Source organism: Microcebus murinus, chromosome 5 (genome assembly GCF_040939455.1).
Source record: "Microcebus murinus isolate Inina chromosome 5, M.murinus_Inina_mat1.0, whole genome shotgun sequence".
Taxonomy (NCBI): domain Eukaryota; kingdom Metazoa; phylum Chordata; class Mammalia; order Primates; family Cheirogaleidae; genus Microcebus; species Microcebus murinus.
Genome location: NC_134108.1, coordinates 4,575,174 through 4,647,262, shown reverse-complemented (window position 1 = coordinate 4,647,262; position 72,089 = coordinate 4,575,174).

Below are 72,089 nucleotides of genomic sequence, written 5' to 3'. Positions count from 1 at the left end.
AGAGCAAGGAAATGGTGGTCCGGGTGGCCCGGCCCATAGGGCTTGTTTGTGTGACACCCATGGGGCCCCTGTGCAGGGCACCGGAACTGACTGCGGGTGGGGACCCCAGGGGGGCACTGAGATCTGCCATCAAGAGGAGAGGATGTAAAAATGGCCCAGTGCACGTGACTCTGGTTCTAAACTTGGTGTGAGTGAGAAACGGGACAGCGAAGGCGTGTAGAGACAGGCAGGCAGGGCGCGGGGCGTGCTCGGGAAGTGGCATCTGGCTGAGGCCAGTGGTGGGTTTGGGGAGGGACCGTCTAGATCACATCACCACAAACGCAGCCACGTAGAACAACAACACGCGATTATTGCTACACGTTCTCTCTGGGTTGGGAGGTCGGGTATGGGTTGCCCGGCGCCCCTGCTAGGGGTCAAAGGGGCCGGGGTCAAAGGGGGCTGGCTCTGGGGGCTTGACTGAGGCAGAGTCCCTGTCCCTGCGGCTGTTGGCCAGGGCTGCTCTCCACCCCTGGAGGCTGCTGCACTTCCACGAGGGCGGTTCCCAGCCTGGACGGTGCTCTCCTTCCCGGCCAGCACCTGTCTTCGCCAGCGCCAGTGGGCCAGACACCTACTCACAGAGGTCCCCAAGCACGCAAACGGAGGGGACTGTGTACGCCGTGTGCACCAGAGGGTGGGCTGGTGGGGACCATCTGGAATCCTGCCTCCCGTAGCGAGTGAGCATCGTCTCAGGCTGTTCACGCTCCCATCACAACACACCTTAGACTGGGCAATTTGTAAACAACAGAAAGTTATTTCTTACAGTTCTGGAGGCTGGGAAGTCCAAGGTCAAGGCGCCAGCATTCAGTGTCTGGTGAGGGCCTTCTTGCTGTGCCCTGGCGTGGCAGCAGAGCAGAAGGACAGAAGAGCCTGGCGAGGCCCCTCAAGCCCTTCGGGGAGGTGCCGGTCCCCCCCAGCAGCGTGCAGCCCCAGCACCTCCCAAAGGCCCCGTCTCTTAACACTGTCGCACTGGGATTTAGGCTCCAGCGTGTGAATCTGGGGGGACACACTGAGGCCGGAGCAGGCGTCATGACTGCTGCATTGTGTTTTCTAGCTTCTCATGGGAGACCTTGGAAGGACCCACGTTCCTGTAACACTGACTGGCCTCGACGTTGTCCTGCCTTTGAGCATTTTGGTCTTGCGAGGTCAGCCCGTTTCCGCTGGCAGGGTCTGGGCGCCCCTACCCCGGTTGCACTGGGGGAACCTCGGAGAGATCTCCCCTCTGCTTCGGTTCTGCAGAATTGACTTCTGGTTCCCCGGAGTCGAAAGGGAAGAACCGGAGTGAACAAGGAGAGCTGGGAACGTGCCCTGCGTGCTTTGTACTCAAATCATTCTTTAAGTGGCAGGAAAGGCCTGCCACCATCCAGCATGGTCGGAGCTCCTGTTTGCCAGACACGTGCCTATCTTTCACGAGAACCCAGCTTCCAGGAGAAACGAGTTCGGTGCCACTACTGCGTGGCAGTCTGGCGAACGCCGACTTGGGGGACAGAGTATCGGTGGCCTTACATCTTGTTAGCTTCTCCCCAGGTCTCTAGATGACAGTTTCCCCCTTTTTCTCCTTTGTTCTTAAGTGTGCTGTGCTAATTTAGAGCACAGCTGAGGCAAAACCAACCTCTGCTGTGTTTCTGCAGCCTGTGCTCAGAGCACTGAGGTGATTCAACGAGGTAATTAACGCCAAACATGAAACAATCAGCATGTGTGGGTGATCAAGTCTAAATAATTCAAAAAGAAATACCCGATGTGTTTGGCATGTTTAGATACAGACTCTCACCTCGTTTGCCTTTACAACAGCCTCATAGATTCCAGGTTGGTTTGTAGATTATGAATAATGAGCGTATTACTCATGCCCCGAAAACATGACATTTGCAAATCACATCCTCGTTTCAGTCTTAAGAAAATCCTGCATTGTTCTGTTTTGACATTGTTTTATTTTCGGGAAGGAGAGCGGTTATCTGCACAGGCTCACCTCAAAGTGCCTACAACTGACGGAGCATTATCATATTACATAAATAATTTAGGCATGAGTGTCATTACGGGTATAAATCACAAGGACAACTTATGCTTCCAGATTTGCCTGTGTTTCTGTAAGTTTATATGGTGTTCGGGAAGCAAGGATGTCGCCCGCAGAGCTATTCCCGTGGCTTGGAGCCCACTAGCTGTAGGGAGCCAGGCGGCAAAACCAAGACGCTGGGGCCTCTTCGGCTGGTGTTAAAAAGAACCGATGTTTACCTCGCGCGCAGATGGGAGGGGGATCTATTTTAGAAGTTCGCTGGGGAGCAGGAGCGTTCTGGCATGCGCGCATCTGGTCACCTGGCGGGTGCTGGGCGCGGGGCTCCACCTGCAGTGGCGGCTTCTCTGCGAGTTTCCGACCCGGCCAGGTGAGGCTGAGCGCACTTCCTGAACCGCTTCTACGGAGAGCCACGGACTCCTCTCGGGAAGAAGAAAGCTGGACTTCTCTGCAGGGAAACGTTTTTGGAGGGGACCTTCCCGCGGATGAGTTCGAGATTTCTCCATAATGGAGAAAGGGAAGAGGAGGAAGGGGCGGGAAGCCGAGCCGCCCCGTGCACTAGGCCAGGAGGCTTTGTGCCCCACGGCCGCCGGAGAGCAGGTGGACTGTGGGTGTCGGGAAGGGGGTGACAGGATGGGGGGCCTGGTCCACAGTGGTGCGGGGGCTCTCGAGAAGCGTCCTGAGGACAGGAAGGGCCCACCGAGCCCCAGGGACAGTGGTGCCCGGTGCTCTGCGCACTCGCCCCGCCAGCACCTCCGGCGTTGGTGGGGCCCGCGGTGGCCACAGCCTGCTTGGTCCCCTAGGAGGCTGCTGCGGAGGGTGCGGTTCGTGGACCCACAAGCTGGCAGTCCTGAGAGCTGCTTAGAAGTGCAGACCCACTGCGTCAAATCTGCAGTCTAGCAGGTTCCCCAAGTGATGTGTCTTGAGGCAGAGCTGCCCAGGTTTCGTGACACTCAGCTTTACCTGGGACACTTTTGAGACACGCAGGTCCCAGGGCCCCACCCCTGCCTCAGAGGTCTCCACAGGGGCCCGGGGTCTGCCTTTCATGGGAGGAGCAGCTGTTTCTCACGAGCAGGTAAGTTGGGAGGAAACTTCTTTAAGGGATAGAGGCGGGTTGTTTCCACGCCCATGGGGTAAATGGAGACAGGGCAGGGGTGTTAGTCACAGGCAGCACGTGGCTGGCTGGGAAGAGAGTGAACAGAGAGCAAAACTGATAATAAAAGACAGGGAAAGGAGTAAATCCGCTGCCAGGAGCCCTCAGCCAGCCTCGCCAGTGTCACGCTGTTGCTCTCAAATGGGGAGGGGGCGTTCGGCAATATCTGGAGGCACTTTTGGTTGTCACAAGTTTGGGCGGGGGCGGGCGCTGCTGGCATCTGGTGGGCAGAGGCCAGGGATGCTGGCGGCCCTGCTGCAGGGCACAGGGCAGTCCCCACGACACTAGGCTGTCTGGCCCCAGATCTCCGCGGTGCTGACGCCCAGAAACCCAGGTCTGGGGCTGTGGCTGCAAGCGTGGTCCCCGGCCAGCAGCCTCGGCACCGCCTGGGAACTCGGGCGCTTGTTGGACAGACACTGCGGGGTCAGGGGCTGGCAATCCAGGGTGCAGCCGACACGCTGGGGGCTTCCGATGCAAACCGCAGTCTGAGAGCAACTGTGGAGGGAGGTAGTGTGGGGCTCTCACCTCTGTCCATCCACGCTGTGTGCCAGGTGCAATAAGAGTGGCCCGGAAGTCGTGAGTGCCGGGGGACGTCTGGGTTCAGCGGCAGATACTGGCCGCCGCTGCCTCGTGTCAGCGCTCCCGAGAGAGAGAGAGGGGTCCGCAGAAGGACTCCGTGCACTTCCTGCCATGGCTTGAGCCCCAGGGCTGTGCGAGCTTCCCAGGAGGTTCTTACGTTCTGTCCAAGTCGGAGGAGCATTGCCTTGTGCTCTTCGCTAAAATCAAGGTCACCGTTTCCTCTATTCCTGTTTCTGGCTGCCAGTGACTTTCTTCTTTCCAATTTAAACCTATACTTGATATTCAATTTAGCCCGATTTCACGGGTATGTAATGGTGGGTGTACATACCCCAGGGCCATAATCTCGCCGTTTCTCTGCACAGAGCCCAGAGCCTCCCGGGGAGGAGCCTCGGGCCCAGCCGTGGCTGGTGGTGCATTTGCTTTAAGGCTGGGCTGGTTCTTGCTCTTCTCTTCCCCCCAACCAGAGAAGCTCTGCTTTTAACCCTTGAGTGACCTGGGCTTCTGGGGAAAAAAGCTTTGTTCCGATGAATAAGGACAGGGCTTCCCAACTTTGCTCATGTCCCAGCACACGCAGAGAACGGAGCTACTTACACAGACAGGGGTAAGTTAAGGGGGCTTTGGAGCCTCTGCCACACTCCTTGGAGGCTAGAAGGTGTGTCGGGGCCCACCAGCCACCCAGGGCCAGGTGATCACTACATCCTGGCAGAACCACGTGCCCCGCACACAGGTTAGGAGCCCTGCTCTCGGGACAACCCTCAAGTCCTGTGCTCTCTGATTCCTGCTGCAGCCCCGTGTGTGTGAAAGTGTACCTGTCCTCATGGGGACTGCACCAACGGTCCCCGTCTTCGGGCTTGGTCATCTGGGACTTCCCCGGCCGTGCCGACAGAGTTGGGTTGCTGTGGTTTGCTCCAGTCTCTGTCCCTCGCCCACCTTCGTGTCTGTTTGCAATTGTTCATTGAACGTCTCCGGCGTGTTGGACCCTGTTGCAGATTAGCTGACCTCAGGTGGCTCCACAGCAAGGAGCTCCACTTAAAGCATGTCCTGTGGGAATTAACTTCCTTCCACAATGGGAAGCCAAAGCTTGAAGAGATCAAGAGACTTGCCCAAAGTTACTGGCTCAGAGCTCAGCGAGATGTTAAATCTACACTCTGCCCCGGGCCCTTCCTGGAGCCCGCCACCCCTCCAAGTGCAGCGGAGCCCTGACACCCGGCAAGGTGCGGTGACAGGCCAGGCTGTCTCGCCAGCGTGCTGGAGTGAGGACAGAGTCTCTCTTCCCAACCCCAGGGCTAATTAATTCATTTAAGAAAATATTTCTGAGTGCCTACTATGTGCACAGCACCATACCGGGAATAATGAACTCCAAGTAGCAGTTGGGTACTTTGTCAAGTAGAGAAGGTTTGCTGATCTGTATTCTACTAGACTTAGTCTTAATGATATGGCAAAAATTTGAGACCTTAACACAAAAGAGGTATTTCCAACCAAAACAAGGACAACATTGGAGAAGATAAATCATTTTCCTGTAAGTTGGTGGCAGGATAGCTAAGAGACTGTGAAGTCTGCCTGCCCCTCTCTCTGAGCACATGGCGGGACTCCATCTGTAGCTGGGTGTTGTTTTGTCACCGAGTTCTAGCCACCTGGACACCCGCAGGTGTGATACGTGCCACTTCCAGGCTTGCCCCATAAAAGTGATCCTTGGTGTTCCTCTCTCCTCTGCCGGGCAGGCCAGGGGACTTTGGAAGGCATGTGTTGAAGATGGCGGAGCCACCAGATGGAAGTGGCTGGGTGCGGAGTCGGGGAGCATTGCCTGTCCACCCTGGATGCCTGCTGTGGGCTTTTCCGTGCAGGTAGTGAAATCCAACAGTACGTCCTGGACAAAAATGCACCCTACTGGGTCTGAGTCCTGCCTCTGCTACGTTAGCTGTTAGGCCTTTGGCATGTTATTAGCCGGTCTGAGCCTCTGTTTATTCTTCTGTAGAGAGGAGATGGGGTATCTGCCTTGCCAAAATGGTGACACTCTGGGAAGATAAAATAAGCAAGAGAGGCTGCGTTCGGTGACACAAGGGCCAGATTGGTTATTAGAGTTGTGTTCATTAGCTGCTCAAGCTTCTGAGCATTTTTGGATTAGTTGCCAACATTTAAAAGCCAGGAGATTTCACATAAATATTTGGATTTTTTCACTTTTCTTGAAGGTCAGAGGATCTGGCAATGCCTAGCCCACATTTTCAAATGGCAATGACTGGCTGGAGCTGAGATCAGCGGCTTCCTTTAGACAGTCCTGTTGCTGTTTTGCACTGGGTCTACGTTATTTACTTGCTGGCCCTTACAGCATTTAAATGTTCAATTCTTGTATTATATATATGTATGCTTTTATTATTAATACAGTACCTTAGAATTTACAAAATAGTATCTAAATTAAAATAAATAAGTGCTAACAGTATATTCAGCATCTAGGTTAGCTAATTGAGCTTAATAGTATGCACCAGAGTCCCTTAGAACAGATGGTTGGACATCTCCCAGCAACAGCCAAGAAGGAGGGGAAGTGATTCTTCTGACTTACAAGGGGGCTGAGGGGAGACCCCGATTCTTTGGCCTTCTTTGCTCTGGGTCTTTGGCTTTGGAGTGCTTTGTTGACCTACATCAACCATTAAGAGCCATAGACCCGATAGAGAGAAGGGACACCTCACCCAGTCCTTGGGAAGCTGAGAAACCTATTTAGACGTCGTCTGTTTCCTCTGAGCTGTGGCTTTCTCAAGTTCCTGCCAGGCCAGAGAGCAGGGAGTCCGCGCTGACATTCTGAATGCACACTGCACTGCACTCTGAGGTCTGCTGATAAGGTCAGCCCATGGGAGATGCCCATTATCTCAGTGAGAGCCACAGCCCTAAAAAGCAAAACAGCCTCCAGTGAAAATGTATTGGAGAGGCGGGCCCCTCCCCTCAAAGCGTTAATGTGGCTTCTAAGCACAAAGCTCATCCTCAAGGACTGCTTTTGGCAGTCCAGTGGGAGAAAACAGCTTGCAAAGCAGTTAAAAGCCTGAGAGCCAGGAGAAGAACAAATTTTGAGAAATGGATCACTGAGAACAAGTTATGTTTAATTCAAAGAGGAGCCAGAACTGCCGAGGCACCGCATTACCGGAGCTGGAAGGATGGCACTTGCTACTCGGAACACGGTTAGAGGCTTGATTTTGTGAAAATGAAGACTCTAACTATGCAAGCAAAGAAAATAAGATGGAAATATTGGTTTACGGGGAGTCAACTAAAGGAATCCAAGCAATTTATTTCAATTCAGTTCAAGAGATCAGTAGTCATTTATTATTCCACCTTGCTTTGAAATAGTGTGTGTTTCATATTTCTCATCATGGTTATGAATAAAATAAGTCCTGTAGCAGGAAAATATAGAGAAATTCTTCTCGTTGCAGGGAAACACTTAGGGGCGGTCTGTGTGTGTCGCCCTTGGGTCTCACGTGTGAGATGGGGAGGGCATTCTGTGGAAGGGACCCGGGGCCGTGGCCATGGGAGCTGCCGTGGATCACCCACACAGAGCAGAGCGAAAGCAGGGCGTGCTAAAAGGATGGTCAAAGCAGGCTGACACAGCAAAACTGCAGAGTAATCCTTCTTTTATGCTCTGTGCTGGGCAGTCTGTTGAACACACGCTTTGCAAATTGGGGCTTTTCATGGAAGAGTGCGCGGTGGAGGTCAGAAGAAGGTCACAGAGGTGATCTGAATATGGAAAATAAGAACCACGAGGAGAGGTGAGGGCAAGTTCTCTGACAGGGCGGCCCCCAGCGCAGCAGCCATCCCTGGGGACTTGTTAGAAATGCAAATTATTGGGGTCACCAGCAGCCCACCTGGATCAGAAGTGCAGGGGTGGGTGGGTGGGGGCAGCAGTCCGTGTCGTAACAGGCTCAAGTTCGAGAACACCGGGTTAAGGGGACCAGTGCTCGGTTAGCACCGACACTGGTTGGTGCTACTCCCCTACTGAGGGGAGATGGGACTCATCTTTAGTTCAAGCGCAGGGCCAGCACCTTGCTTCCTCGCTTTCCCCCATTCCTCCGGGGGCCGGGTGGCGCTGCGCCTCCCCAACGCCCCCCCCCCCCCCCCCCGCTGCTCGGGGTCACCTGGGGGCTTTCCTAGCAGTGCCGCACAGGGGCATTCTGATTGCATCAGAAGTTGTGTTTATGTATTTTGCAAGCCCCTCCCCCCGAAGTGAATGCCACAAGCAGCCAGGGATGAGACCCACCAGGACCCGGCAGGGACACCCTGATGACGCAGAACAATTGGACCGGAGTAAAGGTGCTGCCGACTGCTGGGGCCTCCCGGGGCAGAGGCATGTCGCGAAGGGAAGCCAGCCTGGCCCTTGCCCAGGGTGAAGACCACCTTTGTATTTATCTTTTCTAACCTGATGCTGTCCTGGGACCCGTCCCTGCTGTCCTCTTCCTGCCTGCCGTGTCTCTCCGCCTCCCCACCAGCATCACGCCCACCCCAGCAATGCGGGTTCACACAGAACACCTGGAACACCTGAGCTGCCTGGCTCGTACCTGAGGAGCAGCACTTTCCTTCTGGTGGATGTCCCTCCGTTCTGCTTCAGATGGGAGGGACTTATTTATTTATTTTTAGCATTGCTCTAGATTTTTGGCAAAAGGGAAAAGAAAATAGCTCTTTTTGAATTATTCATAGCTTCACTTTCTCAACAGCCAAGAAACAATGGGTGATAATGGGGGAATTTCTGTTTCAGGGGTAAGATGACACCTGAGCATGTTTCGGGGTGTAAGGCCCTGGTGTTCTCTGCTCGCCTTCACGAATAGGAGCCGTGCTGCTTGCGAGCTGCCTGTGGAGGGGCTCAGAGGCGGGCACGCCTGCGGTGGCACCGCTCTGCGTCCCATTGCCACCGGAGCTGGACTAATGCTCATTTCTCATACGGGGTGAAGGTAGCACAGTTTGTTCCCAGAATGTCCCTCTGCCCTGCCAAGGATTTTCTGTGAGGTCCCTCAGTGGCGGTCAGTGGAGCCACGTTTCCTTCTATCCCTTGGTTTCCAGACCCACGTGTTCCTCTTGGGGACAGGACACCAGACAAGCAGTGTGGACCACCGTGTGCCCTGCGTACTGGAGGGTGGCAGCTTGTCCCCGGAGAGTTCTGCCTCTGAGCCCGCCCTTCCCGTGTGCCTTGAGCAGGCTGCGCCAGTGCTCTGCCCAGACAGCAGCTTCTGGAAGGGGCAGTGCATCGTGCATCCAGTGACGAGTAGATCCCATGGTAACAGGCCACGCCCACACCTCCTGTGCTGCGCGGTGGGGTTGATGTTCTGAGCCAGCGGGGCAAATGCTTTGTTAGCCCTTAAATAGTGGCTCCACCTGAGATCCTGCGAGAAGACAAAGGCGAAGCCATTCTACGAGCAGACGCCTATTTTTGCGAGACATGACCACTGGCCCTGCACAATGGGAGGGAATCGATGCAGTCGACTTGCTGCCAGGTAGACGGCTGGTCTCCTTGAAGGGTGGATGACACCATACTGAGGGCTCAGCATTTGCTCCCTGTTGCTCGCCGGTTGGAAATTCAATGACAACAGTGACTCAAACAGTCCAGGGAGTCCAGGCCATTGGGTCATGCACAGTCTCCATCTCTGTCACTGTGCCCGCTCTACCCTTGTCTTCGTCATGCGAAGGGAGGGGCCAGTGACAGAGGTTGGCTGATGTCGACTGGCCTGTTTATTTTGTCCACTTGTCTGTTGAGTGCCCTTTCAATGTGGGTAACTTCTGGTGGGTGTTAACATGTGATACAAATGTCTTTACACTCTGTACCCACTCCCAAATGTCCACGCACCTCTATCCCAGACCTCTTTGTTCCTCACCTTCCAGTCTTCTTCCCCTCCAGGCCTCCGATCAGACAATCAGTCTGTTCACAGCTGCCCATGAGTTTATTTATAGCCTAATCTCAGGGCATTTCTCCTGCCACCCCAGAATCAACGGTCAGGTGCATTGCCCAAAGTTCTGCCTGTTGGGAGTGTTTTTCCTCAACACTATCTTCAAGGACACCCATGATTACTGACATACATCCACATACCCGGCTGATTTATCCATAAGCCCAGCTGAGGCTTTTTCTCCCTCTTAATTAAGTAGAACCACCCCCATGCCCCCCCCCACCGCCCAGGCATAGACGTAAACTGAGGAAGAGGTGCAGGGTGACGGTGCTGACACCACTGAGCTCTGGCCTTCCTGCTGGTGCAGCTTGCTTGTGCTCTCTGGTCCCACTTTTGACGGAACTGGGATGAGGCACTTCCAGCTTACAGTGGATGGCTCTGGTGCTGGATCTGCTTCGATTTATGACTTGGTGGCTCCGAAGGGCCCCAGCTCATCATGGGCAGCTCTGGTCACAGGTCACTTGGTGTCCCCGGTCAGGCGTTGTGTTTCTGCCTGGGCTCAGTAGAACGTCAGGAGACATTTTTCAAAAGACAGGTAGTTCTCTGCTGCATGTGGCACACCCTTGCTCTGGAACCCCAGGGGACGGCACTCTCCCACTGGAACTGCCCCCTACCCCCCATGGCATCTTCTCCTACCACTGATGCCTCCCGCACAGTAAGGTCTGCCAGGATACGTGGCCCAGGTGGCAGTGCTGCCGGCACTACAGCTGTGACTCGGGCCTGCTCTTGCTCTGGGTCCTGTTCAAAGGTGCTGGGTCTTCACGTGACCCAGCATGCGAGTGGGAGCAGTATCCCAACTACCATGTCAGGATGAGAAAAACATGCATCTCAGAATTGATGATAGATAGTGAGATGGGTAATTTCACATGCCAGCTTGACCACGCTATGGTTCCCAGATGCTTGGTCAAACACTAGTCTAGCTGTGGCTGCAAAGGTATTTTGTAGGTATTAACATTGATAGTCAGTAGACTTTGAGTAAAGCAGATCACCCTCAGTAATGTGCCTGGGCCTCATCCAGTCTGCTGAAGGCCTTAAGAACAAAAACCGAGGTTTCCCAGAAAACGAGGATTCTTCTCAAGACTGTCACGGAGAAATACTGCCCAAATTTCTAGACTGCTGCCCCATCTGCCCTAAGGATTTCAGACTTTCTGACTCTCAATTTGCGTTAGCCAATTCCTTAAGATGAACATCCCATCTCTCTCTCTCTCTCTCTCTCTCTCTCTCTCTCTCTCTATATATATATATATATATATATATATATATATATGTGTGTGTGTGTGTGTGTGTGTTTGCGTGTATTTATGTATATATGTACATATATGTATATACACTATTGGTTGTTTTTTAGAGAACCTTGACTAACATATATGGCATGTACACCTTTGTGGTAAAGAGCTGAAAAAAAACCCTGACAAAATAAATAAATTTCTAGAAAAATAAAAATTAAAAAATTGACTTAATAAAATAACAAAATTAGACTATCTAAATAGACCCCAAACCAAGGAATAATGGAAAATGACTAAAACAATACAACAAACACTTATCTTCCAAAGCGCATGTGTAGGTTTATGGACCAATCCTACGACACTATCATAAGTTCAAATACATAACTCTTATCCTATTAAAGTGTTTGGCATTTGTCATTGACAATAACAACAGTAACAAAAACATCTACAGATGAGTCTTGTTTATGAGTAGAATACAAATATCGAGTTATTTCAGGAGGGCCTCTTTGAACCATAATCATAATGAAGTAAGGCTTGTTCTAAGAACACAGAATGGTTTGGTTTTAGGAGATCTAATAATATAATTTATTTTATTAACAGGCCAAAAGGAATACCATATCATTATATTCTATAAGGATATTTTATAACATTCAAAAGTCATTCTTGGTGTCTTTTTAAAACATTAAAACACTCCTAATCAATTAGGAATTAAAGCTTAATTGAATTATAAACCTGAATTCAAAGCCTGTCGGATAAATCCGCATGGTAGCATGGTTGTCACTAAAGTAAAAACGAGTGTGTCCACACCTAGGTGAATGTGAGTCCATGAACATCCACACAGGAAACATTTTTTATTTCTCCCAGTATGTGTTTCCAGCTCAATGGCTGCTGCACAGTAAAGAACTACGTGATTGACAGCCCAGGAAACCCAGTAGATAACTACCCTTCCTCTGTTCTTTGGTGGTCTCACTGCTGCCCTGCTGGATGGCTTTCTAGGCAGCGAGTACTACCATTTATGACTTGTCAGTACTGGAAATCTGTGTGGGCTAAAAAGGAAATGCATTATTTCAAGAAGTACTGGCTGCCATCTATACAAATGCATAACGATTTTTAAACATCTCATTGAATTCTTTGTTGTATTTATTTTAGACGTTGCTTCTCAACACTTATTTTCTTATGTCACAGGAGGTTCTGCCACAGCAGAAGAATATAGTAGAATCACAGCATTCATGCTTAAAAAAAATATGAAGTTTATTAAATAAGAATGACCTGTTAGAAAACCGGTGCTATCACAAAGAATGAAGTTTCTGGTAATTTGCCTTTGAATGTAGATAATGAGTCCTCTCCTCAGTCCCGTTTTTGAGCATTTACCTTGTTATTAATTTAAATTGTGGTACACCAACCAGTAACATACTTTCCCTGCATATTCAGAAAAAATTTCTTTCTTATTCCCCTAAAGCAGCAGTCCCCAACCTTTTTGGCACCACAGACTGGTTTCATGGAAGATAATTTTTCCATGGATGGGGGGATGGTGGTTTCAGGATGATTCAAGCACATTACATTTATTGTGCACTTTATTATTATTACATTGTAATACATAACAAAATAATTACACAAATCGCCATAATGCAGAATCAGTGGGAGCCCTGAGCTTGTTTTCCTGCAGCTAACGCCACCACTGACCTGACAGGAGGGGGAGCTCGGGCGGTGATGCGAGTGGTGGGGATCGGCTGTAAATACAGATGAAGCTTCACTCACCTCCCCCCATCACCTCCTGCCGTGCAACCCAGTCCCTAACAGGCCACGGGCCGGACCGGTCCATCGCCCGGGAGGTTGGGGACTGCAGCCCTGGAGGAACTTTGAAATGCATGAAAATGGGACCAAGATGGAATCTTTCTAATTCATTCCCTCATTGTGCTCTGCATTTGAAATTTCAGTAACTCTTTGTAGTACATATCTGGCTATGTTTCTGTGTCCATTCCTCTTTTTTTTTTTTTTTTTAATGTGAGCTGATGAGCTTTGAGGCGAAAGCCATGAGCTATGTATGAACGGGAAGCCTGTGTGAGCAGGCTTGAACTGAATGTATTTTTAGAAGCTACTCTGAGATACATTCGACTACCTCCAAGTTTCCTGTTTAATGGGATCTTGCTTATGCCACACGGGTTGGCCTCCCTGGTGGGTCCTAGTCCCACATCACCCCCTCCCTGACTTTCTCTGTGGCATCACGGAGCGCCGTGGAGCCGGGAGTTGGTGACAGTCCCGTGGGAGTGGAGGTTTCACGTGGCGCCTGGTCTCTCTCCTCCGTCTCGGCTCTTCAGCTCTGCCTTCTCCCTGCTGCTGACGTTGCTTTCCTTTTTCCTTTCCCTTCCTTTTTCTCCTCACTTTTTTCTTTTCCTTTCTTCCCCCTCCCCTTTCTCTTTCCTTCCTCCTTTCCCCTCCCTCTTTATTCTTTCCTATTTTGTAAGCTTGAGGAGCAAACACGCACGGAGCTTGCAGTCCAGCAGCGCCGCTTCCTCCTGTTTTCCTTTCCCCAGGAACAACTACTTTCATCTTTTAGCTGATCCTTTCGGTATTTGCCCTTGTTTCTCTAAAAAAAAAAAAAAGCATGTATTAGTATTTCTTTATTTTAATATCAGGCATTGTCCGTTGACTTTATACAGTGGAGGATGAGGATTTATTTATTTTCTAACGCCCTCTGCCCCAGCCCACCACATGTAAGCTATCTTCGGGCAGCTCTCTACGTCCTTATCATGAATTAAGCTAAAACTCTCTCCTAGTGACAGAAATCTTCCCTCAACATCCTCAAACACATCAGACAGACGCTTTACCAATGTCATGTTGAGCGTATCTGCGGCACACTCTGACCGGGAGACCGATGCCCACCGGTTCAGCCGCGAAGCTGTCACCGTCAAACCGCCCTGTGCCGCCCTTGGGGACTCCCCTTGCCTTTCGCATCTCAGATGTCTGCTTTCCCAGACCCCAGTTTATGTCTTCCTCTGCTTTTTGTGTAATCCTTGTTTTGTGGGACACATCCTACCTCCACAGACGTAAGAGGTACAGTTTTGGAGAATTTGCTCGTCTGAAAATGTCTTTATTGTACCCTCGTACTTGATTAACACTCTGGCTGGTTCCCGAACTCTAGGTTAGAAATGATTTTCCTTTAAAATTGTGAGGAATTTGCTCCAGTGTACAATATTGCTGGTGAGAAGCTGGATAACATCTTGATCTCTTTTATCCTTTGTTATCTGTTTCTTTAATATCTGCTTTTTTGTTGTTTGTTTCTTTGTTTTCTTCCTGAAAGGTTATAGAAATTTTTCCTTGTCTCTAGTGACATAATTTTATGGCAATGTATGTTGGGGTGATCTGTTTTCACCATGGTGCTAGACATTCAATGGGTCCTTCCAATTTATCCTTCATTTTTTGGAAAAATTTTCTTGAATTTTTTTTTTTTATGATTTCCTCTCCTCCTCTCCTTTCTGTCTTCTGGAATTCTTATTATTTGGATGTGGATCTTGTAGTCTGTCCTCTAATTTACTTACTTTTATCTTCCTTTCTCTTTCCCTCTTTCTCCTCCTTCCTTCCCTTCTTTTCTTTTCTTTTCTTTTCTTTTCTTTTATTCTTTTTTTCTCCTCTTCCTCTTCTTCTTCCTCCTCCCTCCCTCCTTCCCTCTCTCCCTCTCTCCCTTTCTTCCTTTCTTCCTTCTTTCTTCCCTCCCTCCCTCCCTCCCTCCCTCCCTCCCTCCCTTCCTTCCTTCCTTCCTTCCTTCCTTCCTTCCTTCCTTCCTCCCTCTCTCTTTCTTATTCTCCCCCCCCCCAGTCTCTCCTGCCCCCTATCCTCCCTTCCTTCCTCCCTCTTTTGGAAGATTTACTCAATGTTTATCTGTCAATACTCCATCAGATCAGATGGGTTTGGCTGCTGAAGCCTGGACACGGTGGCATAGACGTGTAACTTCTCTCCTGCATAACAGCCAGGCACAAGGGGGCCAGGGCTGATGCCATGGCTCTGAGGCATCAGGGACCCAGGCATCTCCACCCTGTAGCTCTACGCCCCCACCCCAAGGTGTTGGTCTCTGCAGCAAGGTCCAGGCTATTCCACCGCCATGTCCCTATTCTAGCTCCCTGGTGCTGGGAGGTCACAGCGTCCATGCTGCACACAGCATTTCTGTTTACACGCTGCTGGCCAGAGCTTGGTCACGCGGCCTCAGCTAACCTTGAGGGGTCTGGAATGTGTGGCCTCTATTCTTGGGTCTCATGTCCCTACCTAAAAATTGGGGGTTCTCTTACTGCAGAAGAAAGAGATAATAGACATCAAGGGACAACCGAGCGTTTCTGTCACAATTTCTACTTTTGGCAACAGAAATATCCATGTACTTTCCTCTCCCCACCCCTACACACATCCACACCTTCCTAAGAAAGAGAAACCTCAAATCCAATGCACTTGCCGCATCCGGCTTAAAGTTCTCGCCTGTCTTCCCACCTCCACTCGAAGCTTGGTGTAACCAGGACACGTGAGCAGACTAACCTCAGCGAAGACTCCCACTGGATGCAGGAAGAAAGGAGCGACCACAGGAGTTACGGGTCCACTGCGATGTTCGAGCCTGCTGGGGAGCAGGTGTGGGTTGGCCCTCCCGCGGCACCGCTCTCCGGGGTAACCGGCTCCCTGGGCTGCGGGCAGGGCGGGGAGACTGCTCAGAGCGCCTTCCGTGCCGTGGTCCTGCACGGCCACGTGGAGCACGGGCCCTGGAGCCCAGGCCGTTCTTTGGGCTGATGGCTTTTGCAGCCCACTGCCCGCAGGTCTGGGAATCAGGGATTTCTAACTGGCTAGACAGGCACAGGCTCCTGCAGGTGAGTTTGTGTTGCTTCGGCAATGCAATCCACTCTACACCAGGCCGGTCTGCTAGTCTATTTTCTCTAGCACATTGCAGGTGTAAGAGAGCAGCAGGGGTCTCCTCTGGACAGTTTCGAGCTTGATATCTCTGTACATTTTTCCCTGCCTTCTTTCTTCCCATCTCCTCTTTCTCCCAATTCGTAGCGGCTCCCTTCAGGGCGCCTGGAAACCGAGGCCAAGTGAGTGGAAGGTGGCTGCTCTCATTCTGCTTTTTGCCGCCAGGCTGGCTCCCCCGACCTGCCTCGGACTCTCAAGGAGAGTCACTGAGAGGGGACTGGGGTCAGGGTTTCCCTCTGCTGAGGCTCTCCCTGCTCGGAGCCATCTATCATCCCTGCTTCATCTTGGGACCAAGAAGCATTTGGCATTTTCAACTCTGCAGAGCTGCACGTGTCCCGACTCTGAGCCGGCTGGGACTGCAGGCTGCGTATGGAGGGAGCCCTGTCACCACAGCCGCGTCCCCTTCCATCTCTGTGTCCTTTCCTCTCTCTCATAGGGCTTTCCCCACAGGAGCAGTGAGCAGACCACACACCTGAGCAGGTCCCAGCGTGGTGGCGCTGCGGAGAGAGGAAGGGGCCGGGAAGGCAGGACAGCGGGCACCTGCAGCAGCGCTGGGAGTTCTGTGTGGGGGGCTTGGGGGTAGGAAGGAGCCAGGGCCCTGGTGTTGGGAGGGACGGGGGACCCAGAGTAATGCAGCGCTGCTCTCACCTAGGCGCCGGTCTGTTGGCGGCGTTGGGGACCAGTTGCTGCCGATTACGAGGTCAGCCCTCCCTGCTCCGCCCTTGTCCTCCCTCTCTGGCTGCACAAGGGCCTTGGTGAAGCTCCCCAAGGGGAAGCTGGGTCTCAAGCAGATTAGGGCCGACCTTGCTTTGTTGCCGTTGGTCTCTAATGGGGCATGGGCAAAGGGAAGCTGGTGCACACCTGTTTTTCTGTCCTTGGGAGTGAGTGAAGCTTAGCAGAAAAATTCGTCCCTTCCATATCCAGGGAACTTCCGCCCCCACTGCTCACGCCTGTTTGCACTGAGCAGGTCAGCGTGGGTCGGGCGATTCATGATCTTCTGGTGAATGGACTAGCACAGACACGGCCCTGCTGGCAGGAACGCAGAGCCGGGCGCTTTCCCCGGACCTCTGACTTGCATCGTGAAAATTCAGCTGCTCAATCCAACTGCCGTCCAGGTAAACAAGGCAAGGAAGCGTGCATAGGAAAAGGTAAATGAAATCATGAAGCAAATGTCTAGTGGAAGTCAAAGTAGATGGTAGGCCTGAGATGGGATGATTTGTGAGTCACAATCTGTATTTCCTGCTACGTTTCTGAAGGGATCGAATTAACTTTGGTAAGCGGAGGCAGCTGCACAAGAGGGATTTTTTATTTTTAAATTTTTTGCAGAGACGAGGCCTTGCTTATGTTGGCCAGGCTGGTCTGGAGCTCCTGGCCTCAAGGGATGCTCCTGCCCCGGCCTCCCAGAGTGCTGGGATCACAGGCGTGAGCCACCTCGCCCAGCCCACAATAGGGAGCGAGCTGGAGACTCAGTTGGGGAACAAACTGTGACCGCACCCGCTGAGGAAGGAATCCGTCTCCTTGCGGGGACTCGCCCCCGCCTGGCACTGAGGCGTCCGCAGTACCCATCAGCCTAGGCTGATGCCCTCCCGTCACGCCCACCGGCTAGGCGCTGCTGAGGGGTCAGGCCTCAGCTCACGTAACCCAGCCGTCCCCGCAGCTGTCTCTGGGGACGTGGGAACACGGGGGTTTCATTTGCTGACTTCTGGCTTCAGTCCTGACCGGTGGGCTTTAGAGTGAATCTGGCTGAGTCTTTGCTCTTGTATAAACTGATTTTTTTCTCTCAAACCAATAATGACTGCCAACCCTGGTGATTCCCACCTCTGCTGGGGGGTAGGGGTGGGCGGGAAGCCTCTGGCCCGGGAAGGAAACAGTGTGGAGAGGATAGGAACCCTCCGTGACTGCCACGGAGATGCCACGGAGATGCAGGGCTCAGGAGTGACATGTCTGAGTGACTTCTAAGCAGAGATCCTGGTCACTCTGTGCATTTGAAGCAGCGCAGAGGAACGGCTTGACCAGGCCCTACAAACGCTCCACTGCCGGAGAGCGCTGGCCTTCGGGCCCCTTCCTGGCACCTGGCGGCTTCATTCTCAGGAGCCTGCGTCTCGGTCCTGCCCTCGCGGAACTGGCACTCTGATTGCAGTGACCACACGGGCGCACAAAGTGACCAAACCAAAGCTGACGCAAGGCTCTGCTGGGCTGAGTGTCGAATGAGAAAGAGAAACAGGACGGGGTAAGCTCAGCGTGCAAGCTCTAGGGCCAGCGTGCTGGGGACTGAGCGCCTGACTGGCTTATTAGTGGTGACCTTGGGCATAGTGATTGTCTTCTTGGTGCCTCAGTTTCCCCAAGTGTGAATGAAAGCTATTAACAGTGCCTGCAATGAGGATTAAGCTAGTTCTGCATGTAAAGCGCTAAGCAGAGCATCTCGTCCACAGAAAGCGCTCGCTGTTGTTGGCTGAGCTGGACGCCCGTCCCCTCGTCCCCTCGCCTTGGTCGGTGGGGCTCGCGGAGATCGCGGCAGGGAGCATGCCCCGTGGGTGGGCTGAGCGGGGCCTCGGGAGGTGGGGAAGGTTTTGTTAGGTGGAGAAATCAAGGGAGGATATTCCTGGTGGGGAGAGCTGCAAAAACAAAGCCTGGGGCAGGGGAGGCCGACAAGCCTGCTGGCCGGGAGGGCGGGGATGGGGTAGAGGGACCCCACCCTGTTCAGTCACCTATCTGGGTGAGGAGCTTGTCTGGACGAATCCTGAGAAGAATCCCAAAGGCTGCAGCGGCGTCTCATGTAAACCCTGCCGGCTGCTGGGAACGTGAGCTGAGCGAGAAGCCGCCACTTCTGGCTGGAGCAGAGGGTTTATTTTGGAGAGAAGTGAGGGACATTGAGAGCAAGACTGAAGAAGGCAATGGCTGCAGGAAGGGAAGGAGGGTATTGTCAAAGCATCACTGTGGGGTTAGAGTGACAGTTGAACGCCAGTCTACCCAAGTCGATATGGGGACATTGTGAGGGTGTCACGGAAAGACCTGGAAGGCTCCGGGGTCGTCCTCACCAGGACCTTTCCTTCCATCCTGCCTTGCACCTGCACCGCTCAGCTCGTCCCCTCTGCTGAGCCGCCGTAAGCGCCTTAGTCCCGCTGCATCCCGAAACCCCCACTGGCTCGAGACAGCCCCTCCCGCGCCTCCTCGGCCTTCTGCAGTGGGGATAAACGCTCTTGCCCCTAGTCACCGCCTCCATACGATGGGCTCCTCTGCCACACTGAGACCTCCATCCCCTCCCGGGGACCTCCATGGCTCCTTTTCAATGACAGGAAGAAAGCTGGGCCCCTGGGATCATAGAGTATGCGGCGTTTACTCAGCGTCCTGTGGGACAGTGGGTACAAGTGGTCAGGGCTGTTGGGCCCGGACTGTTCCTGGGTTACAGCCTTGGAAATAAGAGATCTGGATTCCAGAATCTAATGCTGCATGGAATTACTTGGAGTTCTATAGTCACTGTGACGTTACCCTGTTGTGGTCACTCTAGCCCTTGCCTTGTCCCAGGTGTCTGGGGACACCAGAAGTTTCCTGTGAATTCCAGGGAGAAGACCAGGGCTTTATGAGGGCATCTTTGGAGCAGATTTAAGTCCTGGGTGCAGGCCTGGTGCAGAGTTGTCCCGGTGGCAGGGAATTCTGACACTCTGGCAGCCTGTGAGGCGTTTTGCCCGCACACAGAGCAGCATGGGGGATGGCGATGTCCTGATGAAGCGTTGAGAGTACCCCTAGGTGGAGGAACGTACTTGGATGGAATGCAGTTCTGCACAAACTTCAAGGGCATGAAGTTAAAGATTGACCAGTTCAGTTGGAATTGGCTTAAATGAGCAGACTGGACTCCTCACCCAGACGACTCAAAACCGGTCGCACGTGGGGGTTGGGCCAAGTGAGCATTTCCGTCCCTGGCCCTTAGCAGTCGATTGTTTAAGGCATAGCAGAGCTTTCATCAGCCTTAGTTCTTCTTGGGATTAAAAATAAATTAGGTAGATTTTGAGTATATGGTCTCTAGTACCCTGACTAATTTGTCTTGAAAGAGAGAAAATATCCAAAAGGAATGGAAATTGACAAAAGGCTGCATTGAATCCATCAGTTAATCAACAGCGATATATTGGCAAAGTGATTAACTCTACTGGAAGATCATATCTCTGGCCAGTTCCATTTTAAATCCACGTGAGGTGGTAGAAAATACATGTTTCCTTATTTAGGTAACAGTCATACACATGTACACATTCTACAGATTGGTACAAGGGAAGGGGGTCTTGGGAGGTGCAGAATTGCAACATTTATTCATTCCTTGAAAAATTGAATGTCTTCTATATCCTAGCCACCATTTTTAGCATGTTGGAACATACCCTCTACACACACAGAGACATATACACAGACATGCACACAGACACATGCAGATAGGCAGACACATGCACACAGACACACATACAGTCACACAGAGTCACACTCACACACACAGAGACATACAGATATTCATATGTAGACACACACAGACAGATACACACAGACACGCATATACACACACCTACAGTCATGCCTGCAGAGTCACACACAGACGCACACACAGCTACATACAGACACACACCGACACATATCCAGATATACTCACACATACACACATGTAGCCATGCAGTCACATTCATACAGACACACACATACACGCACTTATTTTCTGCTCTTAAAACATTTTACATGGAGACTTCTTTGATCTTTTGATATCATTAATTTAAAACAATTTTGTCGTAGAAGCAGGAAAGCGATCCTATCTTTTGGGAGATGGGCACAGGCAAGAGAAAATTGGTGCTAAAACCATCCATTAGCATCTGCTTCATGCTCATGTTGGATACTCACTCAAGTTAATAACCACCACCCTCTCCAAACCCCGTCCCACAGTCCTATTGGATTATATAATGGACCTCAATAACTCTAAATGAGCTATTATACTCTGCCATATAATTATATATTTAGGACACATGTATGGTTAAAAAAAGAAATCCACAGGAAAACACTGAAACAAATTGCAGAGCAATTTCAGAGACTGATTATATTTAAGCTGCAGTGTGTCAGCTGCTCTCACATTTTTTTTCAGAGTTCCCAAATTCGTTAGACAATATTCTGAAGCCATCAAACATTGGTCTTTATTTCTGAATCAAAGTCATTTTAGAAATGTGAAAAGCCTGCTTCCCTGATCTTTTCTTTTTGAGACTCATAAAATGTAAAAATGGCATCTCACTTGTTTTCTTGGACAAGTCTTTTATCTGCTTTGTTCCATTCAAACAATAAAAACACTAACAATGAAAAATAAAAGCAGTTGCCATTTACCAAGCTCTTACTTTTTGCCAAGTGCTGTGGCACATATTTTATATCACCTCATTTCAGTCTTCACCACAAACTTAGGAATGAGCCGGGAGTTGTGTGAAGTTCCTTGGGTTTGAGGACATTTAAGTGTCTTGTTTAAGGACACATGGCTCATAAATGGCAAAGTCAGGACCAACTTGGTTAGTCTATTCTTATTTTTAGCAATAATGACAGCTAATATATTTTCATTTCCTGGAGTATTTTCACATTTGTTAACTTACTGATCCTTACGATGATCCTCAATATAGACCAATCCTGAGTACAGTATTATCCCCATTTTATAGATGGGAAACCTGAGGTTCAAGAAATTGATTTACCCAAATGCAGCTCACTTTCCAAAAGGGCTGCTGGGGGCCTGCCAGGCATGAAATGAAGCCAGCCTGCAAACTGGGCCACCCGACACCAACACCAGTGTCTGTTTATAGTCCTACACTGAGAAAACAAAGCAACAGAACGGAACGAATACACATGCAAAACCATGTATGGCACGAAGGTAGTCTTTTCCTCCCAAGTGTGAGCCAGGCCAGAAAGGGATTCTCAGCTAAGATCAACAAGGTGGTGTGCACCTAGCGCTGCCTCCTACCTACAACGCTGCCCTGGGAAGGAGGCTGCTGGGCCAGAGACCTGCTTAGATTCAAGCCATCGCCTCAGCTGTTTGCAGCCAGAGCCCGCAGGCCGGCTGCACGTGGAAGGATGGGGTTTGCTTCCGTGGGGCACCGAGGGCCTCAAGGAGCTGTCCGGCCCCTGCACAGAGGGGATCTCAGGAGTTGGGGCAAAATGAAAGAGCCCTAGCTTGGGTTCTCCTTGACTCTTCTCACAGGCCAGGGTGTGAAGGGAGGGGGTGCTCGCAAGCTGCAAGACAGGGAGAAGGGCGGGGGCTGGCCGGGGGCTGCAGCCTGGCGGGGTGCGCCAAGGGAAGGCTGCGTTTGCGGGGGTCATGGCGATCCTGACCTCGCGGGCATGGCGCTAGCTGGGAGAGATGAAAGGAAGTCACTAATCTTCAGAATGAGCTCAGAGGTCTATGGGGGATATAGAGCTCCTATTCATTCATTTAATATATGATTAGATGTCGGTGTTGTTGGAGTTACACTTTAGGAAATGACTATTCATAATGGAAGCCCTGGCAAGGTTTCTTTCTAATCAGCAGAACGGGGTGGAGGGCTCAGCTGTGGCATCCGTGCAAGAGGCTCTTAATTTACAAGTGATGTTAAATTACACTGGCTGCCAGATAGTCAGATACGGGAAGTGATACAATAAGTCACTGGGGATATGCTAGTTTTTCTTTTTTCATTTGACAACCACAGGAAGTGGCCATTAGCCAAGCCATCTGAGAGAAAGCATCTGATTGCTGTGCTACGTGCACGGATTCTTGAGTGACTAGGCCTGGCAGGAAGGACCGCTGGGTGGGGGTGGGGGTGAGGATGTGCAGTGTGGTGAGGGGGACAGGGAACCAGGTGGGGATGGGGTTGGAGAACTCAGAAACCTGTGCTGGAAGGGCACACACCGTTTGTTTTTCTCAGGTTCCCCAGGACTATTCCAGGTTGACAAATCTACTCAGGTTGGTCAAAGTCTTATACAAAATAGTTTGGGTTATTTTGAGGGAAAATTATGCACAAAGAACTTATACACATCTAATTTCTGACTCTGCTCTTTTCTAGAAAGGGCAATTCAATAGGATGAGATTTCTGCAGATTGCAGATGGGGGCAGGACTTTGCAGTCAGGACTAGCCGTTGACTACAGAGGTGGCCTTTTCCTCAACTCTGAAGCCTCAGACTGAGACTCGAAACTGGAGAAACTACCAGGACTCAGCTTGGAACCTAAGTCAACACTTTTGGGGAGAAGGATGGCTTGTGCCTGCTTGGGGAATGTGTAGTTCATAACAGCAATTTCAGTGCTCATAGGCAATTTACGAATCCTCAAGGAATATGTTACCATATTTTGCTGAAAAATGGACTGTTTGAGATGACATTAGGTAATGTCATCTGAAGTGACAGTAGGGTCTCTCTAAGGATGTATGAAGCTGACATTACAGGAGCCCCCCTTTCTATCTGGGCCAGATGGATAGGCTGCAATTTGCCCTCCCAGTTAGATCTTAGCCTCCTTAGCTTCCTTTCCTGGAAGGACCAGCCATTGCTCTTTGACTTTTTTGAGATAAATGTTTTTCCGCTCATCAAAAAAGTGGGTTGACTAGATGGTTTCTTTGCACATTGCAGTCACCTGGGAATCTTTACGACATCCCCATGCTTGGCTCCCACACCCCTGCCACCACCCAGGCACTCTGATTTAAGTTGCACAGCCTGTTGACTCAGACATGAGGATTTCTAGAAGACCCCTCAGGTGATTGTAATGTGAGGAATAGTTTGGAAACCACTGCTCCTGTTCTTTACTCTTCAATGACCTTCCTTGGCATATCTGCTTGAAAATTCCTTAGCAAGATTTTTAGACTTTTCCCAGGCCCTTTTCTCCAACTCCCTGTCCCTGCGTTTTCCAGAGCTGGGATGTTAGCTGATGCAGCAGTCAGGCAGGTCGTGCTGCTACAACAAGCAGCCCTGGTGTGTCATGTTGGAGGGAGCAGGGATGCTCAACCCTACCATGTTCCCAGAAGAAAATCCAGAAATATTTGTGGAATAGTGATGATTATTACACAGAGATTACTGATTGTGCATTTGAGATTCATTTAGTTTGGCTAATTCATTCAATATTTTTTTCCCTTACAATTTTTAGAATGAAGAAATTAATATTGCTGTTTCAAAATGGAAATGCTTTCTTGGTCTGGAACCAGGAGGATGATATGTCTGGTTTTCTCAAACTCTTTTGTGACTATTTTCTTGGTTTTGATTACTCCTGCTGTTAGGATTTCTTTCTTTCTTTCTTTCTTTTTTTTTTTCTTTTGGTCAAATAACAGTAAATCCTACTGGTGGGTCTGAAACCGTGAGTGATTTTCATGCCTCACATATCAGAAGTCTGGGTATCAGCAGTTCAGGGCTGGTCCGACGCTGTTCAGGATTCAGATTCCTTCTGAATTTCTGCTCTACCATCTCTACTATTTATGTTTTTGCCTTCATGCTTGCTGACCCAAGCCTGCTGACCCATAGTCACAAGGTAGTGGATGTTCCTTTAGACTCCAAATCCAAGATGCAGAAAAAAGACAAAGGCAAAGGAACTGAAGGGGCCCAAAGCCTTCTCTTTGTAAGGCTTTGCATTTTTATTTAGGAAGGTGATTGTTCCTCTGGGACTTGCACCTCCATCTTATTGGCCAGGGCTGTCGGCCATGGCCATCTGGAAAACAAAGGAGTCTCTCTCACGGAGGCAGGAAAGGAGAGGGCATTGTGCAAACAGCTTTGATGGAGCCCAATGCACAGTGTGAGCCATCAGGAGTGGTCTAAACCCAAGTCTGTGAACTCAAGTCTAGGCCTTGGGCTGTTACCCCTGATAAGTCAACAAAACCCTCAAGTTAATGCCTAATAACTTTGTGGTCTATGAAATGGGCTGCAGGCTCCATGCTATGAAAACAGTTAAATTACCTTCTACCACAGTGTGAGGATCCATTAGCTACCCTAGGTAGCTCCTTACAATTCACCCACATCTAGATTTGGGGTCTTGGTGAAGTAGACAGAGCTGGATTGATATTGAATATCAAAAATGGAAAATGTCTCTACCAAAGTGATCCATCTGATGAAATTGTGGTTGAGAGACATTTTATAATGGAGCTATAGAATGTTAAGGCTGGATGGAAAACAGGCAATGGAGCCGTTAAACATCCTCTGTCGAAGTGAAGCAGAGAATTAAGACAATTACCTAGTACTTCAGGCAAGAGACGGAAGTGCTTATTTTTCTGAGAATAGCCTTCCTGAATCCTATAGCTTTCTCCAGGTCACCAAAGATATGTGGGGCCATTCCCACATTTTCCCTGGACTATTGAATTTTTTCATTCTGGAGGAAAATGGCTCTCAGGAGTTAATGGCATTAAGATGTGGCCTGGGCTTTTGGCTGGTAGATCTTCAGAGAAAGCAGATGGCCACAATGGTATTAAAACTAAAGACTGCAGTAAAGCTTTTAATTGAAAACAATTGGACCCTGCTGGATAGTAATTACCTTGGCTGCTTGCAAATAATATCTCGCCCCTGATGCCATGAAAGCAAAGCTGAAACTGAGTGAACAGGATCTGCTTGATCTGCATCTAATAAGGATGGAGCTTCCCAGACTACTTTCTCTAGGGCTCCTCCAGTAAAAAGAGCTAGAAACGAAGAGGAGAATTTGCCATAGCAAGAATTGTAAAGACAAAGCAATCATTTAAAAAACAACCTAATGGGTCCACATTTACCTGGAGAAAATTGAAATTCCATCCACCTTCAAGGAAAAAAAAATGATGATACTTTAAATACTTATTTCTTTTCTCAGTTAATGGTAAACTCTAATGAGAAAGATGTCTCATTTGGATGACTTCCTTTAAGATGGTTCTGCTGTGACCTGCTATCATGCCTGAGAAGTCACAGGGATTGGGCGGCCTAGGCTGAATTGTAAGGTTAATTTTCCTCTTATCTTAAAGCTTTAACCTCTCAAAGCCACCACTGGCTCAGATAACATTTAAATGTGGACAATAAATATTCAGGAGGCAGTGGCATACTAATGTTCTGACGGACTCAGCCCGGAAGGTTAAATGTACGTGCAGATTTTGACCACAGGCTCCTTTCTAAATCCAAACTACAGGCAGTCCTAGAATGGAGGACTTGGGGCGCAGTGGGGTGGGAAAAGGGCTGAGGACGCCATTGGCTCAGTGGCTTCCAGAAACCACAGCCTGAGCTTCCAACCCCGGTGGACTGCGACGGGCTGCGGAATCGCCACTCTTTCACGGCCTCCAGGCGATCCTGTCGGCCCACCAGGTTTGAAAAGCCCTGACCGTGGCTCCTTCTGGGCCCCGAGCCAGCATCAGGACTCCCCTGAGGAGACTGCGCCCACCACGGAGGAGGCCGCTTCCCAGACAGCCCCATCTCACCTTGGCGGCCGCGTGGCAGGAACCTGGGGATGCAGGCACTGCCCCACTTCCGGTCAGAGCGACCCTGTGACCCGCGCTGACCAATGAAGTGCAAGCGGAAGTGAACCCCCCCGTAGCTTCCACTTCCCCTCAGGCGCCTGTGTGGTGCCTACAACTGTCCTGCCGTCACTCCTCGCCAGAGCTAGTGGGTTCCCAACGCAGTGACGCATGCTTATGGGGCGGCTCAGTGGTGACGAGGACGGAGCCACGTGAGGCATATGAGTGTTGATTCTTGAACCCTGGAAGATACTGGGGCGAGGTTGGAGTCTCGGCCATGGACCTGGAGGCTTGTGCCGGCCACCCACACAGCCCCTCCTGACCCGGTGGCTGGACTTGCTTTTCCGGGCAGCGCTGCAGCACTGACGCTTCAGATGGGGTGCGAAAACAAAAGCGGGACAAAGCCAGCGAGAGGCGGTGGCTGTGTTCACGTGAAACTGTTACTCCATCGTGGAAAAACGCAGAACATCTAATTTAGCTTCAGATATGGGGTCATCATTTATGGAGCAAAAATAAAACACAAAAGTCTAAACAAAAATGGAATATGTGCATAATTGATGTCTTTAAAACTCTTAATTGTATTATGGCAACTTGGGCCTGGTTATTTACTTAATAGAGTAACATTCTCATCTGTGTTTGGCACTGTGAGTTGTGTGCCTCTATATTAGTGGACGTTACTTTGCTCCTCAGCATTACATTTAACAAGGGCATAACTCCTTGGATTTCTCTGGCCTGACTCTTGATTTTTGGGAAGCAGCTAGGTACTCTTCAGTTCTGGAAGGTTCTCCCTTCTAGAACAGCCAAGATACTTTCTCTCATACCTGTTGCCTGTAATGGTTAGGGCACATGGTACCATTCTCCCTCAAGAGGCAGATGTGTAGAAGGACTGTGGAAGTCATCAAGCTCACTCCTCCAAAAGGCAGGATTCTCTTCTGCTCATCTAACAGATAATCTGGTCTTGGCTGGTTAGTTACAGGAGCTCGCTGGGACCTGAGACAGCCTATTCCTGCACTGAGGACCTAGTTCTAGGAAGTCCTTTCTACACTGAAACAATTTTGCCCAGCAGCTCTGACTCTCTGGGCTGTGAGTCATTGCAGAATAAGTCTCATTGCTCCTTTTGTGGCACCCGTTTAAATAATTGAAGATAATGATTCATGTCGTCTGTGAGTATTTTCTTCAGGGCACACTTTCCTATTTTTCTCTAAAATCTGTTGCTCAAAACACTTAGTACATATTAGAATGATTTTCAAACTAGAAACTTTCATTCCATTTCTTCTTGTGTGTTTATTTTCTCTACTTTTTCCTTCCATTCATTTCCTCTTTTCCCTTCCTTCTCCTTTTATTTATTTATTTATTTATTTATTTATTTATTTATTTTTTGTGTGTGTTCCTGCCTTTTGGCTATACAAACTTTTTTTCCAGCATGGGTGACGTGCCCGCCACTGCTGAAGCAAGTTCCTTACCAGATGCTAAGGAAAGCTCAGGCTACATTGGGAATCTCCAAGCACAGAAGTTCTGGGGACTAAAGAAATCATAGGGTCAGTAGCAAATATGTCCACCTTTAGCAAAACAATGCATTTCTCACATATTCAGTAAAGCGGGGACAAAGAAGAGTACTAAGGTCCCATAAAAGGATTCAACTAGGTGGGCCCAAAAAACAGACTGCTTTTTTGAGTGTGGGGACATGGTCTTTCTACAGCCTTAGCAGTATATCCCACTTGGCACCAAAGGGAGCCCATGCTTTGAATACAATTTTTGAATCATTTTATTAGACCTATTTAGCACTGAACATTTCAATTTTGGCGACAGTGCCAGAATATGTGAATAAAGGACTATAATATACTTCTTGATATTGGATTTTGTTTGAGAAAGATGTAATGGGAAGCAGGTTAGCTTGAAACTTCCTATAATTTTTCATGGGCAGTTAAGATAACTACTTGCTGTTGGTATTATGCTATATAATTGTACAGTATAATTGCTTCTTGTAGTCCCATGGTATTTGTTCTATAGCATTCTCTTTTATAGGTATTTTTAAGGTGTATTTTTTATTGATTCGGCATATACACAGCAATAAACTGCTGTTGGATTGATTAGGTACTAGAGCGAAGCTGAAACATTTAGTGCATTGATTCTTAATCTGTAAAGATGTTTATTTGTAGTTCTGCATATGTTTATTACTATAGTAAGTAATGTTAACATTAAAAAGAATATTTTGGGGGTGTGTATGCTTCTAATGATAAATTAAAAGTTCCACAGTTAGCTCTTTCAAGATATTTCCCAGCTAAGTTTAGCCAATGGTAGGAAACATAAAGCTCTGTCCAAAGCATCATCTTCCAGGCAGGGATTTCATGTTTATACCTTTTCCATTCCCAGCACAGTGCTCACGACATTGTAGGATCATGACTAATGTTGGTTGATTGAATGAATCTAGGGAGGTTATTGTTGAATCTTTCAAAAACTAATAACAGTCAACTGACGAATTTTCTTTACCTTTTATTTTCCTTGTGCAAAAATGGGATGATTCTGGTTTCCTCTTTGAGAAGGAGCATCACCCACTATAAAGAAGTGTTTATGGGCCTTTTCACTGGATCCTTGCTAGAGATCTCCTGCAGCTCTTTTTATTTTATTTTTTGCTCTTTTTTGTGTTTTATTGATGTTTTTCTTGTGGCTCCTACAATTTATGTATGTAAATATTGTCTGTCTTTAGACATTATTTATTACTTATATTATTTTGGCCAATCATTGCTCCTTCTTTCCATTTTGCTTCCAGTGGTAGTACACAGGTTAGAAGACTGGGTTTAATTTTGGGGATGAATGGCAAAAGGAGGCTTTTAAGAAGGAATGAAAGCTCGTTCTTTGAAATGACATTAACCTTTCAGAGTAACAGGGGACCATTTAGTGCATTGATTCTTAAGTGTCTGAAATGCACATTTTGACCTGGTGAGTAAAGATCAGAGGGAAGAGGGGAAAGATGGTGTGTGATTGAAGATAGGAAAGATGGATGGAGAGATGATGTGGGCAGAGTAGATCTAGTCTCTGGGTCCTGGCAAGCTTACAGATGGATGTTGGCCTGTAAATGGCTGGGAGAACCTGATTTAGTTTATCACCGTTAGAGGTAGTTGGCTGAAGTAGCCAGGAAGCGTTATTCATAGCTCTCTGTAAAGTGAATAATTTACTCCCTTCCCTCTGATAGAATGAAATCTGTAAAACCTTTGGGACTCTTTGGATAAAGTGCTCTACAAACATGTCAGATGAGTTTTGGTTTTATTACAGAAGAGCCTGGTTAAGATGGAAAATGGGACTTAAGTTTAACATAAGAATTTATTGCCTAAGGGAGCCTCTTTTAACATAATTATTTTAAGAAAATAAATATGTGATAAGAGTTGAAACCATCTGCACGTTATAAATTTTATTTGATGTAGTTACATTTTGAATGCAGGTGCAACTCATTTTTTTGTAAATAATTAATATTGTATCTGTAGACTGACAAAATGCCATATTATTATCACTCGATTTTTACACATGGTCTCTTGCTGAACCTGTAGTTACTGGGTCTCACAGGTGTGCACAGCAAGCACACTGCACCAGTCACCTGAGCTCAACTGGAAATCAGAAAAGCAGGTGCGGGGGTGTGTGTGAGCGTGAGTGTGTGTGCGAAGGTGTGTGTGTGTGAGGGTGTGACTACTCCTGGCGGAAGAAGAGGGAAGGGTAGTGATGGAGAAAGAGCAAAGGGAAAAAGAGTTAAAGGAGGGAGAATTGGGATTCTTCTGAGGAATTTGGCCTACAAGTTCTCCATTTCTTCCTTAAGATGTGGCGCTCAAATTGAACATGGTTTTGGGAGTATGACCATCGTTATGGGCAACAGTGAGTCATATTGGAGTGCCCCTTGTCCTCTTTAATGGGGGGAAGAAAATGTCAAGCTAACAAAGCACTTGTGCTTCTTGGAGTATGGTTTTATATTAATGTTGTCCAAGATAGAAGGGTTCTTCAGAAGAAGGAAATGAGAAAAGGCGAAATGAAATTTAATAATAGAAGTTGTCTTTGAATGAGTTTATCATCAAGGCCTGGTCTTGTAATTTTAATCAGATAAGTAAGAGTCCTTTCTTTCTTTCTTTTTTTTTATATAAATTGGTCTTTTCTTTTGGACACTACAATTGATCGTTAGTGTAGTCAACCAAAATATATTCTTGGACACTAAATCAAAGTCATAACTGTAGGTGTCATGTCTGGGCAAGTGAAGAAAACATTTTGAACTAAATTATATCATATAATTATATATACTATAGATTATAATATGTAATGCATAATCACATTTAGTATATTTATATAATTCATATTTGATGTATACCATGTTACACACACATACATATTATATGTATTGTGTACATATGCATATTATACATATATGCATATTATGTTACACAGGTAATACATACATTCATCTGCCTGTCAGCTGACAGCTCTGACCCTAGGCCACTTCCCTCAGGTGATAGAACACTTAGATAAAATCTAAACACAGTATTTTCTTTTGAAGTAGGAATTACTACCAAGCAGTTTAATTACTCATAAAACATGCAAAGTTGAGCAGCACCAAAGTGATTGGTTATTTTTGGAAAACACCTTGAATATGTCCTGTCATCCCATAATCTCTCCGTGTTGTTCTTGCACAAGGGAACCAGGCCTGGGACCATCGCTCTGGTTTGGGCCGTAGGGGCCACGTGCACTGCTCCATGAGATAATATGTGTGGTGACTCACGATCCAAATTTGGTTAAAGGGCCTGAGGATTCCTGGGCAAATTCTCCACTTAAGCTTCCGGATTCCAGATGGGTAACTTCAGAAACATCCTCAGGTGCTCAGTGGATGCCTGGCTGCGGGTGACAAACCCAGACTGCTGGTTCCTCAGAACTTCGGTTTACTGCTGGGTACGAACACGAATAGTTTGTCCCGACATGCTCAAGATCAGTTTGCTGTTGAAGCGGTTTTGCTCTTCTCCTTGATGGTTTTCAGAAGAGAAAGGCCTTTGCTTGCTTAGTTCATTTGAAAGGGGTCATTATTCTTTTCACTAAGCACAGAGCAGGTGAGAACGGCTTCCTGAAACATCTGGTTTGGGGATCGGCCTCAGGCTCCAGCATTCACCGTCATCATAAAATCAGGCTGACCCTCCATCTCCGTGGTCATGCTACAGGAAGGGTTTTGCGGAAAAACAGCAAGTAATGTAGCAAAATAGTTGACTAATAAAGTAAGAAAAGACCAACTAGACTCTGCTGTTGTGCAGCTACTGGGACAAGGTGATTATGGTTGTGATTTCCTCATCAACAAGAGCTGTTGCTTATTCATTTTTGTATACACAGCACTCAGAACAGTAGTTGGTATCTTGTAGCTAGTAGGAAAATGTTTGTTGAATGAGTAACTAAAAATAGAGGTACAACAATGACAACAAGCACAATATTCTGAGAGATGGATTTCTCATTTCAATAGTGCAATACAACATTAGCCATACGCCCAGTAGGGAAAAATATACAGAGGCTCCCTCACTATTTTGCCACATAAAGGGTATAATCGGCAGCATTCCATGATGGCCCCCAAAGACACTCCCTTGCATAATTTCTTTCCTCTTGAGTGTGGGAGGGACTTTTAACTTGCTTCTAACTAATAAAATATGGCAAGGGTCAATGTATTTTGCAGAGTAGTTAAGTTTCTTAATCAATAGACTTTGATCAAAAGAGAGATTATCCTGTGTGGGCCTTATTTTGAGAGCCCCCCCCCTCCCCCCAGCTAAACTGGGGTCTCAGTACCAGGGCGGCTGGCAACCCTGCCCTGGCAGGAATGTAAAGGATGCTGGACGTGGGTGTTCGTGGTGTGCCTTTCATGGGACACTTCTCTTACCTGCTGGACAGCCTAACGCCTAGTAGTTTGACCTGCAACCAGGACGGTCTCTCACATGGGACGCTTGTTTACACTGTCAGGCGCCACTGTGGCTTGTGTCTGGCCCGTGTCCAGTTTGTGCCTTCCTGACCATCACCGTGGCGCTGGGAGCCCAGCCTTGTGTTCTTCCCAGCGTGCAGGGGAACAGCTCTTATACAATAACTATCTGTTGGAGGGCGTAAATTCAATAGGAAACAAGTTCAAAGATTTTTACTTATAGATTCTGGGCAAGGAGGGCAGTGAGTGGGGAAGGCGGTCCCCTGTCCCCAGGTCATGCGAGGCAGGAATGAGGGCCAGGCACTGAGAGAGCAGGAGTGGCAGCTAGCGGTGTAGATAAGGGAATAGGGTGTGGGTCACTTTAAGTTTGCAGGCAAATGCCTGACTGGTCCCTTTTTAAGGGCAGCAGAGGGAAAGCGAGGAGCCCCGGTCTGCCAGGAGGAGAGATGCCTCTAAGTTCTTATCTCCGGCCACCAGCTTGAGCCGCCTGGGTGTGGTGTCGCACTGCAAACTGTGTCAGGGATGGCTGGGCCCTGCTTCAGGTATGAGAAAGTTAAACCCGTATTCAAATAGATGCTGAGGCAACAGGAAATTATAAGAATTCATTACAGGCCTGACTTAATCAGGTGAGCCTTCTGAAAGAAATTCTATGGGTCAGAGGCTGAAGAAATCACACCCTCCCTCTCCTGCTGGCCTGGAGGGAACAAGCTGACGTGAGTTCTGCAGCTGTAAAGAAGCAGATTCTGCTAACAACCAGGTGAACTTGCCAAAGAGCCCAAGCCTCAGAAGAGACCTCTGCCCGGGCCAGCACTTTGATTCCAGCCGTGCGAGACCTTGAGCAGAGAACCCAGCTAAACCACGCCTGGACTCCTGCTCACGGAAACTCTGAGATAATTAATGTGTGGCGTTTTAAGCCACTAAATTTGTGGTGATTTGTTATGTGGCAATAGAAAACTAGTACAAAGGACATCTGCAGATATTTATGCCGTGCTATGTTGTATTAAAGTGCTATGTATCTAGTGTGTGATATGATATACAGCCACTGATGCTAATTATAACCTGCAGTCTGTGTTTCCTTTCATGTTAAAATATTAAAATATCACCCTGCATATAGGAACTTGAACCCAATAAAGATTTTGGGAAGATTTTGCTTTCCCTTTTTTTGATGATATGAACAACCAGGCAACTTCATTGAGCTCTTCAGACTTCAGTGGATAAATTGGCACACGCCTTAAAATTTCACAAAAATTCTATCGGCTTTTTACAAACTGTCACTTGCCCAGAAAATGTTGACAATTCTTTATATCCAGCTGATGGTGGGTAGTGATTCTTAGTTTAAAGGGACACACTTGAGTGTCCTGGGTCATGTCACTTTCCATTAGGGATTTGTCCTTAGCTTGGATCGCTGTGTTTTGTGTTTTGGACGGAGCTGACTGACCTGGCTATCCTGCAGCTGCTTCTAGATCCTCTTAGGCAAACGGAAAGGCACTAGGGAGGTTATCTGAATTATTCGGTCCTTATGTTAGCTGCTTAATACAAACATGGGCTTCTGTTTGAGAGGCAGGTAAAAGGGGGAAGTAAAAGCCAGGAGAAGGTAGTGGGTTGAGGCAGAATATGACTTGTGCCAGTGGGCAGGTAGTCTTATTTGATAGCAGAATGGAGTTTAAACACATTTTTTCTGCCCTGATTTCTATGAAGTTTGGGGAAAGTGCTCTTCTAATTTTAGGTATTTTCAGCGCTCGTATGTAAGGAGTAATTACAGCTCGAGGGGAGGTGGTGGAGGATGCGTCAGGAGAGGGCTCGTGGGGTGGAGACTGGCGCTCTTGAGCGACCCCCTTCTATTTAGAGAGGCAAATTGCATAGTTTGCACTGATTAGGTGCACTGATGTGAAATCTGGAAGGCGTGAGTGAGGCAGAGATATGTTCCTGCCCGCTTTTGCCTGTTTTCATGTTGTTTTGTGTAGTATATTCCAGCATTTCTGCTCAAGCTCTTGGGTGACAGGAGGCCACTGTGGCTGTGGCTGTGGTATCAGCTTCCTGATGCTCTGATAGATGCTCCTGGCATGTGTTCTTGAGCTTGCGGCTCTGCAGAATAGAAGAAATAGTGGCTTCAGAAGAAAGAGCTTCCTCTTGGGGGTAGTTCTAAATTATTATCGGAGTCCTGCTTGTCAGTCTAACCTGGAAAGACTTTCAGACACCACAACAACAAATTTTAGGCCCCTAATTCCATATGTTAAATCCTTTACAGGTTAAAACACCCCGAGTGACTTCCCCTGAATCTTGATGCATATGCCTAGTTTTACATATGTGTTGAATAATTTTTTAGTGATGCATTCCCTCTTCTTGATGGATCTTGCAAGAGAGCTGTCCATGTTTTAAGCCCTTGTGAACAACCAGCTTTTGGTTTTGTTAATTCTTTCTTTGTGTATCTCTGTTTTCTATTTTATTATTTTTTCTGCTCTTACTTTTATTGTTTCTTCTCTTCTAAGTCTTAAAAAGTTTTATTCTGTTGTTCTCTACAGAATTACTTAAGTTGTATAATTGGCTTATTAACTTTTAGGCTTTTTAAGACTCTTTTTTCTAAAATAAGCATTTAAACCTACAAATTTGTCTTTGAGGATGGTATAGCTGAAAAACATGAGTTTGATTTGTAATATATTTATTATTTAGTCCAGAGTATTTGACAATATCTATTATGGTTACTTCTTTGAAATAAGAGCTACTCAACAAGATATTTTTAACTTTATACAGGGGAGGTATAAAAAACTTTTTACTTTTGATTTTTAACTCATTTGCATTGCCAGGGAATGTGGTTTGTATAATAACAATTTTAGAGATGTATTGAAGCTTTGATTATGGCCTAGGAATATATTTTTACATGTTCTATGTGTTATTGAAAAATTCTGTAGCTTTAGGGAGCAAGTCAGCATAGTTAATTGTATTGTTCAAGTAGAGTATATTTTTTCTGATTTGTTTTTGTTGTCATTGCTTGGTCTATCAATTCTTTAGAGAGGAATGTTACAGTCTTCTTCTATATTGGTAGATTTGTCAAATTCTCTTGAAATCCTGCCATTTAAAAATATATTTTACAGTTATATTAATATATACATACAAGTTTAAGATTTTTCTACTCTCTAATAGAAATGATAATAAAATTTGTCATTTTACTATGGTCTAGTGACCCCACTTATCTCTACTGATGCATATTGCTTTAAATATGATGTTGCTATTATTAATTCCAATTATTTTGGTTTGTATTTTCCATGTATATCTTTTTATTTTCATCTCTTCTTAGTCTTTCTGTTTTAGGTGTGCTTCCAGTATAGTCTATATATACTTTAAAAAAAACAGATCCAATCTGACAATCTATGCCTTTTAACTGATGAGATTAGTCCATTTACATTTATTGTGATTATTGATGTATTTTATTTATTTCTACCATTTAGTTTTTGTACCTTCTATTTGTTCTGTTTTTTCTTAGTACTTTTCTTCTTCCTTATTGTTTACTTTTGGATTGACTGGGCTGTTTTTCCTTTTCCTTCTTTGTTATAATTTTTCCCTTTGCAAGTTTGAAGTAATGTATTTTGTTGTCGGTGTTTTTCTTTAAAAAAATTGAAATATATTTAAGTTAACAAAATCTAAATTCAGTTAATATCATTACTTTCCTCCTAAAGAATACAAAAACCTCAGAATATCTTAATTATAATCATGTTTTAGTTTTTATTTTTCTACTTGGGATTTGTTGGATTTCTTGAATCTGAAGATTTATGTCTATCATTAATTTGGAAAAATTCTCAATCATTATCTCTCAAATATTTCTTCCTTCTCATTATATTATCTCCTTAAGAAACTTCAATTAAATGTATAAGCCAGCTTACTCTGTTATCATCTTTCTCAATTCCTTGTTAATATTTCCTTTTCTATTTTTATATCTCTTTATATCTCTGTGATTTATTCTGGAATATTTCCTCAAGTCTATCTTTTAGTTCACTAATTCTCTCTTCAGAGATGTTCAATCTTCTGATTTAACCCATCCTTTGTATTTCTAACTTTATTCATTATTTTAAATTAAATTTATCTATTTATTATTTTATTTTTTACATTTTCCAATTTTAGAAGATTTATTCAGTTCCTATCATGATGATTAGTTTTACATTTTCCAATTTTAGAAGATTTGTTTGGCTCCTTTTCATGATTATTAATTTTGCATTATGAGTTTGATATCTTCTTTAATTTCTTCAAGCATACTAGATGTGTATTTTATATTTTGTATTTGATAATTCTAAATTCTACTTCTTTGTGGGTTTGCTTTTGGTGTTTATACCTTCTATTAATTTTTACTCATAGTGGCTTTTATCCTTGCATGTATTGTCTGATTTTGAACTGTGAAATACATTACATGGACATTCATGTATAGGGATTCTTTGACATCTCTGTTTAGTGTTCTTGTCCTGTGCCTGTGGGCACATATACCAGGGATCACAGGGGCTCCATAGGTAGCATGAATTCTGGCCACAAACACAGTGAGGATCAGAATATAGTTATTCATAGAAATTCTCAGGGAATTTTTCTCCCTCCATTCATAACCACAGCTGAAATAGTCTTTTCATACTGTCTCCTTTGGGTGCTGTTTTCTCAGGGTCCTGCTATTCATTATGTGGTAGGCTCTGATCTCATTTAATGCCTTGCATAGATCCTGGACTTGCTCTTCTGTTTTCCCTGCACAGCCCCAGACTGATTGTTGGATCTTTCAGCCTTAGCCTCTGCTTACCTCTTTGTATTCAGGATTTATCATCATTTTTGGTATGCGAGAATTTCCTTTAAATTCCTGCCTGGCTAGCTATAAAAAGAATGAAAAATAAATATTCTATATATTAGTTTTAATAGTTTTGTTTTTGGAGGCTTTTGAATGTATGTCATTGGTTACCTTAAGGAAAATGGAAAGTATCTTAATGAAGATGGAGAGGAGTCCTACCAGAGGTTAGGGTCACCTGATCCACGTAATTAGGCTGTAACTTCTCTGAGCATCTATAATGCAGGACTTCGGGATGAAAATAAGAAGGATACATTCAGGAGGTGGAACTCAAGCTAGATAACTCCAAGGTTTCAGTTACTTAAACAGAGTCACAAGAGGAGGGCTTTGTCCTCTATTGTTATTTACTTGGTCTCTCTGTTGCAACTCTGCTTAGAGGAAATGAAAGTCTTCATACAAAAAACAGTCACTAGTCAATGGAAAAATGGCAGGCATTTCTTGGAAACTCCCTTCTTTATCATAGTCTTTATTACATCAGACATAGCTGTGCAGATGCAAATGGAAAACATTTGCAAAGTGAAATTTCTAGTCTTTCAAATAGAGGCAGGATTTATGAAGCTGATGAAAGTGACATTGAAGAACTGTTTGAATTTTGTACAAAGCACTTGAAAAGTGAACCCCTGAGAAGGCTCTACTAGCTAACAAGTAAAGAGTAGAAAAATGGACAAGGACAGTGATGAGCTAAGTTTCAACAGATCAAGACGGACACCTGGAAGCATTGATGAAATGTGCTGTGATATTTTTACAAAATTGAACCTCTTTTTGATTGCACTGAGGAAGCTGAGTATAAATGTGAGGTGTCATACTATGACACCTCCTCCAGCAGTGCTCGTAACACTGTTTGTTTAATAAGAACCTAAAATGATGTTAAATGTAAATAAAACAAATTTGTTTTGATTTCCAGTCCAAGACAAGACCTCAGTTGAATGGTTTTGATCATTCAACTGTGAAATACTGTTTTTATTTTTTAAGTGGACTCACTCAAGCCAGCTTTTCTTCCTATAATGATAATGAAGTCTTAGAATAACAAACGGTATGTAGCAGCAGTCTGGTAGACACTCCCAGATCCTTCACAGCAAGGAACCGGGGAAGTCCATGGCCAGCTGGGGCGAGAGTACACACTGTGCTGGTCTGGGTGCCTCTCCTTTTTCCTGCGTGGTCCAGATTTAGACGATCCTTTTCTCTGTATTCCATGCACTTCTGTGCTTGGAGGGTTACTTAGTATATGAGGACATTTATGACCTTTGAGGGAAAATTCACAGTCTGTATTGGTGAATATTCAATATTTATTCATAATATCAAATGCTTCCCAATGACGTTTTTGAGGCTGCTTCACCAATATGGGCTGTAAATTGTTGTACTACTTTCTTTTATCCCTGGGAATGCCATTTTACCCTGCAGGGGGATATAGGTCTAATCAGACACCCTGGCAGTTTCAGTTTGTGTCTTTGTATCTAGTCATTGACATGCTGTGGTGATGGAGAACATTTTCTGTTATTCACAAGTTGACGGGAGGAATGACTGCTAGCTGGGATTCAAGCTGAGAATGGATTCTCCAAGTTGGGCAGAGATCCACCCAACGTCTTGACCCTTCCTGAGTACTTGCAGAAAGGCCCATGAATGTCAATATTACTCTTTTAATGACCAGTATGAGAAGCAGCTTAATGGTGAAATGCATAGACTCAGGGGCCAGAGAGCTGCATCTAAATTCCAGTTCCTCCCCTCATTAGATGGGTGGCTTAAGTATGGGACCTAACCTCTTTGTGCTTTCCTTACCCCAGCTGCAAAAAGAGCACAATTATTTTTCTTACCTAATAGATTTCTTATGAGGATCAACGCGAGCTACTATTTGGCATGTGCTTAGTAAATGTCAATTAAGTGTTTGTTAAAATAAATTATGTAGACTTACAAGGCCCATCATATTGAGAATGAATTAATTCTGAGATTTTAGACATAAAGTTACACAGAACAGCTGAAAGGACCATGTGTGTGTGTGTGTGTGTGTGTGTGTATGTCTGTGTCTGTGTGTGTCTGTGTGCGTGTGTTTGAAGATGATTCCGATTTAGGGAGCATTCAGCACCATTAAACCTTCCTCAAATGTCAGAGTCCAATATTGGCACATACAAAGTGAAGCGAATATTTGCTGGGACTAGAGGATTCTAAATTATTCATGAAGGCTTTGCGATCTTGAATCCTTTAATTCCATCACATCTCTAGTACAAAAGGCAAAGCCAATGTTCTCTAGTTATAGATTTTGTAAAATAAAATCCTTCAGCTGTGCCAAACTGGTGAAACTATTTTTTTTAATATAAGGTATCAGCTGCTGTATCTATTGCTTCAATTAAAGCTTTCCACTGGAGAAAAACCAGGAGAAACCTAACTTCATGGCAAAAAAAAAAAAAAAAACAAAAAACCATGAACAGAGGCGTTTTTAATCTCTGGATGTGCTGTTAAGCTTGTGGAACTGTGCTCTGGGATTTCTACGCAAAGACAAAGTCTCGAGTTGGTAAATTAATTCTTTCCTAAGTGAAGCAATTCTATCTAGTACCTAGAGTTGAAGACCTACATTTTGGGGTTTTCTTGTTGGCTCAGTGCCTCTGTTACGGTTTTGGCTTCTGTGTCTTTTACCCGTGTGGCCCCTGTCTGCCACTCTCGCCCCATTCTCCTCTCACCTCTGCAATCCTGTTTGTGTGTACACCCCAGAAAAGAGCTCACCCCTTCTTCCTGAGGCATCTTCCCGGACGGATGTGAGGGGAAGGCATCTCTCCCCATGCGAACTCTTAAAGTATCATTAGGGCATGGAGAGTGCATTGTTGGGTACTGTTTCATATTTTCAACTAAAATATAACTTCAACAAGGACAGGAGTTCCATTTACAGTCCCTTAGTCCTCACACTGCTGTGAATGACAGATGCTAAATAAACAGTTACCTAAGGTTTGGATTTAGTTCTAGTCCCGGCTCTGCCACTAACTTGCTAAGGTAACTTTTGACATATTAGCTACATGCACCGTTATACATATACACCTTAGGTAATCATATCATAATCACAAGCACAACAATAGATAGCACTTACTGAGTTCTTATGATGCGTCAGTATTGTTCCAAGCATTTCACACGTTAGCTCATTTAACCCCCATGTCTATGAAGGAGGTGCTGTTTGTCCTCATCACTTTATAGAGGGGAAACTGAGGCACTAAGCAGTCAAGTGACTTGCCCAAGGACACAGGACTAGCAGTGAGTGGCTGCACAGAGTTCACACCCAGGCAGCCTGGCACCTCAGTTTACTGAGTCCAGTAACAATAACAACTCATGACTGCTTTTGATGAGCTAACTTGGCCAGGCTACCATCCTAGCCATTCAATCCAATGCTATCCTATGTGCTTGTGTGAAGGGATTTTTGCGGGTGTAATTAAAGTCCCTACCCAGTTGACTTTGAGGGAGATTGTCCTGGATAATCTTCGTGGGCCTTAGAGGGTTTAGATGTGGGGCTGAGGCTTCCCCAGAGAGAGAAGAGGTTCCACCTGACTGCCCCAGCCCCACCCTGCACCCATCTTCCTCTGCGGACTCCCCTTGCTGAGCCCACCAATCCTATAGACAGGGTACTCATCATCACCCTCTCTATGTGTGTATCTCACACTGGCCTCGCTGTCCTGGCTGGACCCTGATTGAGACACACCCTGACACCTGCCTCCAGCTCTCGAGTTTGCCTGGAGCTGTCACCGGCCCTCCTCCCAGCACACCCCGTTCCCTTTAGGGCCTCTCCACCCTCCCTCCTGCCTGCTTCTGAAAATCCTTCTACCCTCCAGGGTCAAGCTCAGATGCCACACCGGATAGGGTGTATGCTTTCTCTTCTGGGCTTAAAGCAGATGTTTTCTGTGGTTTATAGCATTCCCCTCTGCATTGTGGGGAATTCCATGCCTTACCCCACTGCAGACAGAAGAAGCTGGAAGGTAGCAGCCCATCATCTCACATCTACCCTCAGAGTGGTGCTGGCTCGCAGAGTGCTCCATGTTTGTGGGTATTTCACCCCTTTTTCTCCTAACTTAAAATTTGCTGCATTTACCTAGGAAGAGTTTCAGGAAGAGTGAGTGAGTGTGTGTGTGTGTGTTTTACCTGGGCACATTCGTTCATTAGTAGCCTAAACGTGTGTGAATAAATGTCCATGCACAGTCACCAGCGATGATCGTGCATTTGGGGGAATAACTGGAACAAAGGAACCTCTCTCTAGAAAGGCCCCAAATTAATTGAAATATCACCAGGGTCATGTTTTATTTTTTTATTTTAGTGTATTATGGGGGTACAAGTGTTAAGGTTACATATATTGCCCATGCCCCCCTCCCCCCTCGAGTAAGAGCTTCAAGCGTGTCCATCCCCCAAACGTTGCACATTTTACTCGTTGTGGTTGTGTACACCCATCCCCTCCTCCCCCCTCCCACCCTCCCGACACCCCATAAATGTTACTCCTAGATGTCCACTTAGGTGCTGATCTGTTAATACCAATTCGCTGGTGAGCACATGTGGTGCTGGTTTTTCCATTCCTGAGATACTTCACTTAGTAGGATGGGTTCCCGCTCTATCCAGGAAAATACAAGAGGTGCTAGATCACCGTTGTTTCTTAAGCTGAGTAGTACTCCCTGGTCCCGTTTTGATTCCCTCTGTTCTGTCCTTTTCTCCTTTCGCGAAACAGACAAACAAAGTGACCTCCTTGAGTCTGGCAATTCCGCGGTCTGAAATGCACGCGTAGGCGGCAGCGCGAGGCGCTTGGAAAGCAGCAGGCCCCACCGGACAGAGAGGGGCGCCCCTGAGAACGGCTTTGCTTTTGCTCGCGGTGCATGCCGGGAGTGCGGGGCTCGGGACACAGAAGGCACGCACGCCGCGTGGGCCCATGCTGGCGTGCCGACGTGCATGCGTGCGTGCGTGCGCCCTTGCGCATGCGCACACCGTCACCCCCGCCAGCCTGTGTCAGCTGCGCCAGAGAACTTTGCTGTGACTAAACGCGGTCCAGGCAGGCAAGCGTCCGCTGCCGGGGCAGGACGCCATCTTGCTGCAGACGCGTCCGCTGGCCTTGCCTGCGTGAAGGAAGCGCAGCCCCACGCCGCATGCGAGCGGCAGCTCGCGCCCGCCCTGCGATCCGGGTGCGGGCGGCCTCACGGGCCTCCCAGGGTAGCCGGCTCTCGTGAAAGCGCCCCGCGGGATTGCGCGCGGGCTCGTCCGAGGTTTGAAGAAGCAAGTGGTGGCCGTGGAGCCCGACCTCAAGTTCGCTTCAGTGGTTTCCTGCAAAGTAGGAGAGGCCAGATATCTGATTCTGTCGTCCGCACCTACCTGCTTCCGTGTGGGTTTGCGTGTGCGCGCGCGTGCGCGCTGAGCAGCCGGAGATGCCACAGTCGCGTCCATTTTGATTTCGATTCTAGTCGCTGCTGAGGCCTGATTCGTTTTCATCTTTCCTCAGGATAACCTGTGACTTTTTTTTTTTTCTTAATTCACCGGAGAAAGAAACGGTCTTCTTTAATATAATGTTCTAAAAAGAGAGGGGTGTGGGGGGGTGCAGGGGCAAGATGATGTAACCCTAACGATATCTGTACCCCCATAATATGAAGTAATAAAAAAATCATTATTATTTTTTAAAAGAATAGAATCTATGAATATGCCCTTTCGAGCCCAGTTTAAAATGTTCTGTTGGAGCTATCGCGTACGAAAATGCTCCAGTCTGTTTTGAGGGCCGCCAGCATTTTAGGGATTCATCAAGCTTGGGCTCTGCGACGGCATCGAAACTTCGAGAAAGAAAGAGCTTCTCCTTTTCCTTTTTTGAAATTCGTGGCACAGGGTGGGAAGGCTGGAGGAGGTTGGAGTGAAACCCAGCCTGCTTCTCTGTGTGTGCCTGGGAGCATTTCTCCGTGTTCCAGGTGGGTAAACTGAGGCCCGAAGAGCGTGAAGCTCTTTAACTCCGTCGTCAGGGGTTGGGACATGACTGCTCCCAGGCGGGGCTGTCAGGAAGGGGCGTCCGCAGCAATTCAGGAGCCCTTAGGAGGAGGCTCCCGCTGGTGCAGGGGAGGAAGAACAGCACGGGCTGTGACTGCAGCTCAGAGTGGAATAATGGAGGCACTCTTGTTCGTAAACGAGGCTTAGCTGGTGTCCGTCCAGGTACCTGAGTTTCAAATGGGAAGACGGTAGATGTGGCCAGAGATGATGTTTTAGGATTGTTAGTCTCTCCTGGAGGAGGACAGCGAGGAGGCTGTGTTTAATCAGCAAGGATGAAGTTGGGGAAAGAGCGGCCGGGGGTGCCAGGCCTGAGGCGAAAGCCAGCTGCCCCGCCGCCAGCTCTGTGGTCCCAGCAGTCCCCGCAGCACCTGCCACTGCCTGTCCTCGTCAGGTCTTGCCCGGTGCTTGGTCCCCCTTTGCAGCCTGCCCCACGCAGGGCAGGCATTAATAGACACCATCATCACCCCCTGTGAGAACTGGGCGCCCTCCCCACAAAAGTGTGCCCTCGTGGCTAATGGGTGTCGCTCTGTGTTGGTGAACGGTGGCTATTTTCATATTTAGATGATTCTGCTGGGAAAACGTTACATTGCTCAAAAAGCTTGAAGGATTTCACTGGGAGAAAAATAATAGTGGAACCTAGTGTAGTGTTAATCTGTCCCTTAAAATGAAAAGCTATATTCAATTCCATAAAATGTCAATCAAATCACTTATTTATTCCACCTATTAAGCATGCCACGAAGTGCTGCTCACAGGTTAGTGGGGAAACGGACTCAGAAGCGAACAGTGACCACGGCACGCGTGTGTTGGAGCAAGTGACTCAGATTTGGGTGGTGGAGGAGGGCGCTGGGAGAGGCTTCCGTGGTCAGACTGCTTTGAGCTGAGCTTTTTTCGGGATGTGCCAGGGAGAGGTGGGGAAGGCAGCAGTGCTAGGAGGAGGGGTAATTTTCAAAAGTGCAAGAGGTGACGGCACTGCTTCGGGTCGGCCTTACCTGTTGGTTCTCCTTGAGGGTGAAACGACCGATCGGAGGGTCAGGTGCTTCTCCCGAGGTTCCCGGGTGGTTCGGTGCTCTGTGCTGGGAGCCAGGGGCGGACTGGGCAGAGCGCTTTCCTTCTGGTCGTGGTGGGCCTCTAGGTGAGACGGGGACGTGGCCCCAGAGGCCCTGGGGAGGCAGCGGCAGTGGGTCAGGGCTCCCCTGGAGGAGCCGCCAGGCCCAGCCGGGCCCTGTGAGAAGAGTCCCGTTGGCTCTTCTCAAACGACTCCCCAGTAGAAGGTCTGCTGGTGGCAATCCCGGGACTCCAGATTGTCTGGGAACCAGAGCCTTCCACCCTGTGTGTGGACAGCCGCGGCGTTCACCTCGGGCGCTCTGCTGTGGGTTCATGGAATGACTCAGCAAACCAAAAACCAGGAGGCCACACCACATCCTTCTACCGAGAGGAGGAACTGGGTAGCTAACTTGCCTTTTATGGACCAACATTCGTTTTTAAATCATAGATTACTTTTTCTTCTTCTTCTTCCCATCTTTATTGAATAATCTTTAGGAAAAAAGCCTACTGAAACCCAAGCATCTAATATCGATATAGGTTCTTAAAGCAACAGTGATGTAATGTCAGCTTCAAGTTCAGGGAGCATTAATGTTGTTTCTAAGCAGCATGAAAAAAAATTTGACTTTTTATCTAATTTGTTGATGATGGAAACCCAAACATGTATTTTACACCTTAATAAAACATGTAGGTTATAGATTTTATCTTTTAAAAAGCACACAACCATATGCATGTGAGTTCAAATAGACACGTATGTTCCAAAGGAATCCGTTCTCTCAGTAACTGGGAGTAGGTTAGCATGTCTTCCTTTTCACTGCTTCCAGCTGGGTTTAGAGAAAGATGCTGCAACTATTGTTGGCCTTTTGTATGCTACTATAGCACCCATGCTTCTTCCAACATTGACTGGACACTTAACTGTATGCTAGTACTGTGTAAAATGCCTTTTTATTTAGAATGAATGCCCATTTATTCTCTTACCTAATTCTCACATCCACCGTACAAGGCAGATGCTATTATTGCTCCCATTTCTCAGATGAACAAACCAAGGCTTGAAAAGATTACGTGACTTGTTGAAGGAGAGAGGCAGCTAGGGGTCTGAATTCAGACCCTGGCCCTCTGACTTTAGAGCACAAGGTCTAAACCCTGCTTCTGTGATACTTGACAGCTTCTCCTGCTGGACCGAGAGCTCCACACGTATCGTGGTTTACGTAGACAACCGCAATTGTTGGTTGAATTGAACTACACAGTGTGTTACTTCTGTGCCCCAGATGATAAACACGAGTCAGTGGTTCTTACGGGGGCCGGTGAGCACACCCCATCTCGGGCGATGTCTGCACATGATCTTGGTTGTCCCGAGTGGGGGAGGAGGTGCTGCTGGCATCTAGCGATTAGAGGCTGACACGCTGCTAAACATCCTACAATGCCCAGGACAGCCTTTACAATAAAAAACTGTCTTGTTAGAAATGTCAATAATGTCGAGGTTGAGAAATCCTGGTGTACATAATTTTGGTGACTTTTTTCTGAAATACTAAGGCAAGATTGTCCCCACCAACCTTAGCAGCAAAAGGCTTATGCTCATTACAGGTTCTCTGAGGAGGTTTTTTGAGCATTTTCATTGTTGATTCCCTTTTATGAGCAGTTGCCTGGGGGTGTTAAAAGTCAAGACTCATTTTTGTCATTCACCTAAGAGAGAACATTAGCAAGAGGTAGATTGATACCTGGTGTCATGGAAATACTACACCGACCAGAAATGTGTGGTTTTGTTTTGGGCTTATGCATTGTGAACAATGTCAAAATTTTTATTTGTGTAGCTTTAAAGCTCTAAAGAAAAGTGTACGAGCACACTTTTAGCATGTATGCTTCCTGAATGGCATATTGATAGACTGACTGGCTTAAAGGAGCCACATGCTTAGAGTCACCAAACACAGCAAAATTGTCACTAAATTCTGCATGTCCTTTATGTTCACTTGGAATTATAAAAATAGATGCTACTGTTGATTATTCTGTGTTTATCAGCATTTGACTAGAATAAAAACATAGTTAATTCAGGACAGTGGCTTTTTTATGTTTTATTGTTTCAGTGAGAAGCTTATATATTTTATTTGGTGTTACATTCATAATTTATCCTTGTGCTGTCAAATAACATTTTACACCATTGTAAACGCTCGTGTAAATAACACCTGTAAATAAATATCTTCTTGTAACAATAAACTGTAATAGCTATTTCTTAATGAATAAACCCAAAGCACAAATCCCCCGTATTGCTTTGCTTTATTTGCCAACCCCTAATAAGTGGGACAGGTTGCAGTGTTTGCTACAATCGTATGTGCTGGAGTTTCAGGGACGGCGCTGGGGTCCGCTGCGTGGTCCCACTGGGCTTTGTGTGCGCTTGTGTTTCTTGGGTCATGGGTCCTTTGCAGGCTCGGTGGCCTGTAGCACACAAGGGTAGCACCTGTGAGTCATTCATGGTTGGGATGTTGGCCAACGAGTTTCTGCTCTTAAGTGGGATAATGTCTGGCTTGATCATGTCAAGTTCATAAAGTACACATGAAAAGTTAAATAGCTAATATGTTTAAAAATAAATAGATAAATAATATCCTCAGATTTTTGTCAAGACCTGTTAATATGTACGATGGGACTTTAAGATGGAGGTTTGGACTGCAGCACCACTGGGACAGAGGAGAGGTGCCCGAGTGAGTATGAGACAGTGTTTATATGCAGAATTGACTGGAGAAAACTTTGCACATAGGTACCATGAGACCCGGACTTCGAAACCAGACAGAAGATCTAAAAGGGAATCGTGGGAAGACATCTTGTGGACGTCTGCGAGGAGATGTATTTGGAAGCTGCTGCTGCTGTGGTGCGAAGCCCCATCCCTCCCAAGGGGGGACGTGTTGGGGAGCCACACCTGTATCTCTAGCCCAGTGAGGAGGTTTCCATCAGCTGTCGCAGGGACCTTGAAATGTGTCGAGGACAATATCGATGCAGAGGACTGTTGCCTGACCCCTGCCTGACAGGGATGAAGTGGACTCTCGTAACAGCACAGAGACGCCCGGATTGTCCTGCGTGCCCACGGGTTTCTGGAGCAAGGGATGCATCAGTGTCTCCTGCTCCACATGTCTCCTGGGCTGCGTGAGAGAGCTGGTGTGGGACTTTCTTGGGTTCTGTCCAGCAGTGCCACCCAGAAGGATGGAGGGACCCCAGCAGCAAGGAGCTGGAAGGGATGCCACATGTCTAGGGCCTGGGGACGGGTCTGAAGACACTGCCCAAATCAAGCTGCGTGCAGCTGGGTCTACGGATTGCAGGAGAGCAGTCCCAGGATGGGCTCCGAAGAGCACTGTAAGGTCCCACGAAAGCATAAAGCCACTCAGTGTAGGTACAAATTGCACTCCTCTCCGTCTTCCAGACTCCCAGCTCTGAAATAGCAGGTAATCACTGGGCATGCAGTGGGGAGGAGGGAGAGAGAGCAGAAGCGAATCCTGGCTTCACTGTGGAAGACGTGGGGGAAGAAATTTTATCTTTGGACATGGAGATTGAAGCATCTGATCACTATCGTCAAGAAGACGCTCACATTTCTGATAGGAAGTGGCGTTTGTGACTTACAGTGACTATAAGATTGTTTACTGCCTGATAGTGAGCTGCCTGCTTCTGTCCAGGGGCAAATAAGTTTAGTCCCAGGGAATGAATGTTACAGAGGCAGCGCAAGGCCCAAGTAAAGATGCGTTTGGATTACATCCCATCAGTCTGCATTTCAGGTACAGGTCAAAGAGGGAGAATTCTTTTATCAGCGTATTTCGAAATACAGTGCTTTACTTAACCCATCCATGAAAAGTGTGTATTTGATTTTGTTCCTAAAAGTAACGTGACACGTATTTGTCTATTTGGAGCTCGTATGCTTTACCAACCTGGAGTGAGAATACGGTCACATCCTTCCTACGTTCCAGCTGGTTGCTCGTCCTACGTGCGTAGACAGCAGGACCCACTGTCCTCCTCTGGAGGACTCTCTGCCCCTCCCCTCCGTGAACATTTTCAAGAACTTTAGAGTTGTAGTTCAGAAGCCAAACTGCAGGTGACCAGCTGGAGGTTCTAATTAATCAGCATACTAGGGTCGTGTTGTGGCAATGGCACCCACATGGCTATTGAAGACACCTGGGTCCCGTCCAAGCCAACAGAGCCACCGCCTGGGGATGCTCGTGTCGGTCCAGGTTGCTGTGGCCCTGGGTGCCTGTTCTTGAATGTCACGACTAAAGCACTTCTAGTCCACTTCCAGATTGGCAGCCACTCCTCCCAGAGCACCACCCTGGGATGGCTGGGGCTCCAGAGGCTTCCGGGTTGAGCAATCGTAGATCCCTGTGCTGAGTTAGGGCACCAGGCTGGCCTTCTTCTTCCCTTACTGGGTCCCTCCTCCCATTTTTTGGCATCATTTGCTGTCATCATTTGCTGTCAGTGGGAATTGGCTGGGAGCAGCTCAGGCCATCCCAGAGCTTAGAACACCGTGCAGTTGTGAAAGGGAGGGAGAAGCACCTGTCTCCTCTCCTCCCAGGGTGGTGCAGGTGCTTGGACAACATTTCTCATCTCCAGTTCTGCACAGCATGGGGTGTTGCTAGGCCATGAGAGAGGCGCCAGTGCAGTGGCCTTAGGTTTATATAACTAGGTGATCTTCCAAATAACATGCAAATAAGTTTCAAGGTGACCTCTTGTCTCTTACTTTTAAGTGACGACGTTCGAGGCAGGTCTTATGTATTTATAAGATAAACATATATGTAAATTTGAATTTGGGGAGAAACATATTGGCAAGTCGATTTAAAACTATAAAATGTGTATTCCAGTGGCAAAATGTTCCCCCCAGTATTCATGATGCTTTTTAAGTACACGCGGTCCCACGCTCCAGCGCACACGAGGGTCCCGGGCGCATGTCTGACTGATGCCGTGAGAACGCTCGACACTGGAGGGGAGCCGGTCCACGTCCCCAGGCGACCCCGGATCTGTGTGTGGGCTGGTCTGCTCAAGCTTTCTCTTTCTTGGGAAGTTGAACTGGAAGGAGGCAAAGCGACGGTCAGCAGTAAGAGAGACGCGGGTGTCGCTGTGGCTGCACAGGCGGAACGAAGGCCAGCACAGTCCACCGCCAGTGTCCTCAGATCTGCTTCGCCGCCCGCCCCGCGCCCCCCGCTGCCCGGGCCGCTGCTGCCGCGGCTCTGGGGCTCCGTGAGGGTCTCATCGCTCCTCACGGAGACGCCTCGCCGTCTGTTCCACCTGGAGGGAATGTTTGATCCTGGCAAACAAAGGAGCCTCAACTAAAACGTGCTAAAGGGAAGAAAACCTCTGTACCTGTTTGGAGAAGAAATGAAAAGCAAATTAACTTCCGAGCTATTTGGAATTAGTTTGGAGTTTTGTTTGCTTGTTTGTTTTTCGCTAGAAACCTAAATGAAAGGTAAAGTCGGCTTTGAAAGATGACTCATCTGTAACGCAAAGCGTTTGGAAACCTTCCATCCCCATCTCTCCCGCAGGGGCAGGCGCCCCGGGCCCTCACGGGGGCTCGGGTGGGGCTGAGACACCCGAGCTCGCTGTCCCGGACGTGACGCCTGAGGACTGCTGGCCACAGACTCTTACAGAGCCGCTGCGCCGAATCTAGTGGGACGCCGGGTGCTCTGGCTAAAGGGGCAAGGCTGCCTCTCAGTGCTATCGTGACGCTGTGATTTAAACAGCCCATTACGCTGTTCACAGCAAGTCCCCCGTGTGTACTTGAGGGAGAGCTGCGGTCGGGCAAATGTCATACATCCTCGGACGGCACAACCCCGATCCGCGTTCCACGCGCTTGTGGCTCAGACTGGGGCCGACACCTCCCCGGTTTCCCCAGCTAACAGTCCTCCGTTACCGGTGGCGGCATGTTCCAAGACCTCCAGTGGATGGTCTATACACCGTGTTTGTATGTGCATGTGATTTCCCCTATACAGCATTAGCAAGTGTAAGGCATAACCTTGGCATAGGCACAGAGGTCAGTTTGGTTAAGGGATGAGACCTTAGGTGGGGAGGCTAGTTAGTATTGCATTGGCAGATTGCATTTTTTAATGCACGTCATATATATATGACCCCACATATATATACAAATATAGTATATATACATACATACGTATAATAAAGTTTAATTTATAAATTAGGCACAGTAAGAGATTAACAATAACTAATAATGAAAAAGAACAGTTATAACAGTGCACTGTGATAAAAGTTATGTGGATGGGGCCTCTCTCTGAAAATACCTTATTGCGCCGTGCTCACCTCTCTTCTTCCCGTGACGCTGTGGGACGAGGCCATGCCTCTGTGACGAGGGTGGAGCGGGATGGTGTGAGACTTCGTCATGCTGCTCAGAACCATGCACAATGGAAAACTTAGGAATTGTTTATTTCTGGATTTTCTGTTTAATATTTTCAGACTATAGTTGACCGCAGTAACTAAAACTGTAGAAAATGAAGCTGCAGGTAAGAGCGGACTACTGTATAAGACACCTAAGGTCACGGTCACACCTCCATTAATCTACAGGACAGGTGAGGGGCAGCTAGGTGATACGTGTGAGGCTAAAGACCCACCCCTCAACATCTTTCTATACATCTGTGGCCAATGCTAGAAATTTCTTCAGACATCATCTCTCTAGCATATAATGAATGAATGAATAGCTCTATGCATTCATTCAACCAATATTTATTATGTGTCAGACACTGCACAAGGTACTGGTAAGGAAAGGGCAGAGGCACAGAGGACAGAGACAAAGTGACTAAGATGCAGTTCCTTCCCTCACGAAGGTCACAATCTAGTATACACATAGTCACAGGCACAAGAAAACATGAGGGTTTGAGGGGAAACCTGAGGGTAGTTGTGGGCAGAATGCAGAAGGCTTTGTCCAGAGAGTCTCGGGAGGTGGGTTTGGAAGAGCGGATTGCAGCCACGCAATGAAAAGTCTTGCACGCTCTATCAGTCAGAGCCTAGGCAGGGGAAGAGGAAGCACAGAGGTATTCCATCCAGGGAGTTTTATACATGGGACTCATCTCCTAGGTATTGACACTAAAGGACAAGGGGGAGCACTGAGGTCACCCTGACATACAGCTGCAGGACGTAGGTGCCACCCTAAGGCCTGGGAGAACAAGGGGAGAGATGGGGTTATCAGAACCTTGCACTTGGAGAGAGGGCTCTACAGAGGCAGGACTTGGGCTTCTGAGGGAGGGTCATGACTCAGCTACTTCTAGACTTTTGAGGGGCACAATCAGGCTGTTTCTGGGAGCATAGAAAGGAGTTGAAAGCTAGAAGCTACTGTCACTTCTGGGCCAAAGTCCTGCTGCTGGGGTAATGCTGACAGAAAGCAAACAGGAGGAAGGAAGCCCTTCTCCACCCACTTGTCTTATAGTTTCTTTCTAGTGTCTTCTAGATCCTTGGCAGAAACTAACAGGAGGCAGCTGGCGAAGGGATGGGCAATGTGGTGTGCAGAGTCACATCCCAGCATCGCGGGAGCGTTTGCAAGGGTGGATTTGGAGCTGGGAGCCAACAGCAAAGTAACCAGCTCCCTCATGATAAGAAAAGTTTAGAAATCTATTTCATAGGAAATGGGATTCATCAAAAGCTTTCAGTGTAAGGGAGAATTTTTCCACTCCCTTCCTAATAGTAGCATAACTGCAAACTAGCATGAATAAGCAACTAAAAGAGTGACCTTTGACTAGATTTCAGTCTTGTGCAAAACTGCAAAATAACACGACTAAGCAACTATAGAGTAACACGTGACTAGAACTTGGTCTTGTGCATACTTCGTAACCATTTACTTCTGTAATATATAAAAGCCACCATGCTTAGACCCCATTTTGCTCAGAATTTGGAGGCAAGACCCCTCTGAGCCTGCCGGCATAATAAAAGCCTGATTTGCAATACTTCCGTGTGGTTCTCGGTTTGTTTCCCAGTCCAGTTTGCTGTAACATTAGCAAGTGAAGGCATAACCTTGGCATAGGTACAGAGGTCAGTTGGTTAAGGGATGAGGCCCTAGGTAGGGAGGCTAGGTAGGGTTGCATTGGCAGATTGCATTTTTCAACACACGTCATCTCCCATCCCACAAACTCTTCTTCCATTGTGAGGTTGTCACTTCTCCAATTGAAAGGTGGCATCTAGTCTCCTTTCCCTTGAATTGGGTGAGTTTGGGACTAGAGTGGAAGTGACACTATGTGACTTACAAGATTAGGCAATGAAAGGCTTTATAACTTCTTCCTAGTGTTCTTTAAGATGCTCATCTTCAGTACTGGCCTCCATGCTGTGAGGAAGCCCGAGTAGCCATAGCAAAGACTAAGTGTGGGTGTTCCAGCTGACAGCCTGGGTCCACCTTCAGATAGCAGTCAGTGAACATCAGGTGATTGCTGCCCCCAGACACCACGTTACTCCAGTCTTTGACTCTCACTATCTGAGGATCTGTGCTCATGATGAAATGGTTGCTGTTTCATGCCACTACGTTCAGGATGGTTTGTTCGGTAGCAGTGGTACATGGGGCAGAAGCTGTGACTGTAGTCTCTTCTAGAGAAGATAAAGACATGCTCCCAGGCAATGGCAATGAGGGTGGAAAAGGGGGAAGAAATGAAAGATGATTTTGAATGCAGAATGGGTAAGGTTCGGTGGCTCTTGATGACCTTAGCTGATAAGAAATATCAAAGAAGAACAGGTTGGTGCAGACTGGTCGTGGGGCAATGAGATAAGTTTATCTACTTTTTTTATGGTGGTGGGTGAGGAGGATACCATATTTTGTTTCAGAATAAAACCAAGACAGCAAATAATGAGCTTACTTCTGGACAGGTAGCGTATGAGGCACATGTGGTGGGAATCCTGGCAAGTGTTTGGAAATATGGGTCTGGAGCTCAGTAGAGAGGCGAGATGTGAATATTGGAGTCATCGTGGGCAGAAAGTCAATGAGCTCACCTTGTGAAGGTGAATGGAATGAAGAGAAAAGAGGGTACAGACGGAACTCCAGGGAAAACCAGCACTGGAAAAGGCCAGGGGCAATCAGAGAGCCCAAGGGTTAGCTTGCTGAGTCACGGATAAGACAATTTCAGGAAGGATGGCATTCTAAAAGGTGCCAGATTCTGCAAAGAAGAGCACAGGAGGAGGACTAGATAGAGGCCATGCATTAGCTCCCCTGGCCCGCTGCAGCAAAGGACCACAAACTGGGTGGCTTCAAGCAGCAGGCATTTATTCTCTCTCAGTTATGGAGGCTGGAAGTCCATAATCAAGGCATTGGTGGGTCCACATTCCCTGTGAACGTCGTCGGGAAGGAGCTTTCCTCGCTTCCTTAGCTTCTGGTGGTGGCCATCGGTGCCTGGAGTCCTTGGCTGTGGACTCCTCCCTCTGATCTCTGCCTCCACTGCCATGTGGCGTTCTGTCTGCATGTCTCTTCTTTTCTGATAAGGACACCAGTCATTGGACTAGGGCCCCCCTACCGACCTCATTTTATCTCGATATCTGCAGGGACCCTAATTCCAAATTAGGTCACATTCACAGGTTCTGGGTGGACGTGACTTTTCAGGGGACACTATCAGCCCAGGACAGGCCATCTTCAGAGATGGTTAGAGTGAGACGATTTTCAACGAGTGGCGTGGGCCACTGCAGACGGTGTTGGTTAGAGGGAGTAGGCGAGGGCACGTGTGGACAGCCCTTTGGAGAGAAACACAGTGTCAGCTTGCAGGGGAGGCAGCTTAAAGATTTTCCTTTCTCTTTTCCTCTGGATGGCAGCTACTGGGGCCAGTTCATAGGCCGGGGAAAGGGTGCAGTTGACAGAGAAATTGTCGTGGTTGAGTGTGGGGAAGGACGACGGATGGATCAGGCCTGGGAGGAGGAGGACTTGGTGGGATCCGGCTCAAGGTTGGAGGAGTTGATCCGGAAGGAGGGGGACCTCCACCTGGGTGGAGACGTTAGCCTGAGTGCCCGGGTAGCCACCAGCCGGGGCGCAGGTGGGGATGGACGGGCGTCACTCAGGAGCTGCCCTGGTTCCCCTCCGTGGGTCTGGGTCTGCTCCATCGTGCTGTCGTCTTCACAGGTAACTGCGGAAACATATTCCCACCATCTGCTCCTCAAAGACGCTCAGCTCCTTGGCTTGCTTGGAGGCCGTGATTAAGCGGTCAGCGCCACTTCCAGGGCCGGCGTCAGCTCTGCTAACGACAGGCGCACCCGGGGGGCCCTGTGGGAGGCCACTTCCCCTGCACACAGAGAGGACAGGGCGAAAAGGGAAGACAAGCCCGAGGCCCCAGAACACCGTGAAAGGAGCCGGCTGATGGGGAGCCCTAGCTTTACGTGTTCCAGGCTGGGCTGTGGGTTCGCAGTCCTGCGTGGAGCAGGTGGAGGATTTTGCCCGAGTACCTGTTGGCTCGCACTGTCGCACCTGTGCTCTGAGCTAACCTGGCTGACGTTTCACACCAAGCGCAATCTCTGTTGATCCTTCCTTCAGGATGACGGTGTTGGAGGATTTTAAGGAAGTCCATTTTTTTTTACCCCCTCTGAATTCTGACCTCACGGAGAAAGATACAGAGAACTCTGGTAGGGGCAGATTTGCTGTTGGCTGGAAATGACTGGATACAATGAGCCTGTTTGAGTGGCCAAGATGAGCTTTCTTCGCCTCTTCCCCTAAACTGCACTTCCACGCTGGGCTCAGGGACCCAGAAGATGGACAGGGCCTGTGGTCCAGGGTGATCTTCTGCACTGAGGGGACAGGAGCCCCGAAGGAAGCCCAGGGGAGCCAAAGCATGTCGCTCATGAGTGGCTTCCTTTAGCTCTTAAACCCCAGCTCTCAGGAACGAGGACTGATGGCTGTCAGACCCTCATTGTCTCACATTTTGCATGTTATTCAACAACAAGAGATGGGGACAAGGCAGCTGCTTCCTCTCCCATCCTCCCGACAGGGTGGAACTGCTGGCAGAAGTTGCAGTTCTCTGGGCTGGTGGGGAGGAGGGGAGGGCTGTTCACCCTATTGCTGAACGTACACTGGGAGACAGATTTCCATCGAGCCTTTTCTAGGTGATGCCCATGCCCTGAACACTTCAATTTTGGGGGGTGAAAATACGACAGATGTGAGAACCGCCTGAGACTTCAGAGCCAGACAGCTAGTTTCATACCCTGGATTTCCTGCACGGTGGGCAATGAGGTCCCCAGGCAATTCGGTCAATCCTCTCCTAGCCACAGACCCACAGTCTCTGAAATGAAGACAAGCATCTTTTGGTTAGGGAAGGTCTGTAACTCAGTCCTGACGGATCAGTGAGTGCAGGCTAGGCTGTGCCGCAGCACCAGCCTCCAGATCTCAGCGGTTTAGCAAATATGTTATTTCTCTCTCTCTCTCTCTCTCTCTCTCTCACACACACACACACACACACGGTCTCCTGCAGGTCCAGGTAGCTCTCCAGGGCAGCTGCCTTCCACCTGGTGGCCGAGGGACACAGACTGCTTAGCCTTGAGAACTTCCTTCTCGCCACCTGCTTCCGTGATGGCAGGGGCAGAGATCACGGGACGTCCACCGGCCGTGCGTTGCCAGCGCTGGCCAAAGCCCATGGCACTGTAGGAGTGCGCTGGGAGGCATCCTCCTCCGGCGTGCCCCTGTCCTCCCGGCGTGGACGGGCGCCAGGGCTCTCAGCCCCACACTCTCACCCTTTTCTCCGGGTGCCCTTCTCTTCATTTAAAAATCGGCGCTGGTTCCCCAAACTGAGAAGAGATTGGGGGCCCAGGGGCTCAGCGCTCCTCGCAGGGGGCACAGCTGTGGGAGGGGTCAGCTCTTCTGTGTGTGACCCTGAGAAGTGGGGGGATACTTGCCCCAAACCCCCATAGGCAGGGTAATAGAGTTTCCTCAATGTTCCTAAACAGTACCGGATTCAAATATTTTGTCATTGCATGTCCCAGGTTTTCGTCTGAGAAATACCTTTATGATCTCTGTAGCCAAAGATAAGGTGACCTCACGACTCTGATTAGGACAAGAATAGCGACCTCAGGAGACAGGCTGCCCGTCAGAGCCTCCCCATTCCTGGGAGGAGCCGTTAGCCGAAGCCCGTTCCTTCGCTCTTCCGTGAATCCATCGTGTTTGTTCCCTCCCGTCTTTGAGCCCATGCTGATTTCTTTGTCTAAGTGGCTTCCTTCCTCTTGGGTGTCTCCTCCCAGCTTTAAGTCACAAGTGCACATTCTGCCTTCTCCGTGAGCTTTTGCTAGATGATTCCAGTGCTGTGATAGCTCCCAACTTCCCCAATCTCCCAAAGCACTCAGAGTCTGTACCATGTAATTTAGAAGTTAATTACAGCCTGCCTTGTTTTGTTCTCTAAGCGTTCATTGTGTTAGCTTTGTCTTTTTGTTGGAAGTAACGTTTTTTTTTGAAAGCAGGGTCTGCCTTCCCTGATGTATTCAGCTAACATTCGTGCGTATCTCACAGCTGGGATCTGGCTCCCAACCTTGAGAAGCACATCATCTGGTAGAGGACACATCTTTGATTCATCACTTGTCTGCATTGGATAAAACCGTTGGGCAGTTGTGAACCAACCACCACAGGGAGTTGGGAGGAAGGGAACTGACTTTGGGCTGGGAGGTCAGGTGCTCACCTCCTCAGAGAGGAAAACTGATCTGCAGTGGTGGTTTAGGGATTAGATAGCAATCCCCAATGGGGCTGGTTTTCCAAAGTGAAGATGGATGTTGGGTGAGGACAAGAGGCTATTCTGTGAAGAAGGGATGGCCTGTGTAAAGAGCCACGGGCACATATTTGGGGAATGACTAGTATATTTTGACTGGTGAATAGTGTCCCTTTGGTAGGACATAGGGCTGGATATGATCAGAAATGCACTTTGGGAAGACGAATCTGGCATGAAGTTTAGAACATCCTGGAAGTGGAGATACTAGTCAGAAAGCAATTGCAACAGCCCAGGTAAGAGACAGAGTGGCTTAAACGAGGATGGTAGAAGTGCAAAGAGAAAAGGACACACGGTAGCCATTTACAAAAGAGGAGTTGAGAGAATTATAATCCAGTGTGCAGTGGAAGCCAAGAGAGGAGATTCCAGAAGGGGGAGAAGTCAACAGTGTCCAATGCTACAGAAAGTATAAACAACTCTTGCATCCGGTTATTAGGTGGTTACTGGCAGGTCATACCTTGGTGGAACTATATGCAGATTTGAGCACAAAGAGGGTGATTAACATTTCCATTTGATTTCTGTAGAGCTTATCTCATTTACTATAAAGTTTGGTAATTTTATAGTAATTAGATAATTATTGTTATCATTTTCTGCATAACAAGTGACCCCCAAAATAGGTGGCTCAAAATATCAATCATCTTATATCTCACAGTTTTGTGGATCAGGAATTCAGGCAGGCCCTAGCCCACAATTCTTCTGCAGCACCTAATGCTGACTGAGGTCACTTGGTGGTCACAGGTGGCCAGTGGGATGCTCTGGAGGGTCCCAGATGGTTTCACCCAGGCGCTGAGGCCTTGGAAGGGTCTCCCAGGAGGTGAGGCTCGAGAGGGCCCCTCTCCTCTCAGCCCTCACAAATGCCCTTGAGCTGCACGGACCCAACCCTAACCCTGTGGGTTCGGCTCTGAGGGAGGCTGCCCTGGAGCCATGCCCTTCGGATTCTAGGAGGCCATCTTTTTAATTTTTAATAGAGAAGGTCTTCCAGGCATGCCCTGAGCATCCTGAGCAGGACTGTCCTCTGTCTGAAATGACTATGAGTCACCACCTTAGCCCTCCAGACAGGTCTCAACAAAGAATCTGGCAATAACGTCCTGGATTTGATCTTTTCCCCCCTTTGAGAATCTTTTGCTGGGAGAGGCTAAGGATAAGAGTTTCATTTTCAAACCCAGCGAGTCCTGGCTCCTTTATATTTCTCCTACATTCTGCTTTTCAGAAGCAGTTTCTTTTTTGGTTCATCCTTGTCTTCTTGAATTTTGTCATTGGCGCCCGGAAGAGGAGTTCTACATGCTACCTGGAAAGCTCTCAGCTAAATTCATGAATTCACAGACACACCGTCCCTTTTCCAGGTGACTTAGGAGATGGTCTCATTAAACTCTCTGCCTCCACGTCACCTGAGTCTTTTCTCCAGTCTCCAGTAACAACTTCTTGCTCCCTGTCCCCATTCCCCCAACAGATGCCTTGAGACCTCGAGTCACCTGCCACCAGGTCCCCTACCCTGTGCCACATGCTGTCATTTTGCTGCAGCAGCAGCACCCCACGTCTAGGTAATGAACTTTTTTTTTTTTTTTTTTTTTGGTAACCTGTTGCTGCCTAACAAGTTATCCCAAAGCGTAGTCACTGAAAACATGCACAATCTACCACATTTCGTAAATGGGAAGTGAGGGATTTCAGCAGGACTCGGGTGGATCGTTCTTTTATTCCATATTGCATCGTCTGGGGTCACCTTGTGCTATGTCCCCTCAAAACTCACGTGTTGAAAGCCTCATCCCCGAGGTGACACTATTAAGAGGAGGTGGGGCCCTTGGGAGGTAACTAGGTCCTTAGATCAGAGCCCTCATGAACGGGATCAGTGCCCTTATAAGAAGAGGCACGAGAGCTTGTTCTCTGTCTCTGCTCTCTGACCACGCGAGGACACAACGGGAAGAGGAGGCGCCCATCTGCAAACCAGACACCGGATCTGCTGGTGCCTTGATCTTGGACTTCTCAGCCCCCAGAACTGTGAGAAATACATGTTTGCTGTTAAAGCCACCCCATCTATGGGTTTTTGTTCTAGCAGCTTGAATTGACTAAGACACCTGGTATTATACAGCTGGTAGCTAGGCTGGCCTGAGGGGGTTCAAGAAGGTTTCTTTAAGAAGCCTGGCACTGTTCTAGGGATCGAAGGAAGTCTGGGCTCACTGGGCCCCTTGCCTTCCCCATGTCATCTCAGGGCCTCCCGCAGCCTCTAGAGCGGGACGTCAAAGTTCCTACCTGGCAGCTCAGGGCTCCGGCAGACCAAGGAGGATGCTGCTGCCCGTCCTCTCGAAGGCCATGCCTAGAGCTGGCTCACTGGCACTGTAACGGCACCCCATCAGTCAAGGCAGTTACAGACTAGCCCAGGACCTGCGGGAAGGGAGACAGTCGCTTCCCTTACTGGGAGGAGTGTAGCAAACACATGGCTATCTCTACTCCTCCATCGTAACTCACCGTGTAAGTTGACCTGTCATAAAAATCACCAGCAAATATGCTCCGTCAGTGTTCAGCACATAGAAGGCATTTTGTAACTGTCTCTTAACTTACTTTGTGAAGCCCACTCATCAATTACCCAAGAGAAATGGGAGAGTTTAGGGGCAGGGGGATTTGCAGTCTTGACTTTTTAATGGCCTTGCTCTGTGAACTTGCGTAAGTCTCTCAGCCTCACTCAGCCTCAGTCCTTTCGTCTGTAAATGTAAATAATATTCTATTATGTAACACATAAAAATCTTTAACAAAATACATTTCGTAAACTCTAAATTGTTCAATATTCAACCTGTCTTCAGGGATTAAGCAGAGAGCTCTGGGGTCAGACCACCCTGAATTTGACCTCAGCTCTCCCATGGACTTGCAGGTGTGGCCTTGGTCAGCTCTGTAATCCCTCTGAGCCCTGTTTTCATTAATTGGAAAACGTGTGTTACAATCCCTATTTCATGTAGTACATACTAGACTCAGTACATGGCTCTATATTTTCGTTGTTGTCATTGTTACCATTTTGTGCTCTGAGACGAGAAACCGAGGCTGGACTTTATGTGCACTTCACCTTCGGATTTGTGTGAACAGGCAGTGGGGCCCTAGGTGGGGGGTCGTCCCATTAGAAGGACACCATTGTGGTGCAAGAGACTTCATAATGGGCAGGCAAAAGGACGGTATTTTGAACATTTTGTCCCAAATCAAGTCTGTTTTTTGCCATGCATCAGAAAATCTTGCAACAAAAATACATTTAAAAATTAAGTTTCTTCCATAGTCATTTGGTTTCTAATGAGACAGCTTGTTACCACCTGTTAAGTACTAGATTTAGCAGTTATGTCAGGAGTCCAGGGCCGCCACACAGTTAATCCTCAGTGGGTATGCCGTTAGTAATCAATTGGCATTTAATTAACATGCGAAAACTTTCCTGTTGAAACTAAATTAAATTTGTAGTAAGTCTGTTTGAGATGATTTAGAAATGTCAGGACAACATTTTCCATGGCTGGCATGCTTTATTGTTGACTTGAAGTCTATAGTTTGGAACAGGAACGTGGAGAAGTCACTAAGTGAGGACATCCCAGGGACTCCTGCAGAAGTGGTTTAGTGCAATTGTTAATGACGGGGGTCTCATGTCCCAGCTGTTCTCCTTGTGAAATCTCATAGCACTGAGCTAAGTAAGCAGCCAGTTCTCAAAGTGTGGTCCCCAAGCCAGCAACATCTGCAGTGCCTGTTAGAAACGCAGGTTCTCAGGTCCACCCAGACCCACTGAATCAGAAGCTGCGGGGGCAGGCCCCAGCAATCTGGATTTTCATCAGCCTCTAGGTGAATCTGATATCTGCAATTTAAGAACCACAGAGCCAGGGTCTGGCATCAAGACAGGAGATATGATGAATACAAACCATCCCTCAAAAGCTTAAACTCATCAAATCAACCACCTAGAAAAATGCCCACACCCAGAGATCTGTATTCTGGCAATTTTTTCTTTCTTTTTTAATCTTCATTATATTTAAAGTAGGAGTCAAAAATACCTGGTTCCCATAGTGATAAGTAATTGGGATATAAATGCATGGGTATGTATATAGATTCTGAAATTCTTGCAGGAGCTTAATATTTGCTTTACATTCAAAGGGAAAAGAGTGCTGCCTTCTGCTTGGGCTGCATTTTCCCCCTCTTTCTACATAAATTGGTTTAGCCACATCCTTTACTTTATTCGCTCTTCTCTGCCATATCGCTAGGATTCGGGTACATTAGAAGCTATCCGTAAACCCCAGTGAGGGCATGTGATAAATTTAAGCTGGAGCACTTAGGAGAGTAGACAGAGAAATAAAAACAGCCATTTGTGATGTGGGTGGCAGTTTTTAGAAAGCATCTGCAGAGTGCTAGCAGCAAGGCGTGAGGGAAGAGGAGGCATTTCTCAGTGTTGCCCGGGAGCAGACCACACCTGTGACAGGTGACATCTTCAGGCGAGGCGGCTCTTCGTAAGTAAGCTGAAGCCAGCACACCTGTTATTGCAGAAAGGTGGAAGCAATGTTTCACAAAAGACAAAAGGTGGCCTGCCACATGGAAACCCGCCACTGGGGAAGGCTCCTGGGAGGAATTTATAGCATGTTTTGTCTGGCCGATGGGACAGAGGAGGCAGGAAAGAACATTGGCCCTGGCTCAGGGCACAGACGTGAAGAAGGGCAGGGAGAAAGCCCAGCCTCGCGCTGGCGGGAAATAAGGAGCAGGCTTGGGGCCAGGGGAAGCTGAGGGGAACCTCGTCTCGTTTGGGTTTGGCAAATGACCCACACTGCTCGTCAGACCTGTGGGGTTCCAAACCACCGGGCTGTAATTTCCACTGGTGACATGGTGCGTGTATTTCTGTTTCAGAAAAGAAGCCAAACTCTTCGGCTTTCAGGTTCCTCGCTTGTGCGCGTTTCCCGGGCTCAGTGCTTCCCCTTGGCCGTTCCCTCCTTCACCTCTGAGAGGTTATCGCGTTCAAACACAAGAGAGCCTCGTCACTTCTGTAGTCAGAAGGTATTAAAACACGGTCTAAAATGCTGCAGATGGCCACCTAGGGGACAGAGGGTCCCAGGGCCAGGGTGGCTGGTCCCGTACACAGAGCCACGGCCCGTCCCCAAGGCTGCGTGGCGAACGTGGACCGGCCTCAGGTGCGACGCAGAAATAATGAAAACCTGTCATTCAGATTGTTCACGTGACGGGAGCCCACCTCAGGGGCACATTACCATAGAAATGAAAAGGGTCTGTTCTCTCCACCGCAAGCCATGGGGAACGTCCTCCATCAAAGCAAGTTCACGGGTCCCGGAGGCCTCGGCTGGGAGCAGGTTCCGAAACTGGCGACGGCAGGAGTTTTCTTTGCCCCGGAACACTGTCCAAGGGGGACAATGCGAGAAGCGAGGGGACTCAGGGCAGCAGATAAGATGATGAATTATTTCAATTTCTCGGAGCTGACATCTGTTTTGTTTTTATTTGGGGGCTCGGTTTCTGCGGTTCGAGGGGCTGTTCGGAAAGCTGAACTTCGCGTCTTCATGTGATCAGGGATGACAAACTGTAATGCTGGAAGAATTCCTCAGGGCCTTTGTAGCTCACGCCTTCTCCCCTCTCGCCTGGCCGGCGGGGTGGTGGGGACCGCACGGCTAGCTGGTAGGCGGCGCCATGGCGTGTTTGTAGAGCACGTGGGACCTCACTCTGTGCTGACAGCTTATTGGACCGGGAGTTGTGAAACCAGATTTCTCATTGCTTGCTCACACTTGCTGCTTTTCTCCCCTATATCTACAAAATAAGAATGTTGGATTTTCTTATAAGGATTGAAAACGATTATAAAATACAAGGGGGAAAAAACCATGCTATTTAAATACCATGTTTACTGAGTAATATTTTGAGATTCATTGTATGTGCCATACCAGTTTGTAAATATTCTGTGAGATTTTACTATGACATTTTATCTCCATAATAAAATCTTGGAAGGAGAGAGAGCTCCCTATAGCTAATTTGTCTCAAAATCAGCTTAATTTATTTGTGGATAACTATACTTAGGACTCTTTCTAGAACCTTAATGAAGTTTGACATGCATCACTTTTAGACACTATGGGTTCTCTTCCTGAGAAGCTGCAAGGGGGACTACGTGGGCAGATGCACCCCGGGGTCCTTGGCCACAAGCAGCCCAGGGTGCACGGTCTGGTGTTACCAACACCACCCTCAACCCAGCAGCAGGAAAAGGGAGACCCAGGTTGGCAGTTTGAGCTTGATTTCTCTTCCATTCGGTGATAAGCCTCGCATGGAGCAAGGGCGTGAAGCTGCTTCCTGTCTCCCTTCCTGGGATCGCTGCTTACGTGAGGATATTCCCACGCTCTGCTCACTGCTCCTGCGAGCCGACTCCAGGGGATGGCCGCCCCTTTAGCCGGAGGGGCAAGTGAGAGGAAACGCTCTCCACTGGCCACCAGGTGATCCTCAGTTGCAGACATACCCGGGAGAGAGGCCTGGTGGCTGCTGCTGCGGTGCACAGACTCTCCCCGTGTGACTGCACCCTCCCCGGAGACCCTCAGGGCCGTCCTGGGGAGACCAGCAGGTTTGGAAGTCCTATCCTTTGAAATTTTTAATTAAACAGGAACCTTTGAGGGAATCCGTTGATTGTTCCTGACATCCTGGCTCCCCCCCCCCCCCCCGCCGTGTGACAGACGCCCCTCCTGCGTCCACGCCCTTCATAACGAGTGGCATCACCTCCCTTCCTGCAGGAGAGGAAACAGGGCTGAGGCCCGAGGAGGGATGGGGGACAGTGGCTTGTCTGCTTTGCAGTGCCATTTGCTCCAGTTTTGCACCGATGGCCACCAGGCAGGGACCGGACGCGGCATGGCGGATAGATCCCCCAAATCTCCTGTCCCCAGGGCTCTCTCAGGCTGGGTCTCAGCAGCCTGGGCGGAACATGGAGTCCAGGGCCACCAGTGCCCCTCCTGGGGTCCCCGAGCCCAGTCCCGCTGCAGTAATGGGCTGATGGCCTGCTCTTCACAGTGGGCTGAGCTTGGCTGCCCAGGGCTGCCATTCGCTGTCATCCTGCACATGCCTCTGGGACGCGGCCGCCCCACGCCAACCAGTACATGGACGTCAGAGGTCAGGGAAAGACCAGGTGCTTTCGACAGGTTGCTGAAATTTAGCAACATTTTGGAGACCAGCCTAAACCGGGGGTTCCCAAGCATCGTTGTCTAGTAATAAATCTGATTTCGATACAAACTGGCTATAGGAGTTCCTCTCCTTTCGAGATTGGATTATGACTATAAAATGCCTTGTTGAAATCGTATAGAATGTTCATAAACTGGTATGGAACATAAAATGAACGTCAAAATAATCCTCACTGCAACCCTTGTATTTAAATAGCCCAGGTATTTTCTTTTTTGGATTTTATAACCATTTTCCGTCCTGTTTGTAACAATGGCCCAGCATACATGTCCATAGATGTGGAAAGGAAACAGAAGACGAGGTTTCGGAGACTAGCCCAAACCCGAGTGTGGACCGGGGTCGCTTGGAAATCAGCAGACAAGATCCTGGGCTGCCCTTTTGGTCTGGCGCCTCAGACTCAGCCCGGAGCCCGTGTGTGACAAGGCCCTCAGGTGACTCACACGCCTCCTGCTCAGCATCCAGGTCAGGGAGGACAGGGGACCGGAAGCCTGTGGAGCCAGAGGAGGCTGCTGCGAAGTCCCAGGGTCCTGGCTGTGGCCAGGGAGTTGCTTCCTGGATTTTACTGTAAGAACACACAACTCTCAACTCCTGGTTACTTTCTTGCACTTCCTGTTCCATTTCCTGCTTTCATAAAAGCCTGATTTTAATGTTTATTATTAAAACTTCAATCAGCTCAAGAAAGGCAATCTCTCTGCTCCATAAGTTTATCTCTTGAAGGGGCCCATGCACGACTCTAATCCATCCCAGCGTCCAGTGAAGGGAAAGTTTTGTTTCACCTGCACTCTGTGCTGCCTGCCAACATTTCATCATTGCTTCTTGCAGAATGTAAGTGCCTGTGTCTGAGAATGGATGAAATCCCCAGAGACCAGAGCCCCTCACCACAGCTCTCGGCTGTGCATGTGGGCACATGGTGTTGGATACGGGGCAGTTTGCAAAGTGACGGAGCACCTGTGAGGAGGTCCCAAACCAGGAAAGGTCAGATGCATAAGGAACGACGTGGAACAAGCTGCCGTTTGCAAGGGGCGGCGCGTCTGGGGGAAACAGTCCTTTTCAGACTTTAAAGTCTTAAGCGACAGGCCATAGGAGGACTAGGTGCCCTCTCACCTCCTCCTTCTTGGCGTTACCAAGTCTGGCCCAGATGCCTTTGTGTGTTCTTGCAGAAACCACCAACCCACTGCACACAAAGCATGTGCACTTGGATAGCATTGGATACTGTGTTGATACTCAGGATTAAAAAAAAAAGTAGTCATAACCAGTTCCGGAGTGGAAGGGATCGAGAGAAAGGTCCTGACCGGCTGAATCGTCCTAGAACGCGCCACACCCACCCCTCAGAATGAAATCAGCTTTCCAAATCTTCCGTTTGGCCCGGAGTTCCGGGCCGGTGAGAACGCCCTGTCCTCCCTCCCTTCCAGTGTTCCAGGGAACGCTGTATTTTGAGCGCCAGATGAGGAAGGCAGATGTTTTTCTCGTCCCCACCCACTTCACGACCTGTTTGCCAAGTGAGCTGGCCGGGATGCAGGTCTCTGCAGAGCGGCTGCAGCCGGGGGAGGCCGGGGAGGCCGGGGGCTTCGGGCCGAGCCAGCCCGCGCCCCACCGGGCAGCAGCGGCCACCTGCCGCCAATTAGCCGTCCGCGCTGGGCGGGAGCGCAGGCGGGCACAGGCGTGGGGGCCGGCCGTCCCGCCGCACTCTGACTTCAAGGCCAAGGCCCGGCTTGGAAGGGTGGGGGGGAAAATATTGCTCGTTGCTCGGGCGAACAATATTTGCTAAATTTAGAGCCATTTATCCTCGCCAGTTCTGAGTTTTGTAGTATTTTTCGAAACAAACACAGCTCATTTCCTGGCAAGGAAGCGACGCTGAGCAGCGGGCGGGGGGAAGCTGCGCAGAGCTGGCGCAAGGCCCCTCCATGAAGGGCGGATTTCCGATCTCCAGGCTTCTCGGGGCGCGCTCTGGGGCGCACGGCGCGCGCGGACGGGGCTGCGCACGCACGTTTGCGCACTGCCTAGCCGCGCTCCCCGCGTCCTCCTGGGCTGCTTCGGGTGACCGAGGCTGAGAAGCACTCCGGGGCCTAGTTTCCGCTCATCGGCTGCGGACGCGCGTAGACCCTGGCCAGGTGTCGTTGCCTCCAGGGAGCACCGCGAGGAGGAAGGCGCGGAGCCGGGGTCAGACCCTCCGGGAAGGGTCTGTCTGGGAGGGCGTGGGCTGCCTCCGCGAGGGTGGGTTTCATAGAAGGGCAGGCACAGCTGGCTCTGCGGCCCCCGGAGGGTGTCAGGTGTCGCGACAGGATTCCATTCCGGTTCCTTCCGTGCAGTTCAGCTCTCTGGGCTCCTGCTATGCGCAGGAGCTCGAATTCCGCGGAGAAGACAGAAAAGGAACGGGAGCCTTTGCCCGCAGGAAACTTACTCTCTGGTGGAGGAAACCCACTTGCGCAAGAGTGAGTGCGGAGCCAGGCGGGCGCAGGGCCAGAGGGCAGGCTGCGGGGCGCAGGTGGCAGTCACCGTGTGCCCTGACGTTCCAGGAGGACCCATAGCAGAGGGGCTTGGATATGTCATTTTCTTTTCCTTCAATTCTCACATTTAATTTTTTTTTTTGTTTGTGTTTTGTGGAGACTGGGGTCTCGCTACGTTGCCCCGGCTGGTCTCAAATTCCTGGGCTCAAGCGGCCTTCCTGCCTCAGTCTCCCAAAGTGCTGGGGTTACAGGCGTCAGCCCCCGCACACTGCCTACTCGGATGGTATTTTTGAACCGACAGGCTCTCCATGGCCCCCTCGGTCCTCTCTTTCTTGCATGGCCTACAGCTATTTTGCCTTAGAAACCGGATTTTGGGCAGATAAAAATGATGGCGTTTTCTGATCTGCCCGCCTTTGGGCGGCTTCGTTTCAGCCACAGCACACACTGGGGAAGGACAGGGGGATTTGAATAGTCAGAGCTCTGTGAGGACCAGGGTCATGCGACAGGAGACACGAGTCCACCTTGGCTTTCATTTTTCTTAACATCACAGCCTCGGCCGTGACCCACCTGCCCGAGCCGGCCTGGCTCCTGCTCTGGGGGTGCGTTTCCACCCACCCAGCCCGCCTCTCCCAGGCCGGGTCCCTCAGATGACCCCCTTCGCCCTGGGCCACTCCTACAAGCTCCCCCAGGGCCCCGCGCTTTCCCGAGCCTTGCTTCCAGCCCCGGGGGAGAGAACCTGAATTCCTCCACCTGCCGCTGCCAACCCGGGAAGGGGCAGTTTCCCACTGGACACGCCCACATACAGCCCCACCCCTTTCCCCCCACCCCTCAACCCTCCCTCCCCCTCTGTCCTCTCCTCCCCCTCTGTCCTCGCCTCCCCCTCAGTGCTCCCCACCCCCACCCTCCTCCCCAATTCTAGAGTGAGCTTGAGGAATGGGTTAGGTTATCCCAGTGTGATCTAAGTGTCAGAGGAGTGGCCCCTCTGCCTCTACAATTGCTCCGGTCCCCTCCCATGTTTCCCTGAAAATAAGACAGGGTCTTATATTTATCAAGAAGACACCCTAGGGCTTATTTTCAGCAGATGTGTGATTTTACCCTCAAAGCCTCAGCTTGCAGCACGCACAGGATGGCCGGGACCTGACAGGGGCAGCCGACCTTGACGGTGGGGCTGCCCCCACCTTTCCGGTCACCTCTGGGATAACAGCTGTCACGATGGGGCAGATGAGAAGGGCTGCTTGTCTTCTTTCCTGCTCCATGACGAAATGCATAGGTTGTGCAGACACGCTGCATAGCCACGCCCGTCACTAGGGCTTATTTTCGGGGTAGGGCTTCTATTGTGCAAATGCTTAGACATCCTGCTAGGGCTTATTTTATGGGTAGGCCTTATTTTCGGGGAAACACGGTACTTCTCCCTCCCCAGTACCCCCCAACTTCCTTCTTATCCCTCACTTGCCCCTCCCACTCCTCCTCCTCCTCTTTCTCTGCCCCACCCCACCCCTCACCGGGTTCTCCTCCAGGTCTGGCTGCCGGGGGGAGGGTCTCTCCAGGGTCTCTAGGGACCCAGCCCCTGCACAGGGTGCTGGGGCCAGGCCGGGGGGTGGGGCGAGGTTAGCGCGTCCAGGGAGATGTGGGTGGAGAGGAGGAGGAAGCGATTGGCTCAGTGGCTCAGTGGACGGAGGGATCAGTCGCAGCTCTCACTGTGGAAGGGGAGAGGGATTGAAGGAGCTGTGGAGGGAAGACATAAATAAACAGGGAAGGTGCAGAGGGAGGGGTGACCTCAAACCCAGGAGGGACCTCTGTCCCCAGGCTGCTTCACCCAAGTGAGGGGGGTGTAGAGGAGGCAAGGTTGGCATCAGGGCCCATGAACTGGCTCCAGAGAACGTGAGCCCCGTCCTGGGGCCAGGCTGCTTTAGGACCAGGATGGCAGCCAGGAGACTGGTGCAGACAGTCCCTGTGTCAGGAGATTGATCAGGGGCTGGTGTGGTCTGAAGGTCTGTGTGGCCCAAAAATCGTATGCTGAAATCCTCCCCTCCAAGGCATGGCATTAGGAGGTGGGGCCTTTGGGAGGTGATTAGGCCATGAGGGTGGAGCCCTGGTGAATGGGATTAGTGGAAAAGCCCCTTTTCTCTTGAAAAAGGCCCAGAGAGTTGCCTTGCCCCCTCCACAGCGGGAGCACACAGGGGGGAGGTGGCCTCTATGAACCGGGAAGTGGCCCTCACCAGACAGGGAATCTGCCAGCACCTTGATCTTGGACTTCCCAGCCTCCAGAGCTGTGAGAATTAAATCTGTTGTTTTTAAGCTGCCCTGCCTGCGGCATTTTATTACAGCAGCCTGAACCTTCTAAAATCGGGGCTCTTGGATGACTGTCTCGTCCGTCCCCCGGGACAGCTGCTCACTCTGTGCCTGAGCACAGCGGCTGCGGTGGCTCCTGGGCCCCAGGAGGGTCAGGAGCGGGTGTGGCGGGAGCCGGGTGAAGCCGGTCCTCTCTTGACACATTCTGTCACCTGCTAACCAGAGCGTTTATGGAGCTGGCAGAGACGTTTAAGGTCCCTAAAGCTCTGTGTTTACAGGGGAATATCTGCCGGAGGAGTTAGTGTTTGCTGAAGGTCAACCTGGCATTTGTTGTCACTTTATAGGTTTTGGTTTCCAAACTGCAGGGTGTGCTTTTTCTTGGTTACTAAACTTGCCAGGTGGATGAGCCCAGGGGTGCCTGTGATCTCCTGAGTCAAGGTGATTTCTAACGATGCTGTAAAAATCAAAACGGAGATTAAAAGCCAATGCACAATAGTCTTTAATTTATTATACGTTTACTTACCAAGAGAATTCGCAATTTAGAACAAAAACAACGAATGCTATAATGTTTACTTGGGTGATACTTGGTCACTTTGTCACTAGGCAATACTGTGTTTGCTGCCCTGGCTCAAACCCTCTGTGTGTGCATTTTACTGGGTCCCTTCTCAGCAGGCTGGCGCCTTCCCTGGAATCCGAGTCTCTTCTGGGACAGACAGGCACGGCGATGATTTAGAACATGGTGCTCGACGATAGCTTGATGTCAAAAAAACCCTTTCAGGCAGCATTCCTTCAGTTTTTGATCTCTTTAGTGTGAAGTTTAATGAACTCCCTAGTTATATTTTATTCTTTGTAAATTTGCATTTGCCATTCATTGTTCCCACCCCCTGGTCCCTGTCTTTTCTCTCCCCCGGGGCATAACTGATGAAGGGAAAAGGAAACCAGGCTGCTGCCACCCTGAGTGGGCCATCCTCATGCAGAAAGTTCTAGCTGTTTATTAAAGAGGCTCATGTCCCCACCTCTACCTGTCCCTCCAGCGTCCCTCTCCTCCCCCGACAATGTGCTCACACTCGGGCATCCACTCAGCAGCTCTGACTGCTTCTAGGTCTCTCCCAAATCGGCTTTTGAGTTTCTCAAAGGCTTAGTCCCCCTTTCTGCTCCTGCCCTTGAAGGCACATTTCAGCAAAGCTCAGACTTAGGTGGCAGAAATTAGAGAGGAGCCTCTTACGATAGCTGGCTGCGGAATCTGTTGAGGATAGATCCCTGATCCCTCACGGCAGGAGTTGGAGCGATTACTCACCTCTCCGACAGCGCTTACTGCGTGCGGGCCACCTTCCCAGGTGCTTTATGCGACCTGCCTCCGTGGATCCCCACGCGACATAATAGATGCTGGTAACGTTATTATCCTTGTTACAAAGATGAATAAAAACTGGCAGGGAAGCCACCCGCAAAGCCCTTATCTCCAAATAAGGTCACATTCACAGGTACTGGGGGTTGAGACTCCAGTATGACTTTTAGGGGACACAGTTCAAACCACGACGGACAGCCGGACCCCATTCTTGCTTGCTTGCAACGCATGTTTCAACAAACCACTGTTTTTCTTAGTTGAGGGCTAGACCTTGTACCTCAAAAGTTGTACCTTTGTTTCCCTAGGGCCCCACAGCTGTTCAGCTGTGACCCACGTGACTGATGCAGTCAAACAGGGGTTTGCTCGGTTCAATCAAATGACCGAAATCTGGGGCCACATGTGGGTGCTTGTTTAGCGCGTGCAGGCTCCATCCCCTGAGAACCGCCGGCTGGCGAGAGGGAAATTAAACGGAAGGGTCTGTTATGTTTTGTGCAAGTTTAGGGAAGAGCCCTGGACTGGAGTTAGCAGACCTGGCTCCAGCCTAGTTTTGCTGCTTATTAGCGGTGTGGCCGGGAAGAGTTTCCCACCACGGCCCCCTCTGTGAAACTCGAGGGTACAACCAGAAGTCTCCAAGGTCATTTCCTGCTCCATAACTCCAACAAATCTGCAAGTTTGGGAGAAGACAAGCTGATTCCTAAAATAACTTTAAGAGGGGTGGTGGGGCTTTTTTTTTTTTTAACCCATATGTTCATTCGTAGAGCCAGATAACCAAATGAGAACGATTTTTCAGTTCCTCACCTTGAATACCATAGTTCCCCCAAGAAGCCGAGATGACTCGGTTTCCAATCGGGGTTTCCAAATCATTAAATGATTCATTAAATAACTCAGTCAAGGTCCAAATGCCAATCAAGATGCAAAAGGAACGAGATTTTTTCTTGCCGTTAGTTATAAAACCAGCCGAGCGAAGCGTTCCTGAATGGGGTCTGGTTCCTGTGCACGGTGGTTGGGTGAAGGGAAGTGCCGGTACTGGGGACGGGAAAGGCTACACAGGCGCCCTGGGTCTGGAGCCCAGATGTTCTGCGCCTGTGACGACTCCGGCACCAGCCCCTGGCAGCGCGAACAGCCCCGACAGGAGCCCCGACAGGAGCAGGGCCTGGCAGGGACTTGTCAACAAGCCAGCCACATGTGGCGGCAGATGGAGGCCGTGTCTCCACGCCACGGGCCTGCAGCGCTCCGGGCCAGCATGTGTGACACGGCTGATTTCTGCATTAAATTTGTAAATTTGGTTTAATTTTATAGTTGTATGTATAAGAACCAGATACATAAGAAACGGCTGATTTCTTCCTTGGGTTTCCCAGGACCTCTCGTCAAGCATGTCCTCTGGTCTCTCCTGGTCCCAGCCCTCCTCCTTGGCTAGAGGCGTTGGCTGCTGGAACGAATCCGCAGGAACAACTGTACGGAGAAGAACCCCCCGGAAGCTCTGGCGAGGCTGCAGGTTGAGCACGAGGGGTGCGGACACCCCTTGCGAGCCTCGGCTTGCGGGTGGGCTGCCAGACGGAGGTTTCTCCCTGCTTTGCACATCTGGGAGGACTTCCTCTCTTGCAGAGCGTTCGAAAAGCTAAGACCGCTACGTGCTTGTATAGTTTCGGCCATAGATTCTCAAAATTAAATAGTGTATGGACTCCCTTTAAAGGGCCTCCTATTTTGACTCAACTTTGTTTACTATTCCATGCCATTAATATGTATAAATATAAAACTAAGAAAACACTTCTTATGTATATAGTTCTATTACATACAACTGTAAAATTTAAACCAAATTTACAAATTTTATGCAGATAAAATTCTAAAAATAAATACAATTCAGATTAGCATTAATTTATTATGATGACTGATATTTTGCTAAAAAAAAAAGACCCAATGAATTTCTTTTTAACAAATTCATTAATCATTATTCTGACAGGTGAATTAATTTACTGGTGCACTCAAAAATATAACACCGAACAATTTTTAAAAAGCATTTACCAAAAACACTTCCTTTAATATTGACTGTTATAGTCATTGCTAATGAACTGTTACCCGTTGCTATGTACGAGGATCAAATCCAAATAATACATCTGTTCCAAAAATAAATATGGTCACTAATCGTTGGTATGTAC